This window comes from Osmerus mordax, chromosome 1 (assembly GCF_038355195.1).
Source record: "Osmerus mordax isolate fOsmMor3 chromosome 1, fOsmMor3.pri, whole genome shotgun sequence".
NCBI classification, from domain to species: domain Eukaryota; kingdom Metazoa; phylum Chordata; class Actinopteri; order Osmeriformes; family Osmeridae; genus Osmerus; species Osmerus mordax.
The window spans coordinates 23765253-23835117 of NC_090050.1; the positions used below are offsets into that span (position 1 = coordinate 23765253).

General features: G+C 46.3%; 6 protein-coding genes across 13 annotated transcripts in view; 3 read left to right on the forward strand and 3 right to left on the reverse strand.

The window, feature by feature from the left end:
* The window catches only part of ipo9 (importin 9), a 17304-nt gene extending 14950 nt beyond the window's left edge, over nucleotides 1-2354 (reverse strand). The window contains exons 1-2 of the mRNA XM_067244137.1: nucleotides 2182-2354; nucleotides 1-15 (exon numbers count right to left, since the gene is read on the reverse strand). The exon at nucleotides 1-15 is cut by the window's left edge and continues 47 nt beyond it. Of these exons, the coding sequence (XP_067100238.1) occupies nucleotides 1-15; nucleotides 2182-2347 (181 nt within the window). The 5' untranslated portion in view covers nucleotides 2348-2354. The remainder of the gene's footprint in view (nucleotides 16-2181) is intronic.
* A 2802-nt stretch (nucleotides 2355-5156) lies between these two features.
* Nucleotides 5157-21977, reverse strand: LOC136947186 (guanine nucleotide-binding protein G(s) subunit alpha-like). Its single transcript, XM_067241078.1, has 12 exons — nucleotides 20662-21977; nucleotides 19449-19521; nucleotides 17899-17953; nucleotides 17386-17505; nucleotides 14778-14875; nucleotides 9701-9755; nucleotides 9523-9596; nucleotides 9062-9120; nucleotides 8279-8399; nucleotides 7656-7786; nucleotides 7176-7243; nucleotides 5157-6502 (listed from the first exon to the last, which is right to left on the reverse strand). Exons 1-12 carry the CDS (start codon nucleotides 20798-20800, stop codon nucleotides 6356-6358), a joined length of 1140 nt encoding a protein of 379 aa, XP_067097179.1. The 5' UTR covers nucleotides 20801-21977; the 3' UTR covers nucleotides 5157-6355.
* Nucleotides 21978-25303: 3326 nt separating this feature from the next.
* On the forward strand, nucleotides 25304-29387 carry tubb1 (tubulin, beta 1 class VI). Of its 7 annotated transcripts, none has more exons than XM_067232679.1 (7): nucleotides 25304-25424; nucleotides 26469-26646; nucleotides 26701-26728; nucleotides 26776-26873; nucleotides 26969-27112; nucleotides 27399-27643; nucleotides 27869-29387. In XM_067232679.1, exons 1-7 carry the CDS (start codon nucleotides 25368-25370, stop codon nucleotides 28805-28807), a joined length of 1689 nt encoding a protein of 562 aa, XP_067088780.1. In that variant the 5' UTR covers nucleotides 25304-25367; the 3' UTR covers nucleotides 28808-29387. The 7 variants fall into 7 exon arrangements, with proteins under 7 accessions (XP_067088780.1, XP_067088809.1, XP_067088805.1 ...); XM_067232708.1 differs by having other exon boundaries at nucleotides 26469-26609; nucleotides 26660-26717; nucleotides 26823-26873; XM_067232704.1 differs by lacking the exon at nucleotides 26701-26728 and having other exon boundaries at nucleotides 26469-26603; nucleotides 26759-26873.
* Nucleotides 29388-30919: 1532 nt separating this feature from the next.
* On the forward strand, nucleotides 30920-37790 carry prelid3b (PRELI domain containing 3). The gene is made up of 6 exons (XM_067233181.1): nucleotides 30920-31071; nucleotides 32038-32206; nucleotides 33711-33800; nucleotides 34320-34390; nucleotides 34693-34795; nucleotides 35521-37790. The coding sequence occupies exons 1-6, from the start codon at nucleotides 31040-31042 to the stop codon at nucleotides 35635-35637; spliced, it is 582 nt and encodes a 193-aa protein (XP_067089282.1). The 5' UTR covers nucleotides 30920-31039; the 3' UTR covers nucleotides 35638-37790.
* A 336-nt stretch (nucleotides 37791-38126) lies between these two features.
* Nucleotides 38127-42591, forward strand: aurka (aurora kinase A). Of its 2 annotated transcripts, none has more exons than XM_067233163.1 (8): nucleotides 38127-38506; nucleotides 38717-38785; nucleotides 39156-39646; nucleotides 39770-39961; nucleotides 40384-40522; nucleotides 40984-41132; nucleotides 41318-41492; nucleotides 41774-42591. In XM_067233163.1, exons 2-8 carry the CDS (start codon nucleotides 38720-38722, stop codon nucleotides 41927-41929), a joined length of 1368 nt encoding a protein of 455 aa, XP_067089264.1. In that variant the 5' UTR covers nucleotides 38127-38506; nucleotides 38717-38719; the 3' UTR covers nucleotides 41930-42591. The 2 variants fall into 2 exon arrangements, with proteins under 2 accessions (XP_067089264.1, XP_067089271.1); XM_067233170.1 differs by having other exon boundaries at nucleotides 40984-41108.
* A 2394-nt stretch (nucleotides 42592-44985) lies between these two features.
* slc32a1 (solute carrier family 32 member 1) lies at nucleotides 44986-47639 on the reverse strand. Its single transcript, XM_067244237.1, has 2 exons — nucleotides 47244-47639; nucleotides 44986-46173 (listed from the first exon to the last, which is right to left on the reverse strand). The coding sequence occupies exons 1-2, from the start codon at nucleotides 47637-47639 to the stop codon at nucleotides 44986-44988; spliced, it is 1584 nt and encodes a 527-aa protein (XP_067100338.1).
* Between the last annotated feature and the right edge of the window lie 22226 nt (nucleotides 47640-69865).

Below are 69865 nucleotides of genomic sequence, written 5' to 3' on the forward strand. Positions count from 1 at the left end.
GGTGGACTCCAAACTCTGCAACACATTAACCATGGCAACAGAATCAGCACAGTGTCAGTGATGGAGAGATGAGACTGTAGAGTACACACACACACACCAAACAGGACAGAGGTGCCATCGCCCTACCCAGACATTTAAAACAAGTGTCCAAGTTTTATCATGGTCCAGCCACACAGATGTAAATCAAGGCTTTGGGACATTTCTATAGTCAAGAGAGCAGGGGGAGGGAGAAGGGGGAGAGAGAATGAGGAGAGAGCATGGGGAGAGAGAAGGGGGAGAGAGCAGGGGGAGAGAGCAGGGGGAGAGAGCAGGGGGAGAGAGCAGGGGGAGAGAGCAGGGGGAGAGAGAATGAGGAGAGAGAATGAGGAGAGAGCAGGGGGAGAGAGAAGGGGGAGAGAGCAGGGGGAGAGAGAGGGGGAGAGAGCAGGGGGAGAGAGCAGGGGGAGAGAGCAGGGGGAGAGAGAAGGGGGAGAGAGCAGGGGGAGAGAGCAGGGGGAGAGAGCAGGGGGAGAGAGAATGAGGAGAGAGCAGGGGGAGAGAGAAGGGGGAGAGAGCAGGGGGAGAGAGCAGGGGGAGAGAGCAGGGGGAGAGAGCAGGGGGAGAGAGCAGGGGGAGAGAGCAGGGGGAGAGAGCAGGGGGAGAGAGAAGGGGGAGAGAGAAGGGGGAGAGAGCAGGGGGAGAGAGCAGGGGGAGAGAGAATGAGGAGAGAGAATGAGGAGAGAGCAGGGGGAGAGAGAAGGGGGAGAGAGCAGGGGAAGAGAGCAGGGGAAGAGAGCAGGGGGAGAGAGCAGGGGGAGAGAGAGCAGGGGGAGAGAGCAGGGGGAGAGAGCAGGGGGAGAGAGCAGGGGGAGAGAGAATGAGGAGAGAGAATGAGGAGAGAGCAGGGGGAGAGAGAAGGGGGAGAGAGCAGGGGGAGAGAGAGCAGGGGAAGAGAGCAGGGGGAGAGAGCAGGGGGAGAGAGCAGGGGGAGAGAGAGCAGGGGGAGTGGGGGGTAACAGAGGGGAAGGGGGCTGAGAGACAGAGGGGCGAGACAGAACAGGGAGAAGGATAGTGAGATTCATCCCTGTGCCATTACTCTCAGTCAGTGGATTAAAGAGAAGGTGACATCACAGCCTGGGAGACAATGCTAATGCTGACGACCCCATACATCCTTCCTCTGAAAGAGACCAGGGGACACCGCAGTATAACCAGACAGCATGCACAATCAGCCGTTTAGCAGCACCAGAGAAAAGTTTGGGACAAAAGCACTGCATACTGTCCTTATGGCCATGCCATAGGCCATATTATACAAGGATGTATTGCGTGACTGAATGACTACACACACGATCGAGACGAGCTGGCTAACCTATGACTATACAGCTAAGCCGACGGTTCTTGAGCGGCCACAAATGAATTAATTCATTGATTCGTACTGGATTTAATTTGGGTAATAATCAGACAATAGACATGTCATCCCAAGTTCAGTGTGGTGCCGTCTGCAAGGCAGTAGGCTGGAAAGCCACCCACGAGGACAGCGGGAGCCGTCTTCGCGGGAAAAGTGTCCATCCTAATTTAGTGGTTGTCATGACGACAGTATTTCTGACCTCGCACGAGCGACGCTAGCAGCCACTGTTTTTAAAAAAGCGTACAAGACTGGTCCTGTTTTAATTTTAATAAAATAAAACGTCCAGGTTTGCTGGGAGCAAGTGAGCCAGCACACATTCAACTGTGAGGGTGTAGCCAGCAGTTTGAGTGAGTGGGATCCGCATGGATGGTAGCTAGCTAGTTAGCCAACCAGGCTAGCCGTACTGTTGCTTGAAGTTACGGTACTAGTAGCTAGCTAGCCATTATAACAATTACTGGACAAACTCCTGTACACAACACACACTAACCAGCTGTCCAATAAGCCAGCTAGCTAGCTAGGGTAATGATGACGGCGTCAGTCAACTTGCATTAGCTACTTGGCTAGCTGTGGAGCATAATCACATAGGAACGAGCTAGTTATCTACAGTATTAGTTTGAGTTCTACTAGTGGTAGTTATCTATCTAGTTAGACTACAATAGAGGCTAGAATATAGCCAATTAAATAAAAACGATCATGCATGAAAGTATTTATACGTGTCGCCATTCCTAAGGCCACAATGTACATGCGAAGCTTGCTGCTGTCATCCTACCCTCTCGCTGAAGTTAGCTCGCTCTTACCCTCTGTCACTTCCAACACTTTAATTTGTTCTTCTGCTGCGGCTCGCGCTTCTTGCACAGGCGACAAAATAGCCGTCAGGGTCTCGATTAAAGCTTCCTTCAGTCCTTGTTGGACCGGTCCAGAAGCCGAACCCGGCCTAGGACCCGCCGCACTCATGCCTGCCATATTGTCACCCGTAAAACCTGGGCAGCCCGTTTCGGTCTACCGGGGAGGGGAGCAGTAAACTGGAGCGCGCCAATGGATGGAAGTTTGCAGAGGGGAAGACCAACGGAAGAGGATGTTCCGTCGGTCTCGTGCATCTGCTTCACAGATTAGCTCCATCTTCTGGGTTGGGGGGGCTTTAAAAAAACACTTAATATTTTCTAAATATGGCCAAACACCCCGGCCTTCTCTGTATATCTGAAGCTGTCTCGCCAATGTTGCATTATCTAAATAAAAGCAATATCCAGCCCGTCAGGCGTGCAATGAGGCAAGTCCGTTTTGTTATTGATTTAGACTGATTTGTTTGTTTTAATGTCATGTTATTGATGTGTTTCTATGTAGGCTACATTTCTTTGCATTTTTTGTGTTTTTGCTGAGTTGACCTTGATAAAGCTATCTTCTGTCGATGTTGTCACACGTTGCCAGATATCCAGCACGTTTTAATAAAAGTTAGACGTTTCCCCTAAATGGCCTAAACATAAAACAGTACAATAACTTTCTAATAGCTAAAAAGCCGCTCATTCTGGAGAGTTCCGGGACACAGACGGCATTTGACCCGTAGAAAAATGCCGTATCTCCTTAAGATTCTTCGATGGCCTTCTCTCTGTAGGGCGACTCGAAGCACAGTCAATGAATGCACTGTGGTGTGTAATGACGCACTTACACGGTGTGTAATATCAGGGAGTAAGGTGGCTGAGCGGTGAGGGAGTCGGGCTAGTAATCTGAAGGTTACCGGTTCGATTCCCGGCTCTGCCAAATGACGTTGTGTCCTTGGGCAAGGCACTTCACCCTACTTGCCTCGTGGGAATGTCCCTGTACTTACTGTAAGTCGCTCTGGATAAGAGCGTCTGCTAAATGACTAAATATATAATATAGGAATGTTGCTAGCTGGCACAAAGACAATCTTATATTTGTATTACCTTTCCTATTGTTTCACCTGGTCAAATTCGTAGTATCAATTAGCATACTCAGACAGTGTTACACTCTGCTTTTATAGCTGTTATTTGAGTCTTTGTACAAAATGTACAGGAGTTGTTAGACAAATGGAAAAAGCAACAAACATTTAAAAAACAAAAAACACAATGCAAAAATAGAAAGAAAAAAAAAAGTGTTTTTTGGTGCTAAAATTACACTCACTTATTGCTGCAGCGAGTTTGGCCAGGACAACAGGAGAGCGAGACAGGTGTTTTAAACAAATAGTTCTCCGTCAAATCTGTTTTTTTCCAACGTAAATATTTTGAAAACGGAAACACCCTTCATGCAGTTCACTACACCGTAAGAGTTAGGACCTGGTTTGCTCTCTGTTATCCAAAACAGATTTTTTTTAAGGACACATAAATATATAAATATCTGGATTTTTGAATGAAATTGTCATTACGTGACACAAACGCCTGTGCAGAAGCAGGTGGCACAGGCTGGTGTCTAAAGAGAGAGGAGGAGGGAGGGGGGTTGTAAAGTTATCATCTGCATAGTGATGAAACTGGTTCAGTTGGAATTTGGAAAGTGGGTGAGCCCAATTATTAAAGGGGTAAATCAACTTTGTCTGGGTCTATAAGATACATGAACCCACAGTACCCACCCCCATACAAGCCCAGATGGTGTAAACCTAATGGTATAACTAGCCTCCATGATTCAATTCCAGTCCGACATGGAAGTGATTAGTAGCATGGAGGTGATTGCTAGGTGCGTGGAGGTAATGAGTGACATGGTGGTGATTAGGGGCATGGAGGTGATTAGGGGCATGGAGGTGATTAGGGGCATGGAGGTGATTAGGGGCATGGAGGTGATTTGGGGCATGGAGGTGATTAGGGGCATGGAGGTGATTAGGGGCATGGAGGTGATTTGGGGCATGAAGGTGATTTGGGGCCTGGAGGTGATTAGGGGCATGGAGGTGATTAGGGGCATGGAGGTGATTAGGGGCATGGAGGTGATTAGGGGCATGGAGGTGAGCACATAGTTGGAGGTGTGAACCACGGGAAGGAGACACTGAGCCACACAGCACAGGACGAAAGAACCTAACACTTCAGAGTCCAAATTATTTTTCCTCAATTGTTTGTTGTATGTGGAAACGAGGCATGTTTTGCATATGGATATTTGCCCCCAGTCTTTAAAGAGTTCAAATTAAGATGTGAATGAGAGAGTACTCCCTCTCTCTCCTGGAGGTGACAAACTGAAAAGAAAATCTGAGGAGAACTCCCAGGTGAGATATATATACGTGAAATCGTGTGAGGGTTCAATACCTTCAACTACACAGATTATGGGTGTGTGTCCGCTTTTGTATTTTTTTTTTTCATATTTCTTTTTTTTAAATCTTCAAACCCTATTTTTCATGAACCAGAGGAGACTCAACCAATGAGTCAATGGACGAACTAAAGAAGGAAAATGAAAACTTAGCAACAGACGGCCACCCTGACCCCAGCTGGGGCTGGCACGGTGGGGAGGATCCAGCGCAGTGAAACATACCTCACATCTTAGCTCATTTTACACATACAGTCGTGATCAAGGCACAGGGGATCTTCTACAAGTTTTTGTTTTTTTCGATAAAGTTGTACAAAATAAAACATTTTACAGTCTGTACAGGAATAACAATCCAGCAGTAAAATAAAGACAGACATGTTGAAAGCCAGGAAGGGATTGAGGAGCGGTTTGGGAGAGGAGGGGGAGGTGAGGGTGGGGGAGGAGGCGGAGGTGAGGGAGGTGAGGGGGGAGGTGAGGGGGGGAGGCGGAGGTGAGGGGGAGGTGGGGGTGGGGGGGAGGCGGAGGTGAGGGAGGGGGAGGTGAGGGGGAGGAGGAGGTGGGGGTGGGGGGGAGGCGGAGGTGAGGGTGGGGGAGGTGAGGTTGGGGGAGGTGAGGTTGAGAGTGTGGGGGGGTTGTATGAATCCAGACGCGTTCATAGTAAATTTTTGCATCATCCACCTTTTTATGTTTCATTTTTTTCTTATTAAATAAAGCAGCTTTCATAATCTGCCTGTTCTGGAGTTGATGTTTACTGGTCTGGAGTTGATGTTTACTGGTCTGGAGTTGATGTTTACTGGTCTGGAGTTTGGCGAGGGAGGGAGGGATGGTGCACCTAGGCCAATCACACACACAGTGTACACCACCACACAAGAAGGGGGGACAAAACTTAAAAGTTGACTTGTGTTATTACAGGAATATAGAATATTTATATATATTTATATATATATATATATACACATATTTATATACACACATATATAAATATCTATATATATAGCTTGGATTTTTTTTGCACTGCATTAAGTTCACTGTCTGCATCAACGTATGCATTTGCTCGTGGATGATTGAAGAGCCGGTGGTGTTTCATGTCCCGAGTCCGTCAGTTCTGCATGCATCTGTCCTTAGGCAGAATAGGCTCACGTCTCTCTCCTCCGGACTGATGACATTCCCCGTCTCTCCTCTCCCAGTGTCTGTCGCCTGCCTGCCAGGGTCCCTCTGCACAACGCCTGCCTTCCAGGATCTCTTCCCCTCAACGCCTGCCTGCCAGGGTCTCTTCCCCTCAACGCCCTGCGAACCCTTCCAGGACCGTGAAGCAGCCCGAGCCTGGGCACCGGCACTTTAGCTTTCCAAGATTGAAAACAGTGGAACGTGTTTACGTAGGCATATCTGTGTGTGTGTGCGTGTACAGTATGTGTGTGAGACTGCGCACTGATAATGAAAGTGGGTTGTGTGTGTGTGTGTCTCGGAGGAAGAGGAGGGCCTGTGCTGTTAAACGGATTCGAGTCCAGAGCACAGGTACCATGTGCTGTGGATATCAGCACTGCAGCCTGGCTGAAGGTGAACCTGGGTGCACTAGCAGCAGGTTAGGCCTTCGATACCCACAACAGTGTCCTCAGAACGGAGTCTTCTGGTCAGGATGAAAGGGGAGCTGGGTTGATTGGCTGTCTGGTTGAGGAGAGGGCTAACTGGTCACCGATTGGCTTAACACAGGGAGTCTTTTTTCCCCTCCTCCAATCACAAGAGCTCGTACTGGCGGAGATGCATCCTCTGGATGATGTCTCGACAGTCGTTGAAGACGCGCCGGATGTTCTCCGTGTCGACGGCGCAGGTGAAGTGAGGGTAACAGTAATGTCTCCCGTCTCCACTCGCTGTGCTGATCCTCTGTGAGGGAGGAAACAGGACATGACATCACTAAAACAGGATGTGACATCACTAAAGCTCACGAACATCGACTTCCAACACTCCGCCCTGCGCCTGGTAAATACTAACTTGACTCTGACCACTGAAATGGTCGGATGGAACCAGCTCTACCAAATGGTAGAGCTATGCACTCCTCATTTACATTTAGCAGACGCTCTTATCCAGAGCGACTTACAGTAAGTACAGGGACATTCCCCCTGAGGCAAGTAGGGTGAAGTGCCTTGCCCAAGGACACAAGTCATTGGCGCTGCCAGGAATCGAACCAACAACCATCTGATTAATAGCCCGATTCCCTAACCGCTCAGCCACCTGACCTCCAAAAACCTGACCTCCTCATCCTCGATGTTGTGCATATTCACTACTTGTAGGCTGCTTTGGATGAAAGTGTTTGTTGCACACGACATACATGGTCAAATTAATCCTGTGTTTACAGTTCTAATAACTATAGTCGGATAGGCATGGCTCAGAGGTAGAGCCGTAGATCAAGCAGGTTTAAATCCCTTCCCCTGTACGTGTCTTTGGCTAAGAGTCTGATAAAGCACTGCCTCACAATAGGTAACGGCAAGCGAATGTCACAGCCTTGCACCAGGACGGAGAATAAAGCATGTTTAGAGATTCAGGTAATGGTACCTACCAAGAACTCGTCTCGTATGAAGTACTTTGCTCTTGTGACACGAGAGTCTTCCCCAGGCTCTGGTGTTGCTGAAGGAGAAATACAGAAGTCTTAAAACGAGAGCATTCCTTGACTTTAAAGACTAACAACACAATTTCAGTCTCAACCCACCCATTCCTATATATATATGTATATTAATTTGGGGGCTTTCTCAAACTAAGTGATGGGGGGGGTCAGACACAACCCTGTGAGAGCTCAGGGAACCTGGAACAGACACTCACACATCACAAACTGCTCACAAAGTGCTCTTCTAGTCCTTGATTATCAGCCGCACTTTCCATGAGCCCTTTCCTTACATCGCTTTGTACAAAAGTGCAACAAGAACCCTAACCACTGTTTGTCCACATGTGACTGTTGATGCTGCCGTCATCACCATCCCATAATAACACAAACACTTATCATGGTGCCGTCTGTACGAGGACCAGCCTAAGCGCTTCTCACCGTCGTCAGGCGTGGTGTAGCGGGCGAACTCTGGGAAGTATTCCTCTATCTTCGACTTCCCCGCCAGCACCTTCTCTGCTAGCAGATCCTGCTTGTTGAGGAAAAGGATCACCGATATGGTGCGTAGCCACCTGGAAGAATGTAGTATACAGGAGGTTAGGAGACAAGGTTAGGAGATAGGGACAGGGTTAGGAAACAAGAACAGGGTTAGGAGACAAGCACAGGGTTAGGAGACAGGGTAAGGAGACAGGATTAGGAGACAGGGTTAGGAGATGGGGACAGCGTTAGGAGACAAAGTTAGGAGACAGGGTTAGAAGACAGGGACAGGGTTAGGAGACAGGGTTAGGAGACAGGGACAGGGTTAGGAGACAGGGTTAGAAGACAGGGACAGGGTTAGGAGACAGGGACAGGGTTAGGAGACAGGGTTAGAAGACAGGGACAGGGTTAGGAGACATGGTTAGGAGACAGGGACAGGGTTAGGAGACAGGGTTAGAAGACAGGGACAGGGTTAGGAGACAGGGACAGGGTTAGGAGACAGGGTTAGGAGACAGGGTTAGAAGACAGGGTTAGAAGACAGGGTTAGAAGACAGGGACAGGGTTTAGGGCCAGAGACAGCAGCACACCTGTTGTTCCAGATGTTCTTGAAGAGGTTTAGAGCCTCCTGCAGGCGGTTGGTGTGGTTGTCCTCCCGGATCACCATGTTGTAGCTGCTGCTGGCCACCACAAAGATGATGGCCGTGACGTCTGGGGGCAGAAGGAGGGCAGGTTACAGGGGGGACACGCGAGGACAACATAGCTGTCTCTCACAGGGATGGGTATAGCTTAGTGGTTAGACCATTTGGCTGTGGATCGAATAGTCTAGGCTAGCTAGCTAAGTAGCTTCAGGTTGCCTGAGTTTTCCGACTGCACTATCAGTGTTTTTGTCAATCAGGTAATGTCTGTTGTATTTATACTGCTGTAGTTGGACAGTAAATGACTTCAAACTTTATTATCGTTATTTCCAAAAGAGCTACTGCACTTGTACCTTATATTACCCACATTAAATCCTTTCATTTTGTAGCAGTCTGTTATTTTATTTATAAATGTATCTGTAGTCCTGTGGGGAAAAAAGCTAGAATGCAAAATATTTTAAGGGATGTCTCGAAAATTGCTCAACTGATGTGTGTACCTTCTTGCAGCAGGTTAGTCGTGTGCAAGCCCTGTAGTACACTTACATTTAGTAGACGCTCTTATCCAGAGCGACTTACAGTAAGGACATTCCCCCTGAGGCAAGTAGGGTGAAGTGCCATGCCCAAGGACACGTCATTTGGCACGGCCGGGAATCGAACTGGCAACCTTCAGATTACTAGCCCGATTCCCTAACCGCTCAGCCACCTGACTCCTGGGTAGTACTGACAGAAACTTACCATTGAAACACTGAATCCATTTCCGCCGTTCGTCCCGCTGTCCTCCCACATCGAACATGCTGGGAGAAGAAAACAGAGGTGAGGTTCTGCTCTGGGCAATGGTGAGACAACAAGATCACTCAGAGCTAGCATCGGGGTTAGCATTGGGGTTAGCATCCAGTTTAGCATTAGGGTTAGCATCCAGTTTAGCATTGGGGTTAGCATCCAGTTTAGCATTAGGGCTAGTCTCCAGTTTAGCATTAGGGCTAGTCTCCAGTTTAGCATTAGGGCTAGAATCCAGTTTAACATCTGGGCTAGCATTGGGGTTAGCATCCAGGTTAGCATTAGGGCTAGCATCCATTTTAACATCAGGGTTAGCATCAGGGATAGTATTTGTATGTCGCTTTGGACGAAAGCATCTGCTAAATTAACAAAATGTCAAGTCTTCGTATATTTATGCCGGTTTAGTTTTTTTTACTCACTGAAAATTGACTTTGTCCACTTGAAATCTGGTTTCAAAGATGCCAGAGGTCAATACTCGGCATCGTAACAGGTCCTTGGGGAAAGACAGGAAGGAATGTGAGAGAGAGTATCTGTTATGAAAGATCAAATAAAACACTCAACAGAGAGACAAACCTCCTTTCTCCTCCGTGTACCTACCTGATCAGAAGGGCTGTAGTCATTCTGTTTCACCATGTCGATCTTGTCTAGAAAACTACAATAAAAACAACAACAAAAGCAGGTGTTTAGCAATGACGTTCCAGTGCTCGGAGGCGCACTTCCACCGACCGCCACCGGAGGGAGTGCCTGCTAGTTGTGAGGTGCACTGGAGAGCCAGGCTGTGAGTCATCGCCAGACAGCTCAGCCTGACGCTGGGCTGTAGTCAATGGGGCCGCTGTAGTAGTAGTTAGAGGGGGCGGAGGGGAGGGCGGGAGAGGAGAAAGGATGAGGGAGGGTGAGGTAGAGGGAGAAAGCGAGGCAAGACTGAGGGTGAGGGAGAGGAGTCGTGAGGGAGAGGGAGGGGTGAGGCAGAGGGTGAGGTAGAGGGGGGCAGGGCAGAGGGAAAGGGTGAGGTAGGGTGAGGTAGAGGGAGAAAGCGAGGCAAGACTGAGGGTGAGGGAGAGGAGTCGTGAGGGAGAGGGAGGGGTGAGGCAGAGGGTGAGGTAGAGGGGGGCAGGGCAGAGGGAAAGGGTGAGGTAGGGTGAGGGTTTCACAATAAGACAAAGACCTGCATCTTTAATCTGACGCGCACCTCGCAGGCCACGCAAGGTCAGAGACAATGGGGGCTGGAGACTACAGAGGGGGCCGTCCCAACACACCCAGAGAGCCAGCCTCCTCCTCCAGCCCAGGGGCCCGGACGCCGGACTGGCTGGGGAGTCAGAGCTCACAGCAGGTCTAGGGGTCAGTGCTGATCCACTGGGTCAGACACGGCTTAGACACGTAGCTAGGGCTGCACTATGATGGAGAGAGTGATGAGGTCTGTATGTAGGTGGGTAGACTGTATAGAGAGGTAGTTATGCCTCTGTAGAGAAGTGTCTATCTGTCCGAATAACCGACCCTCAAAATGGAGCAGAGCCCTGGCTGGCTGTCTGGCTGACTAGCTTGCTGGCTGTCTGGCTGGCTGACTGACTAGCTTGCTGGCTGTCTGGCTGACTGGTTCTCATGGCTTAGCTATGTACCCCCTGAGATAAGCAGGAATGTGACACGCTAGTGTGAAATGTGACAAGAGGACTGCAGGTCACACACTCTGCACAGCAATGGACAGGCAGACAGACAGACAGACAGACAGACAGACAGGCAGGCAGGCAGGCAGGCAGACAGACAGGCAGACAGGCAGGCAGGCAGGCAGGCAAGCAGACAGGCAGACAGACAGACAGACAGACAGACAGACAGGCAGACAGACAGACAGGCAGGCAGGCAGGCAGGCAAGCAGACAGGCTAATAGAACTGTTCTAACCAACCATTATTTCAGTGTGCCCTCAGATCCAGTACAGATACATATTTAGTCCGTCTCACTATTAATAGCCCGGTCTAATAATACGTGTGCCTAGTAGTCCGACCACATAATAGAGCTTGCCCCAGTAACAGAAGGGTTATCTATAACGCCTCTATTCATAGAGAGACTAAAATACGTTGTTATGTTTAGTTTGTATTGTGTGATGATGTGGAGATGCATAGAGCTCAGTGGTTAGAGCATTTGACTCCAGATCTAGAGGATGTAGCTCACTGTGAAAAGGCGTTATTCCTGTAACGATATGCGCACAACCACGCAGGTTCCAATCCCGCCCCAGGGGTTGAAGTCTGCATCTACCCTAGCCCCCCCCCAGCCCCCACCCCCCTACAGAAAGAGAGAGAGAAGAGAGGAAAGAAAGGGAAGGATAGAGGAAGAGAGCAGGCTGTGTCTGACATTACAGAGCTGCTCTGAAAATAGCTTCCTGGCACCCTGGCCTCCAGCTTGGTTGTCATGGTGACAGAAGCACAGGCGCTATAAATAGAATATCAGCTCCAAGTCTTGTGTGACTGGAGTGGGGCCAGAGAGAGGGAGAGACAGAGGAATAAACAGGAGGAGTAGAGAGAAAGAAATGCAGAGAGTGAGAGGGAGGGAGTGAAGGGGGGAGGGAGGGAGTGAAGGGGGAGGGAAAGGTGGAGAGAGGCCAACGAAGGGAGGGTGAGAGAGAGAGAGGAAAAAAAACTAATGTTGAGAACATGCTTAGGAATGGGACAGGGAGTTCTGCAACATCGCTAAGCATGATGGGACATGGAGTTCTACCCAACATCACTGAGAATGCTTTGACATGGAGTTGTACAGCTTTGCTAAGCATGATGGGACATGAAGTTCTACCCAACATCACTGAGCATGGCAAGAGAGGACTGGCTAACTACAGCCACCACATCACAAATACTCTCTGTATTCATTCATCAGACCCTTTCATCCAAAGCAACGTAGAAATGGTTCACGTAGAAAGTTAAGCAGAAGATCAAGGATCAAAAGTGTTTCGGTCTAACAGTATTTTGGTGTTCAGAGAGTGAGAGATGGAGTGAGAGATGGAGGGAGAGATGGAGGGAGAAATGGAGTGAACCCAGAGTAGAGAAAAGAGGGAGAAAGAAAAGAGAGACAGGGGGGGGGAGAGAGAGGGGGGGGGGGAGGAGGGAGATGGGGGGGAGGAGGAGGGAGAAAGTAGAGAAAGATTATAGGATTTAAAAGGCTTGTGTTATGACTGTCAACACTGTTGTATCGGCACACAAGAGACACAAGCGACCTGGAGGAAAGCATGGCATCCCTGTATCGCTACTGTCTCACTCCAGCATGTTAACTGAGTGCACTGGGCTTCCATGCTATTCCTTCCTACGTATAAGAGCATTTACCTGTCTACCTCTCTACCTGTCTACCTCTCTACCTGTTTACCTCTCTATCTGTCTACCTCTCTACCTGTCTATCTGTCTACCTCTCTACCTGTCTACCTCTCTATCTGTCTACCTCTCTACCTGTCTATCTGTCTATCTGTCTACCTGTCTACCTCTCTACCTGTCTATCTGTCTACCTCTCTACCTGTCTATCTGTCTACCTCTCTACCTGTCTACCTCTCTATCTGTCTATCTGTCTACCTCTCTACCTGTCTATCTGTCTTCCTCTCTACCTGTCTACCTCTCTACCTGTCTACCTCTCTACCTGCTTACCTCTCTACCTGTCTATCTGTCTTCCTCTCTACCTGTCTACCTCCCTACCTGTCTATCTGTCTTCCTCTCTACCTGTCTACCTCTCTATCTGTCTACCTCTCTACCTGTCTATCTGTCTTCCTCTCTACCTGTCTACCTCTCTACCTGTCTTCCTCTCTATCTGTCTACCTCTCTATCTGTCTACCTCTCTACCTGTCTACCTCTCTACCTGTCTAACTCAAACCTCATAACTGGAGCACCCCTCCCTATCTGGGAGAAGCTGTTTCCATTTGCAGCTAGCATCTTTATCAATGATACTAAAGTTCTCACTCTCTCTCTTATTCCCTCTCTCTACCTCTCTTTCTTGCGACCCCCCTACTCTCTCTCTCTTTGTCTCCCTATCCCTATCTCTCTCTTTGTCTCCCTATCCCTATCTCTCTCTCTCTCTTTGTCCCCCTATCCCTATCTCTCTCTTTGTCTCCCTATCCCTATCTCTCTCTCTCTTTGTCTTCCTATCCCTATCTCTCTCTCTCTCTCTTTGTCCCCCTATCCCTATCTCTCTCGTCCTTCCCCCCCTCTGTCTCCCTCTAACACTCACTCATTCTTCCTCCTTCTGCAGCTAGCCTGAGTTATAAATAGCTCTCTCCCTCTCTCTCCCCCCCTCTCTTTTTTCTCCTCTCAATCTCTTTTTGTTCCACTCTTTCTCTTTTCCTCTCTCCCGCTCTTTCATCTCTCTCTCTCTCCCTCTCCTTCCCCGTTTACATAAGTCGAGGGAGGGGAGAGCAGCTCTTCCGGTCTGGTCACCCAGTCGGGATCTGATCCACAACACACCCCGCAATGCAGGAGAGCCCTCTTTCTCCCTTTCTCTCTGCTCCTTCTCTTCACTATCTCTCTCTCTTCTCCCTCTCTCCCTTTTGGTCTCTTCTCCCTCTCTCCCTTTTGCTCTCTTCTCTCTCTCCCCACTCTTCCTTTCTCTCTTCTCTACCTTCTCCCTCTCGTCTCTCCCTTTCTGTCTTTTCTCCCTCTTCACACCCCCTCTCTTTCTCTCCCTCTTCACCCTCTCTCTTTCTCTCCCTCTTCACCTCCCCCTCCCTCTTCACCCCCTCTCTTTCTCCCCCTCTTCACCCCCTCTCTTTCTCCCCCTCTTCACCCCCTCTCTTTCTCTCCCTCTTCACCCCCTCTCTTTCTCTCCCTCTTCACCCCCTCTCTTTCTCTCCCTCTTCACCCCCTCTCTTTCTCTCCCTCTTCACCCCCTCTCTTTCTCTCCCTCTTCACCTCCCCCTCTCTCTTTCTCCCCCTCTTCACCCCCTCTCTTTCTCTCCCTCTTCACCCCCTCTCTTTCTCTCCCTCTTCACCTCCCCCACTCTTTCTCTCCCTCTTCACCTCCCCCTCTCTTTCTCCCCCTCTCTCTTTCTCTCTTCCTTCACCTTCCTTCTCTAATCCTTACTCTCTTCACCTCCCCTCTCTGACAGTCTATCCATATCGATTTATCTCGATTTATCTCCATTAGTCTGTCTGTCTCTGCCTGACAGCGACATTAAGGCCCAGAAAAAAAAAAAACATAATTACATTTCATTCTTCCTTCAAGGGAGGGTTTTCACGATCATCTTGCTGGGAGATTGTTTTGCACATGCGCGCACGTATACCCACACATATATACACTCACTCACTCTCATACACTCACATATGCACTCACAACACATACCTACACACACATATACATTCACTCAAACATATACACACATATATACATTCACTCTCACACACACGCACACACACACGCACACACACACACACACACACACACAGAGCACCACCAGGGCCTCTGCCTTCCAAGAAGTGGATTCATGTGTTCATGTGTTCACTGCATGCCTTGAAACACAGGCTGATAAGCGGCTAAGAGAAGTACGCCAGAGAAGACAGAGAGGCAGCTGGGAAATGGGGAGGAGGAGAATGGGGGGGGAGGAGGGGGGGGATGGGGAGGAGGGGGGAGAGAGACAGAAAGAGAGAGACAGAAAGAGGAGAGAGACAGAGAGAGGAGAGGCGAAAGAGAGAGACAGAGAGAGGAGTGTGTACTCACTACTGTGCACAGTCGATGAGCTGGTACTCGTTGGACCTCTCGAAGCAAGCCTTCACACCCTCATCCTGCCAGAGGGTCTTAGCATGCTCATAAAACTCCTGCCCGAGAGAGGACACACACACATATACGCACACACACACACACATGCGCACACACAGACACACACACAGACACAAACACACACAGACACACAGACATACAAGTAGTTTAGGGAAGGTAACAGACAGAATGACTGAACAACCGTGGACCAATAATTTGTGCCCCTACTGTTTAACCGATGGGAAAAATACTTTCAATAAGTTTAAAGTCTTTGACTCACAGGTTGTATAGCCAACTGACTAGTAATGGCTAACTGACACGATTATTCAGCTAATTGTTATTTGGTTAGAAACAGAGAGAACATGAGAAAGCACATTCTGTTTGTTTAATTTGAAGAACTAGCAACCAGTCGCAGTCTGTAGTCAACCAAGGGCACTGCACTAGTGTAAATAAAAACATGAAAATGACAATGCCACATTTACAAAGAGCAAACACTGATCTCCTTTCCTGGTGTCTTCCCCTCACAAACTTCCTGTATCACTCCCACCCTCCAGTCTTGTCTTCTGCTGTCTCTCTCCCTCTATACATTTACATTTAGTCATTTATCAGACGCTCTTATCCAGAGCGACTTACAGTAAGTACAGGGACATTCCCCCCGAGGCAAGTAGGGTGAAGTGCCTTTCTCAAGGACACAACGTCATTTTGCACAGCTGGGAATCAAACCGGTAACCTTCAGATTACTAGCCCGACTCCCTAACCGCTCAGCCACCTGACATCGCCCTATACCTAAATCTCTTTCAGCCTCTCTCTTTCTCCCTCCCTCCCTTATACTGCTTCCTACCCCCTTCACAGCTACACTCCCTCTCTTTCTGCCTCTCCCTCCTCACTCTCTCATTCTGTTTTCTCTTCCGTCTTACTTTCCTCCCTCCGTTCCTCTCTATCCGTCACTCCTTCCTTCCATGCTATTCTCTCTCTCCCCCCTCCTTTTCTCTTTCCCTCCCTTTCTCAATCCCTCCCTTTCTCTCTCTCTTCCTTTCTCTCTCCCTCCCTTTCTCTCTCTCTCTCCCTCCTCCCTCCCTTTCTCTCTCCCTTAAAGAGAAGCAGAGTTAACCAGTCTGACTGGTTCGCAACAGGCCCTGGGGCCTGGTGGGGGTGGGGAGTGGGGGGGCCTGGGGGCGGTGGGGGTGGGGAGTGGGGGGGTAGACGCTAGCCTATCAGATTGTCTTCTCAACCCAAACACAGTAGCCCTCAGTGATAGCAGCTAACCGTACACTAGCCTGCGCAGCTAGGTCTTGTATATCTAGCTTGCCTGGATAGCTAGGTCTGGTATAGCTAGCTAGCCTGGGGAGCTAGGTTTAGCCGAAAAACATTTCACTCCATGCAGGACAGTTCAGTCTAGAAATACGTTTTTTCTTCAGTAATACCACTGACTGTGACACCAGAAGCAAAATCAATAGACAACAGCAGGCCCATCTCTAAAGCAGCCAACTAAGCCTGACACAGAAGTTTCAGGGCTGGCCAGCCAGATCCATGGGCAGGGTTAGGGCTTGGTCTAGTTTTAGGGATAGGGCTATGACTAGGACTATGGCAAAGCTGGGATTAGAAGAGCCTAACCCAGGGTGAGGGATGGAGCTAGACCTAGGGCTGGAATTAGACCCAAGACTAGGGTCAAGACTAGGCTAGCCTGTCTATCTGTACGCCTGATTGCCTTCCTGTATGTCTTTGTGCCCTATTGCCTGTCTGTCTGTGTTTCTGTCTATAGTCTGCCACTAGTCCTGTAGTTAGCAGTCCTTAGAGGTCTCCCCCTTGAGTCTCCAAGTCTCTCTGTCTCAGAGGTGAAGCCTCACAGGAGCCATTATCTAGGTCATTAAAAACAATCAGAGCAAAGGGACTGACCGCATCTCTCAGGTGAGAAAACAATCAGAGTTAATAAACTGTATGTCTCAGGTGAGGGCCTGATTGTACCTTCCCCCTACCAGGGCCTCACACCTGCTCACGACCAATCACAATGCTGGGCTCAGGGCCTCCTAGCTGACTGGCTGGCTTTCAGTCTGTAGTGCTGTCGGTCTGTAGTGCTGTCAGTCTGTAGTGCTGTCGGTCTGTAGTGCTGTCGGTCTGTAGTGCTGTCGGTCTGTAGTGCTGTCGGTCTGTAGTGCTGTCGGTCTGTAGTGCTGTCGGTCTGTAGTGCTGTCGGTCTGTAGTGCTGTCGGTCTGTAGTGCTGTCGGTCTGTAGTGCTGTCGGTCTGTAGTGCTGTCGGTCTGTAGTGCTGTCAGTCTGTAGTGCTGTCGGTCTGTGGGTTTACTTGAATTAACACTAGATGTTGCTTACACACAGGCATGTCTTCCTTCATGGGAATCCACACAACACAAAACACAGGCTGCCCCCAACAATCCCTCAGGAAGATGTGGAGCTAATCCTCTAGGTAGGCTGGAAACGGGACTGGGAGCAGGGCTGGGCGTAGCTCAGTGGTTAGAGCATTTGACTACAGATCTAGAGGTATCAGATTCAAATCCCCCTGTACATAGCTTTTGATAAAAGCGTCTGCTAAATGAGTAAGATGCTACTCACGGAGGTGAACTCAAAGTCCTTCTGGTTGGCTAGGTTGAGGATGTATTCGATCCTGAACTGGTGAGCTGCACAGGCCAGGCGGACTGGTGGGGTTAGAGTGGTCATGGCAGCTACTATCGTCTGGAAGGAGAAATACAATCTTGTTGTTATGAAACCACAAAGTTATTGTTACACTGTGCCTGATGAATACAGACCGTTCCTTCAATCGAAAGAATACACATGAAATGTAAACAAACCTTATTGAGAACGACGTTTAACAGTCTTCATTTTTAGACAGTCTGGAGTGTTTGTTAACGTGTAGCTAAACTCGAGTTCGAGGAAGCCCCACAATGAACATTCATGAAAACCCTAAACCCACAATTTTTCACTAGAAAGCGTTATTTAAGGGGTGAGATGACGCTGTAAATAGTGCGTTTTGTTACACTTTACAGCTTTTAACCTTCACAGCAAGCTAATGCACACGTGAACATCCTCCAAATGTAGACATCACCATCAGACAACAGGACCACATACCTCTATAGCTTCTTTTATGTTGTTCTTTATGTCATGAATCTTCTGTTTTTTCTCCCTGTGGGGTAAATAAGACTAATTGAAACTCACAACGTTAGGTGAACAGGAAGACAGTCTAGAGGGCAACATCCTAATCAGCATTTTGAAGAACTGGAGAGGAACATGAAGGATTAGAGGATTTTCTTACACGGACACCGACCTCCTGTCCAACCTCCTTCTGACCTCCTCCACCCTTGTCTACATCAGTTATTTTCCCCTCGTCCCCCTGTTCTCTTCCTTGACTTTACTTCTCTCCCGTTCTCCTTTCCTCCTCCCCTTCTCTCCTTATCCTTCTCTTCTCCCAACCTTCATCCCTTCTCCTTCACCTCAGTCTAGGAGCAGTCCCTGACCTTTGACCTTCCTGCCCTCTACTCCCCTACCTCGCCCCCCTACCCCACCCTCCCTGCCCGGCCTCACCTCCCTGCCCTGCCTCCGTGGGTGTACAAGTGTTCTGAGGCTGGACAGACATCTGCCTCTAAACCCACAACAGAGCTTTTTTTTCCAGCCCTCTTTCCAGGAGAGACACGATTCAAAATAGAACACAGCCTGACATCATCTCCCAGTGTATCAAAATGCTTTTGAAAAGAGTACGAGCATTAGGCTTAGGGAGCTAGGAGGCAGAAACTGGGCTGCGTACAGCAGACAGGCACAACACAGGACACCAGAAGCTGTTCATCAGATGGAGGAGAAGTATGACTATAACTTTAACTCCTGTTTTACATTTACATTTAGTCATTTAGCAGACGCTCATATCCAGAGCGACTTGCAGTAAGTACAGGGACATTCCCCCCGAGGCAAGTAGGGTGAAGTGCATTGCCCAAGGACACAACGTCATTTGGCACAGCCGGGAATCGAACCGGTAACCTTCAGATTACGAGCCCGACTCCATAACCGCTCAGCCAACTGACTCCCTCCCTCGTTTTACCATACAGGTCCTGGGGTTGATGCACTGCATCCTCTACCAAGAACACTGTACCAGTCTGACAGTCACTCAGTAGCAGATCACTCAGAATGACATCTTATGTACTTTTTACATGCTTTTTTCCTATGTAATGTGATCTTTTAGAAGGCTTTTTTCCAAGGCAGCCTACAGGGGGAGGGGGGTTTGAACCTGCGACCTCTTGATCTGCAGTCAAATGCTCCACCACTGAGCTAGACCCATCCCCCATTTCTCAAGAAGTACATCTATTTGGGGACATTCTAGATTCAATCAGTCAATACGACAACATTCCTGGTGAAGCACACAAACGGGAACATGCACTTAGTTCAGCAAATTTACGAGTTTAGATATCCTGAAACTGTGTTAGCCTTTAAACGACGTTAAACCATTTTGGATTGAGCTGTTCCATTTTATAATATCTTACATAATGACGAGGTGAAACAAACACTGTTGTGAGTTTTCCACTGTGCTTTCTACATGCACCATTTGCACGTCGCTCTGGATAAAAGCAGATCTGCTAAATGAATACAGTGTGAATGTTGTGTGGTATGATGTGGTTTAGAAAGAGACTCACTCTGCGTTGAAGCCGTTCACATGCAGGATCCTCATCTGCTTTACTATCGTACTCTTCCCAGACTCCCCAGCTCCTGGGAGGGGAGGGGACAGATGTCAGACAGGTAGACAGACAGACAGGTAGACAGACAGACAGGTAGACAGACAGACAGGTAGACAAACAGACAGTGCCTACAGTCAAATTTTCTAGTTCTGTTGGCAGATAATTTTGCTTATTTTAAGCAATATTCACTTAATTTTTGTACTTTTTTTCTTGTTTTTTAAGCCCGCTTTTTGCAGTGTGTAGCGTACGGTACCAGTAAGGCCTACAGTAACATACCAGTAGGGTACTAGTAGAGTACCAGTAAGGCCTACAGTAGGGTGCCAGAGAGATAGCCTGGTAGTTGAGATGTGATACTTTGCACTGTGCCTGGTACATGACTACAGTAGGGTACCAGAGCCTGGTACAGGCCTACAGTAGGGTACCAGAGCCTGGTACAGGCCTACAGTAGGGTACCAGAGCCTGGTACAGGCCTACAGTAGGATACCAGAGCCTGGTACAGGCCTACAGTAGGGTACCAGAGCCTGGTACAGGCCTACAGTAGGGTACCAGAGCCTGGTACAGGCCTACAGTAGGGTACCAGAGCCTGGTACAGGCCTACAGTAGAGTGCCAGAGTGTAGGCCTTCTCTCCTGCCCAGCCCCTGAACCCAGCCTGATGACCCAGTATGAGAACAATGCTAAGTAACGTACACGTAAACACTGTTATGCTAATAAAACAATGCTAACAACACAGTCATAATAGTGAAACAATGCTAACATGGTCATGCTAGTGAAACAAAGCAACACAGTTATGCTAGTGAAACAATGCTACTAGCACAGTCATGCTATTGAAACAATGCTATTATCACAGTAATGCTTGTGAAATAATGTTAACATAGTTATAATGGTAAAACAATCCTAACACAGGTACACAGATAGCTTTCCATGACCTATGCAGACTTACAAATGTCAGGCATTAACATGTTTAAAGTCACACTGCCAATATACTTTGAGCATGTTATAACCTGAGTGTAATGTTTTATGAAACATTTCTTTGAAATATGGAATTGCAAGTCTTCCAAAGTGGGTTAGGAGACAATGACCAATGGTTCTGTTAAATAATACCCTTATAATGATGAGGAATGTAAGTCTGGGATGGACATCAACAGATTTTGTACAACAACGACAACCTACCTAATAATAATAGCCGGTGAGTTGCTCGGTAAATCTGCTTGTCTTTCTGTAACTGTTTCTCTATCTTCTTGTTAGCTTCTCTCTGCGACTTCTCCTCGTTCCGCTGGTCTTCGGTCTTTGTACTACCCAGACAACCCATCTTCCCAAAAACCCAATACAAGGTTCGGGGGAGTGGTGTGTGTGGGGGTTATAATAAATAAATAATTTTAGATCCCTAGATTAGCCCAAGAGGAACACACCTGGCTTTGGATAGGTGACATTTATGTTGCCAGTTGCCAGTAAAACAAAGGTGCCAACGAGAACGTGATAGAACAGCTTCCTCACTCTTTTACATTACTGCTAATTATCGATACGGTCATTCCGTGGGAGACGAGCTACAGTGCTAATGACGACACCCTGGGCCGCCCTCTAAGACTGCTGTGTGCTATAATGCTTTCACTGTAAATCCGCAATGAAGTCATCAACATTGATAAGAATGTGATAAAGAATTTTCTTCAGCGCACAATGTACATGAATGGTTTCGTGTCGGGGTTCCCACGACGTCGTTCTGTGGGAGCTAAAATCCACACAGATTCGCAATTTTTTGCAAATGGTTCCCCAACAAGACCTAATCTGTTACACGGCTACAATTCTGACCACTGCCATTCACAACATTTACAAATCCATCAAAACATAGGCTATGTTCTCATCTTCTATTTTGCAATACGTCCTCCGCCAAACCAAGACAAGCAAGGCAGATAGAGGGTGGATGGAAAATTAAAAAATAAATATTTCCACTAAAATGACGGCATGATAGTCGCTATGCCAAGCTTCTTTCTTTGCCCAAATGTTGTTTAATCCGTCACATCACGTTTTCGTAACCTTGTCAATAAAATCCAGTTTTGAACACCGATAGGTTTATTTCCTTTCCTCGTCGCAGATGTTGGATTGTTTTTGGGGGTTGACCAGACCAAAAAGGGCCTTCTCCGTCTTTTTCTTTAAGGGTGTAATTTGTATTTCTTCTCACATCAATTTTCCAGACGAACACTGAGTAGATATTCTCGTAATTTCTCCGACGTAGACTTAAACATGGAAACCGCCGTTATTTTGTTGTTTCTCGCAAGTCTTGCCTACTGTCAGTCATAGCATTGTATTCCTTTTGAAATCGTATGGTAGACAGCCTACTGTACATGTGCATATACATGAACAAACCCCGGTGTAGAATAGCACATCCAACGATGACAGTTATTTTATAATGGGCAGGCCAGACCTGCTCTTGAATAAATGCGAATAGATTGTTTTCTCTATTGTATTATTTGCTATTTTTCCCCCTTTTCTCGGAGAATTTTACATTTAGATAGATAGCGTTGAAGAGACGGGGTGGGGCCAACCGTTCTAGTTGAACCCTGGGAACGACAAGGGAGAGATCACATGATTACCCAGAACGTCATGAAGTTGCTAAGAGAAAAGGCGCCATCTTTAAAGAAATAAGTAATTAAGTGCAGTTTTAGAAATACATACAGAACTTTGTTGTCATATCAGTCTTGGCAATCAGTCATTTACTAGTGAGTTACAGTACTTATATCCACAAAATGTGTTCAAACAGCAGAAGACAGTCTGATGATTTTACAAATAGAATAAAATCGTATTTGAGGTAATGTGCTAGGCTTTGGGATCTCACAAACAGGGGATTTGACATTTGAATCTAACCCAAACACACACATACACACTAGACACACACACACCCACCCATGTCCAGACATCTAAGACTTTGAGGTATTGTGGTGGACAGAAGGTAACATAGGGCGTTTTTCCGTTGAGAGAGGTCTATATCTCTAGACAGGGCTACGTTAAGAGAAAGGTCTATATCTCTACATTTACATTTAGTCATTTAGCAGACACTCTTATCCAGAGCGACTTAGACAGGGCTAAGTTAGGAGAAAGGTCTTCGGTCTATATGGGTAAGTCTACATGTCTCAGCAGACTGGGCCAGACTGGACCTCCATAATACTGGATCTAGAACTGGATCATACTGGTGTATAACTCATAAGTCAGGTGGCTGAGCGGTTAGGGAATTGGGCTAGTAATCCAAAGGTTGCTGGTTCGATTCCTGTGCCAAATTACATTGTGTCCTTGGGCAAGGCCCTTCACCCTACTTGCCTTGGGGGAATGTCCCTGTACTTACTGTAAGTCGCACTGGAAAAGAGCGTCTGCTAAATGTAATTAGACACAGCTATATCCTTTGTTCTGACTGAAAGATGTTTCTTTCTAAACTGCCATTCTATCTCTCCTCTGTCTGGTCTAGCACAGTTTACTTTTACATTTAGCAGACGCTCTTATCCAGAGCGACTTACAGGGACATTCCCCCGAGACAAGTAGGGTGAAGTGCCTTGCCCAAGGACACAACGTAATTTTGCATGGCCGGGATTCGAACCGGCAACATTCTGATTATTAACCCGATTCCCTAGCCGCTCAGCCACCTGACACATTTGTGTCGCCAGCGCTGTCACACCTGGACACCTATACATCACATCTAGAGCAACTGCTTCTTAGGTATATGGAGGGATGTTTTAATAGTTTCTTGGATTGTCACCACGCCCATACCCACTCCACCTTAGATCTACCCCCTACCCACCATCTTAGATCTCTACCCTCACAAGATCTCCACCCTACCCACCATCTTAATCTCCACCCTCAGGGGCGCCGTATAGGGGGGAAAAGTTAAGACAAATGATCAACTTTTACTTTTTTTTTTTTCATGGGGCCCAAAATTCCTTCCGGCGGCCCTGTCCACCCTACCCACCATTTTAGATCTCTACCCCCACCTTCCACAATCCCAGTGCTGTAGTGATATGCAGTCATACACAGTGTCATAGAGTGACCATCCAGACCTTGACATACTAGACTACTTCATACTGGACCCCATCAATGACCCCCCCCCCCCCCCCCCCCCCGGCCCTTCTCAAGTGTAAGGAAGGTGTAAGCCATGTTCATATTTCAACTTCAGTAAAATGCTTCAGGGGTATGTTCAGTTCCAAGGATCTCATGTTCAACCACCAGAAGGAGGCAGTATTTAGTCACTCATGAGCACAAGACTGTCACCCAGATAGCTGTGTGGTTCGTTTCTCCATCATAGTGGACTGATCAAGTAAACAATGACAGTTAGCAGAGATAGACCCTAAAGTATCTCTTCTAAATCCTAAATCAAGCCCTAATTGTCTCTATTGTACTCTATTGTACTCTGCTCTAACTTGATATGCTCTGTTTTAGGATTCTCTGTTCTCCCTCTCCCTGCTCCTCCTTTCTCCAATAGAGTCCAATTGCAGGACTCTCTCCTCTGGCCCCTCTAAACCGGAACTCTCTCCTCAGGCCTCTCTCTAAACCGGAACTCTCTCCTCGGGCCTCTCTAAACCGGAACTCTCTCCTCGGGCCTCTCTAAACCGGAACTCTCTCCTCAGGCCTCTCTAAACCGGAACTCTTTATATATTGCGGATAGCTTGGTGATTTTGATACATCTGTCAAACAGACCTAGTTTCGCAACAGATAACCCGCTCTGTTTTGTAAATTGTGAATTAGATTTCTAAAACTAAAATCTTGCGATGCTGGGAATTATATAAAATTATAACGACCCGAAAATGACAACCCAAATTTTAACCTAAAAGATTCAGGGCTTTTGAGAAAACATTCGGGGCTTCTGCCTGTCTGCCTGTCTGTGTCTGTCTGTTTGCCTGTCTGCTTGCCTGCCTGCCTGCCTGCCTGCCTGTCTGCCTGCCGCCTGTCTGTCTGTCTGTTTGCCTGTCTTCCTGCCTGCCTGCCGCCTGTCTGTCTGTTTGCCTGTCTGCCTGTCTGCCTGTCTGTCTGTCTGTCTGTCTGTCTGTCTGTCTGCCGCCTGTCTGTGTGTATGCGCCCCGCAGATACAAGCAGCTCTCAGCTGCTGTGTCTCTTATCTGGACCCAACCAGAGACACACACCTCAGAGTCTCTACACACACACATCCTGTCCTCTCCACCCCTGTCCTCTTCAGGGAAAAAGGCTTATTTGGAAAAAAGGGTGTTCTTATAACTCTCGCGCTGTGACAGTCCCATTCACTTCCTGCTGTACTTCCTGTGTGCTGTTTGAATGTTGCTTTGGATAAAAGCTTCTACTGTGTGAATGGCATGTGAACTGCTGGATAAAGGTGCTTGTGTGTATTAGGCTGCTCTGGCTTTAGTCTGGTTGGTAGGTTTGATTCCGGGCTGTGCAAAATGACGTTGTGTCCTTGAGAAAGGCACTTCACCGTACTTGCCTCGGGAGAATGTCCCTGTACTTACTGTAAGTCGCTCTGGATAAGAGCGTCTGCTAAATGACTAAATGTAAATGTACTTCATTTATTTGTAGTTTGTATATTTCTGGAAGTTATTCCACTTGTGTCTGTGGAAATACGTCGCAAGACACATTTTATACGACAGGAGAAACAACCTACAATACAACCATAAAACCAATACAACCTACAGTTATGAATTGAGTACATAACTTTTTATATATACAATGCAACATACAGTGTGCAGTCAAACAATGTTGTTCTGTAGATAACAGTAGGAGTTATCCCGGACTGTGTGAGTGTCACAGCGTAGTGGTGTCTGGGTGACATCATCAGTGATGTCGTCAGAGCTGCCCTGGTATATAAGCGTGGAGGGTGCAGAGGGCAGGGCAGAGAGAAGGCTGGTGAGGCCGTCATCTGGACCACCATGAGAGAGATCGTACATCTGCAGATCGGACAGTGTGGGAATCAAATCGGCTCCAAGGTAAGAAATCTACGATTTCTTACCTTTCTTACCTTACCTGTATTACAAATGCGATTTGTCTGGATTTATTGAGTCCACTCTTGGTGGGTTGATATCATTTAGTCAGGACAGGATGCTCTAGTCTAGAACATGAGATTCTCTTCGTGGGCATTCTGGAGAAAATACTAACCCATCCTAATGCATGATGATAGTGTAACACAGTGTTTGTTGATGTCATTTACTGTGAAGAACAACACCCAGGGAAAAGGTAACCACATGGAGAGGTGTTTAAAACAACCCTGATGACTCAAACCTGACAAACTCAACTCCTGACACACAGAGAATTTACTTCATATCTATCGACAAAATATTCTGTATTTCCTTAAACGTGATAGGTTGTATGTTCACTTCACCCCTAATATGGTTCATGTATTGGGCTGTGACTTGACACTTCTACCCTGACAGTTGTGAGTGGCAGAGGGTGTTTCCCTGCGTATGTTGTTGCTGAAAGATAAGTGCAAGACTGGCATGGGTGGGACATGGGTTTATCATGACTTCCACAATGCCAGCCAGAGAAACAGCATGAGATATACTGTATTGAACTGCATCACCACAATGAGTACTGAGAAGAGGGGGACCTTGAGAGACAGACAGGCTGGCTGGGTTATCATCCGGACCATCTTCGATGAATGGCCAACACGTCTGATTACATTTACATTTACATTTAGTCATTTAGCAGACGCTCTTATCCAGAGCGACTTACAGTAAGTACAGGGACATTCCCCCGAGGCAAGTAGGGCGAAGTGCCTTTCTCAAGGACACAACGTCATTTTGCACAGCCCGGAATCAAACCTACCAACCAGACTCCCTAACCGCTCAGCCAACTGACTCCTGATTAACTAGAGATGGGTGGTTGTGGAGCCGTATGGGATGGAGGAATCTCTGTGGGTCTTTTTGCTGACTGTATTGTGTTTGTGTGTTTCTGGATAGACCTAGTAAGTACATTTCTATTTGTTCAGTCACTTTGTAACGGTGTTCCTTTGTGTGTGTGTTGTGTGTGTGTAGTTTTGGGAGGTGATCAGTGAGGAACATGGGATCAACGCCACAGGAAACTACGAGGGCGACAACGTCCTCCAGCTGGAGCGCCTCAATGTTTACTTCAACGAGGCACAGGGTACGTTTCAGGTGTGTGTGTGTCAGGTGTGTGTGTCTCAGGTGTGTATCTCAGGTGTGTATCTCAGGTGTGTGTGTCTCAGGTGTGTATCTCAGGTGTGTATCTCAGGTGTGTGTGTCTCAGGTGTGTATCTCAGGTGTGTGTGTCTCAGGTGTGTGTGTGTCAGGGGTGTGTGTGTCAGGGGTGTGTGTGTCTCAGGTGTGTGTGTGTCAGGTGTGTGTGTCTCAAGTGTGTGTGTGTGTCAGGTGTGTGTTTCAAGTGTGTGTGTGTGTGTCAGGTGTGTGTGTGTCTCAGGTGTGTATCTCAGGTGTGTGTCTCAGGTGTGTGTGTCAGGGGTGTGTGTGTCAAGTGTGTGTGTATCTCAGGTGTGTCTCAGGTATGTGTATCTCAGGTGTGTGTCTCAGGTGTGTGTTTCTGTCCCCAGGGGGTAAGTATGTCCCCAGATCTCTGCTCATTGATCTGGAGCCTGGCACGATGGACAGTGTGAGGGGCAGCAGGATCGGAAAGCTCTTCAGGCCCGACAACTTCATCCACGGTGAGAGACACCTGTCCCAATATCCTCCGTTTATAGTCTGAATTTAGAGTCTCTGTCTATGGTCACTGTCTATGGTCACTGTCTCTAGTCTTTGTCTACAGTAACTGTCTATAGTCACAGTCTATAGCCACTGTCTATGGTCACTCTTTCTTTTAGCAACATACAGGAATAGGATTTGAACTTGCAACCTCTTTATCTACAGTTAAATACCCCACCACTGAGCGACACACAGAAATGTTTATTTTGTGTGTGTGTGTGTGTGTGTGTGTGGGGGGGGGGTGTTCAGGAAACTCCGGGGCAGGAAACAACTGGGCTAAGGGTCACTACACGGAGGGTGCAGAGCTGGTGGAGCAGGTGATGGACCGCGTCCGTAGCGAGAGCGAGGGCTGCGACTGTCTGCAGGGGTTCCAGTTCGTCCACTCCCTGGGCGGTGGCACCGGCTCAGGCATGGGCACCCTCCTCATCAACAAGATCAGAGAGGAGTACCCTGACCGCATCATGAACACATTCAGTGTCATGCCCTCCCCCAAGGTGTGTACAATACTAACCTCCCTCCCCTAAAGGTGACTAGTGTGTACTATGCTAACAGTGTACTGTGCTGTTCTGTAGCATACTAAAGGTACCTTTAACCTATTTCTCTTTCTTCCCACCTCTCCTCTTCCCCCTTCCCTTTCCTCCCCTTCCCCTCTCTCCTCCCCTCTCTTTCCCCTCTCTCCTCCCTTCCCACCCCCTCCCCCCCTCCCCTCCCCCCCGCAGGTGTCAGACACGGTGGTGGAGCCCTACAACGCCACCCTCTCCGTGCACCAGCTCATCGAGAGCACGGACGAAACCTTCTGCATCGACAACGAGGCGCTCTACGACATCTGCTTCCGCACGCTCAAGCTGACCACGCCCACCTACGGCGACCTCAACCACCTGGTGTCCCTGACCATGAGTGGGGTCACCACCTCCCTCCGCTTCCCCGGCCAGCTCAACGCCGACCTCCGCAAGCTGGCCGTCAACATGGTGCCCTTCCCCCGCCTGCACTTCTTCATGCCGGGCTTCGCGCCGCTCACCGCCAGGGGGAGCCAGCAGTACCACGCCCTCAGCGTGCCCGAGCTCACCCAGCAGATGTTCGACCCCCGCAACATGATGACGGCCTGCGACCCCAGGAGGGGGCGCTACCTCACTGTGGCGGGGATGTTCCGCGGCGCCATGTCCACCAAAGAGGTAGACGAGCAGATGCTGGCCGTGCAGCAGAAGAACAGCAGGTACTTCGTGGACTGGATCCCACACAACGTCAAGGTGGCCGTGTGTGACATCCCTCCCCGGGGCCTCAAGATGGCCGCCACCTTCATCGGCAACAACACGGCCATTCAGGAGATTTTCCGCCGCATCGGGGAGCAGTTCACCCTCATGTTCCGCCGCAAGGCCTTCCTCCACTGGTACACGGGCGAGGGCATGGACGAGATGGAGTTCACGGAGGCTGAGAATAACCTCAACGACCTTGTGGCGGAATACCAGCAGTACCAGGACGCAACAGCCGACTTGGAGCAGGAGGAGGAGGAGCAGGAGGAGGAGGAGGAGGAGGAGGAGGAGAGACCGTCATCTAGTATCGTGACAGATCAAACAAGAATGGAAACTAAGACTGAGATGGTGACAGAGACGAGCACTGACACTGTGACGGAGACCAGTGCTGAGACTGTGACGGAGTGAGGTATGTTTGTGACAGAGTGAGGGTGTTTGTGACAGAGTGAGGTGTGTTTGAGACAGGTGGAGGTGATGCCTTCACTGAGCCACAAGACGGTGTCAGGAAACCTCAACTATTTTTTCTCAAAAGACTTGAATTTTAGCTTTTTTCCTTAGTCTTTTACTCATATAATTGTACAGTATAGATACATATTGCCTTATATCGCTTACTGAGTGTGCTAATAATAATCATTCACATGCTTTAAAAAAAATGCTGGCTGTACTGCGATTTTGTTGAATTTTTCAGTTGTGATATGAAAATAAAATGTGTACAGAATTTTTATTTACAGTTTTCTTCCTATATTACAATTATATTGTTTGACATTGTATGATTCATTTAGAACTTAATAATGTGTCATTGTACTGTTGTAAACAACATGGATGTCTTAAATTGGTTTAAATGAAGATTAACAGTATGTGTTTTCATAAAGTAATCTTCACAATTCAGTAGGATTACATTTCATTTACATAAACAAGGAGCATATTTTGGTCACTGTGTTTGTAAGAAAATTTTTACTGACAATTTAATAAAAAGTCGAAACCCAGACTTTTTGCATTTACATTTAGCAGACGCTCTTATCCAGAGCGATTTACAGTAAGTACAGGGACATTCCCCCGAGGCAAGTAGGGTGAAGTGCCTTGCCCAAGGACACAACGTCATTTAGCACTGCCGGGATTCGAACCAACAACCTTCTGATTAATAGCCCCACTCCCTAACCGCTCAGCCATCTGACTTTTTAATCCTTACAATATTGTATTAAACGATTAGAAGCTTTCATCAAAAAACATTTTTATCATGAAATAAATTGTATAATGTTGCTTTCGCATAATTATTTATTAAGTGTTATGAGATACACTTTATTCTGACTACACAGATAAGCAGTTTTACACATGTTCGAGTCATCACATACAAAAACCTGTACTGTTCCTTTAACATCACATACAAAAACCTGTACTGTTCCTTTAACATCACATACAAAAACCTGTACTGTTCCTTTAACATCACATACAAAAACCTGTACTGTTCCTTTAACGGTTACAGTTAACAGCCCTCAAAAGAACACCATGGTTCACAACCCCACAGCTAAACCCTACTGCTTGAACTCTGTTCTGTACTGAGTTGGTTGGATTAATGATGCCCTCCACACTGCTGTCTGTCAGGGGAAGATAACACACACCTCCTGATAAGGCCCCGAGACGTGGCTCTGAGGTTGTCCCTTCGGCTCTGCCATATAACACCAAGCCTTGACAAAAAACTGGATCTAGACAGAGGAGGGTCAGAAGGGACAGGGATCTTTCACCTACTTGTAAAAGTGGGTTATTCCTGCATATGCCCATGTTACTGCAAATTGTAACATACATCTCTCTATATATAATATATATTGAGGTTATTTTGTTTAAATTTCAAGAGTGTCGGCTAATGCAGAAAAGCCTAGAACAATTTTTGATGTAGAAGCCTATAATTCATCTGATCAATCTGGAATCGGATCTGTCTTGAACACAAGCATGACAACTAAAATCGTACTTTTGTGATCCATTCGTGTAGCATAATGTCTTTCCATTCAAGCCGCTCCAATAACTGTGGATAATGTTAGGGTATTGTAGGCTAGATGTCAGGGGGGCTCACGTAGAGCGAAATCATTTTGTTGGTTGTGTATGAAACAATCATTAGAAGCCTACAGTTCTGACAGCGACATAATCGTTCAGTGGCATTGTCATATTCCTCTAAGGGCATGTTGGTTCAGTTTTGATCACAAGTTCTGCAGAGGGCAAAGGACGGATTCCTACTGCTTGATTAACGACTTGCTATCCACCTCATGGAAAATCGTTGTGGATCTCGTATGAAGTATTTCGAAATGGTGTTGCGTCGTTATTTTAAACATGTGTTCACTTTGGTTATCGTTACTCTGAACTCACTGAAAATACATTCACGATTTTAGATTTTGGGCCAATAAATTGATTCCAGTTACCTTAACTGCGCTGCTTTCTGCTTTGTCAATCACCGCTCTGGCACGCGGCGGATGTGCGCCAAATCCAGACTCATGTGACTCCGGTCGTAGGGGGGAGGTGATTTGCGTCAGCTCTTTAACGAATGCTGCCTGTTCATTGAGTCAGTGTGACTGCACTTGCCGGCTGGGCTGATCCACTCTCCACCTCACTACCAATACCACACACCGGTTAATATACAACAGCCAAGTCATGAAGATCTGGACCTCAGAACATATTTTCAAGTGAGTGATTTATTTAAATGTGTACGGTTTGTTATCTTTGCCAGTTCTCCCTTCCCCCCGTCTGAACGATGTAGCGGTACAAATTGTCCTTTATAGGATAGCTCGTGGTTATCGGTCTTCTTTAAAGTACCGGTATCTGTGGTGGCAGGCTAATCGGTTTGACTTTCCTTATATAGCCTTGCTTCGTTAGCTAATAATATAGCTAGCTCTAGATAACACCAGCTTAGTGCACATCTCATTGGCTATTGTAAAATTGTTTAAATGCCTTTTTAATACATCACTGAAAGACCTAGATTAGGCTACATTGCAACACAGCCGGCTTCTGTTTTAAAAACGACACATTTAAACGAATCGGTGTTTCTACAGAATCTATTCTTGGTTATTATTATTATTTTTTCGTTAGTTTTTTCTCTCACTGTAACAGTGTCAGGGTCTTGTGCAGAGGTTGCGTAATCAGCTAGCTAGCTTCTTTATCCAGCAACCTTTCCCCCACATTTCACCGCGCCTCCAGTCCAATGCGTCACTCGACAACCACATGGCATCTGGTCGTCTCCACGGTAACGGCCGCTGACGTCGGATTCTGGACCCAGAAGATTGTGTTGGCGCGGTTTTTTGTTGTACTGATTGTACCGTGCGAAATAACATTCATGTTCTGATATATACGCTTGTCATCAGTTTATGAATACATGCGATTGACAACAGCATCAAGTTCTGTGTATCCCGGTCAATGCTATCATGAAAACGTTTCATAACATGGCACTCTGTATTGAAACAGCTAGACTACAACTAGTCTTGACTTGATCTACATGTGTAACATAGAGAAAAACACGTTTTTAATTAAATATACAATACGCATGCTAATCACGAGATTCACACCGGGGACAGGCTAGGGTGAGACTGAAACATAAGATCATCATTTGTAATTTAGTTTTAATTCTTTCTCCTCATCCTCCTGTTGCCCCACAGCCACCCCTGGGAGACGGTAACCAAGGCGGCCATGCAGAAGTACCCCAACCCCATGAACCCCAGTGTGTTTGGGGTAGACGTGCTGGGCCGGGCAGTGGACAGCCAGGGCCGTCTCCATAGCAACCGCCTCCTCAGCGCAGAGTGGGGCCTTCCTTCCATCGTTAAGTCTGTGAGTACCAGGCTGCTCTCTCTCTCTCTCTCTCTCTCTCTCTCTCTCTCTCGTGGTCTCTCTCTGTCTCTCTGTCGTGCTCTCTCTGTCTCTTTCTCTCTCTCGTGGTCTCTCTCTGTCGTGCTCTCTCTCTGTCTCTCTCTCGCCTGGTCTTTCTCTCAGATGGACCTGTGATAGAACAAGGTTGTGAGACGTCTACAGTAACACCCTCGAGAAATACAGCGATGCACTGTAGACACCTAGGAAGGTTTCAGCAAGCACAGTTGCTATTTTACATCTCCAAACTACCCAGTATAGAGGCTTAACCCAGACTGGTTTGGGTAACGTATAGAGGTGAATGTGCTGAGGCCTTGTAGAATCTTGGCAGCCTGCTCTATATCATAGTACAGCATTTCCGTCACACTCTGTCAAAACAGCCCATAATAGCAGGGAACACAGCAGTAGTAGTCACTGACGACCCCCCCCCCACAGGTCTATTTCTATCAGAAGATTACGACAGTCTGTCTCTGGCACATGATGTCCTGAACTTTAGTTGTACCATACCACATGCCAGTGATGTAACAGTACAAGCAACAGTGAGTGTGTGTGTGTACACATGCACGTGTGCGTGTGAGAGAGATAGTGAGTGGAGGAGGCTTTTGATGTCTGCCAAAGTGCGTCAGTTCAGGGTTCTAGAGTGGTCATTCCAGGGTTCTAGAATGGTCAGTCGGTGGTTCTGGAATTGTGAAACCGTTGATTTGACTTATTTCTCCTTACCCTCATTGCATACGCAAATCACAGCAAGATAAGAACTGTACGGCTTTGATTTGACAGTCGTCCAGATTAGACAAGACGTCCCATGCTGTGAACCGTGACCGCACGGTATCTGGGCCCTGCTGCCTCTCTCTGGCCCGGGGCCAGGATAACTCCTGGAGCCCAGGGTCACATGAGACCGCTCTGAACCCTAGGGGTCAGGCCCCGATCCTGGGGGAGGTCAGGGGGAGGAGATCCTGGAAAGGTCAGGGAAGGTGGCTAGAGACTCCTATTAATAGCAGCCCTAAGTCCCCAGACGGCCCAGTAGCATGGCTGCTTCTCAGACAGGCTTAGTCACTGCTGCTGTTAGGGATGTACCTGAATGATATTAGTTTATTAGCCAACAAGCTATCTCATTAATATATAATGAGATTGCCTCCCTTGACAATGAAGGGGGTGCTATAAATAAAAAGCATTTATTATTATATTCACCTGCTGTACATGCTCTTTGATATAAATATTAGTCTGACTCTGCATGTAAGTAAAATTAAAAGAGGGTTAACAGGTAACAAAAGTATTTTAACTGACAAGGCACATCAATTCTAGCTTTTTCATAACGGTAACTAGCTATATAACAGTAAATCATAGAAATCAGAGTTATCTAGTGAAGAAACAAACTGAAGTGGGCGAGAGAGACCAGTGGTTCTAGAACACTCCGATGTTCGGTTCTGAAGGTTCCAGTATCTGACTGTGGATTCTCTCCTGTGTTCAGATCATCGGCAACTCGCGGACGTGCACCTTCATCCAGGAGCACTCGGTCGTGGACCCCAGAGAGAAGACATTTGAGCTGCAGTCCTCCAACGTAAGTACCTTCACAGGGGAAGGGGATAGCTGAGGTGTCTGACAGGCGAAGGGGACTGAGGACCAGTTCAGCTCACTGGTGGAGCATTTCACTACAGATAAAGACGTTGCAGGTTTGAATCCACCTGTAGCGTCTGCTAAATTTTATTTATTATTTAATATTATTATTACTAAGTACTATTATGGGAGTTCTGATGGGTTCTCCAGTCTTTATGCTACAGATTGAGTCTTCAGTTTGCAAATAAAAGATGAGTTTTGTAAGAGGTGTTTGGGTTATAAAACCCATGACTCTTTACTAAACATGTTGCCCAGATCATCTCAGCAGGCATATCTGCACAAGAAATACATTTGTAAACAGTGTGTTGGGTGTGGGAGAAACGCTTATGGAATGATGCTGAACCGGTTCTTGAGGCCCGGTGTGTCAAGTGTGAATATGAAAAGCTGAACAAGCCGGTTGTCTCTCCCTCTTTCTCACAGTCTGTCTCTCTCCCACCCTCTTCTGTCTCTCTCACCCCTGCAGATCACCTTCACTAACCTGGTATCAGTGGACGAGAAGCTGACATACAAACCACACCCTCAAGACCCAGACAAGTAAGACAGATGGCTGAGTCGGGCTAGTAATCAGAAGGTTGCTGGTTCGATTCCCGGCTATGCCAACCGAATGGCGTTGTGTCCTTGGGCAAGGCACTTCACCCTAGTTGCCTTGGGGGAATGTCCCTGTACTTACTGTAAGTCGCTCTGGATAAGAGCGTCTGCTAAATGACTAAATGTAAATGTAAGACATGAAACAGCAAAATACACCATCACATCAAATCATCCCTTTTCACTGCCCCTCAACCAACCCAAACCCTCAAGGAATCATAACTCAGTATGCTGCAACCTGTGTTCTGCAGGACGGTTCTGACCCAGGAGGCCATCATCTCTGTGAAGGGGGTGAGTCTTAGCAGCTACCTGGAGGGGGTCATGGCCAGCAGCATCTCTAGCAACGCAGGCAAGGTGAGTCACCTGCACCCTGGGTGAGTGGGTGGATGGATATATGAATGAATACATGCATGGATGGATGATGGGTGGGTGGATGGATATATGAATGAATACATGCATGGATGGATGGTGGGTGGGTGGATATATGAATGAATACATGCATGGATGGATGGTGGGTGGGTGGATGGATATATGAATGAATACATGCATGGATGGATGGTGGGTGGGTGGGTGGGTGGATGGATATATGAATGAATACATGCATGGATGGATGGTGGGTGGGTGGATGGATATATGAATGAATACATGCATGGATGGATGGTGGGTGGGTGGATGGATATATGAATGAATACATGCATGGATGGATGGTGGGTGGGTGGATGGATATATGAATGAATACATGCATGGATGGATGGCAGGATAGATTAATCGATGGATACCAGCCCTGTTCCAGGAAACCTACAGGATGATTCAGTAGCTATTCATTCCAGCCCTAATGCAGGACACATGCTTCTAATAATGAATAATGTTGAGCTTAATAAGATAGATGTGGTTAGGGTTAGCACAGGAGGGCATCTCTCCAGGAACAGGGTTCGACAGCCTTAAAAATAATTCAATAGTCTGTTTAAAACTTTTTTTTATAAGACTTATTTGGTGTTGTCAGTGCCTAGCTACTTTACAAACAGGGCAGCCTTTGTTTTCGCTGCCTAATTCCAAGGTCTGTTTGTTTTTCACTCCAGGGCCGCGAGGCGATGGAGTGGGTGATCCGAAGGCTGAACGCAGAGATCGAGGAGCTGGCGGCCACAGCCAGGGGAACGATACGAACGCCCATGGCCGCCGCAGTCACAGAGAAATGACACCACCCACCCTCAAACCTTCTCTCCCTACCTCCATCTCATCCCCTGTTCAGAGGGCAGGGGATCCCCTTGGTTTTTATTGCCTCTTAATAACATGTACGGTGCCAGCCCAGATTCCCTTCACGTTGCTCTGCTCTTCCTCCTCTCCTCTAATTCATGGGTGCATTCCCTCCATATCTTGTTTGAAAGTCTATCTACATTAGATACCTCATGGCAGACTGCAACCTAAAGGGATTCTGGGTAGTGGTTTCAGGAGGCTTCTAGGCTGACCGCTCGTAGTGAGAGGTTGGAATACTCTGGCTCCACGCCAGCAGAGACGCGGGCGGCGGGGTGACAAGGCGAACAGTGCCAAACATCTCTTCGAGCCCTTCGATGATTTGTGTTCGCCGGCAGAGACTCTGCCCTGCTAGAGAAGCTCCCCTCCTCTGGGTCACAGCCCGTGGGACGCCTGGGAGGGAGGGAGAAAGACTGGTGAAGGCATGATGTCCACCTTAGCGTCGCTGCTTTAGCGACAGGGCCATTCAGGTGTGACCAGGTGTGACCAGGTGTCTGTAAGACAGAGACGGCAGCGTATCAGAAAGCCGGACGTTTGTGGAGGGAGAGTGGTCTTCTCTAGCAGGCTGGTTGGATGAGTCACACCGTCCGTCTCCTCTGCAGCCTCAATAGCTGGAAGAACTAAAGCCGAGCAACACGTCAGAGCTGGAACTCAAGTACTGTATTTATTACTATGAGATATCATTATTATTATTATGATTTAAGCTTTAACTGAAAGGGAACAAGGTAATGTAGACGTCTCAAATGCAGTGTGGCTGTAGAGTTTCTCTGTGGAGATGAAGCGTCGCACCACTTCCGCAAGGAGCTGCATGTGTAACCAGCGTTTCATTCGAAACAATTAATACATCAGCACTCACCGAGCCTCTGACCAGCTAGACCAGAGAGTCGGAGGTGAGCAGGGTTCTATGAATATCACCCGTGTTGGTGGAATAGTGACACGAGCAACAGAGAGGAATAAATACTGTAGTTTATGACCACAGATGGAACACACTCGGCACTTGCATTTGAGACAGTTTTCCTTCATGAGTTAGAGGTGGCACCTGCCATGTTCTTGGTGAAAATTGTGCAGGCTTATTGCATTGTTACCTCTAAACAGTTATTTATTTGCATATTTATTGTGAAATACTATTAACTCGATGGACTTTAATGGGTACTTACAGAGAACCTTTATATGACACACACACACCAACACATATATACATAATACAACCTGCTGTTATGTGCTGTGTCAATGTTACTTTTTGGTTTTATTTGGGATGTGAACATACAAACTCTTACTAACAGGATGAACTGAATGTAGACTCTCAGGTGGGCGATGCCAAGGTGATGATGCCCTGGTGATTTTTAACGCACAATGATGAGCTTCCGAGAACAAAGCAAACTGTGCTTAAAAGCCTCACTTTACTTTTCTCCGATTCCAGAACCTCTGTTGTTACAATGGGGAATGTTTGTGTGTGTGTGTGTGTGTGTGACCCTGAGTGTTTAGGGGTATTTGTACAATGTTAGAAATACAAAAGGAATGATTTATTTTCTTATTTATAAAGATGTCTTTTATTTTGTTCATTGTCAACACACAGTGCTTCAGTCACTTCCGTCTGATGATGTGGTTATGTGGTTATCTTCTATGTCTAAACCCACCTGAGGTTGGCAACTTTCCCCAACAGCCAAAACGATAGTTTGGTACATTATGTAAGCTTGTGTTGTTCATAGTCTCGCTGCGACTGAGATGAATGCATTCCAAATGCCTCCGGCTCTCAGGTTGCTACACTGTTGCTTGTTGGAACATTGTTTATGCATTAATGGCCAAATATCCAAAGTCGTTTTTTTGTTATGTTCCTTCCGGCTGAATCTGATATGGAGGTGACGTCACTTGGTTTAACTTGGTTTCTTGGTAACCTGGTTTTTCTCTAAACAAAAAGAAACAACAGAATGTTTTTTTTATTTAAATAGTTTTTTGTTGTTGCACTGACAAGAACTGTCCAAATCTGGTTATTTTTCTAATTATTCAAAAGTTGGAACTGCGTTGATGGTTGTAAAGCTGCTGTACTGACAAAATAGAAGACTGGTCGAATGAAAAAGAATAAAGTCATTTGAAAGCTTTTGCTTGTTTCAATGTGTGCTCAAATGTTCCATAAAATGATTTTAGCAAAATGTCCGCATAAATAAACAGTCACTTCGCTTACAACACAAATCGTACCTCAAGGGAATGAGAGATTTTTCAGGACAGGTACCTTTATTTTCAAGACCTCGTTCACCGTAAAATCCTCTGCCTGAGATCTTTACTTGCCCCATCTAGTGTTCTGGAGTGTATTAATTATATGTGACGTCAGGGTCAGAATTGTGTATCATCCAATAGCTGGGGAAGAAAGCATGGCCCGTCAGCCAACCGTGCACAGAGGAGGTTTTTAAAAGGATATTTGAAATCAAACAGCTAGAAAAATTTGCCAGGCTGTATTCACGTCAGCATAGTGAAGTGCGAACCAACGAACTAGTGGTAAAGTGGAAGAATTCGTTCTAATCAATAGCTATCTAGTGTGTTTCTGTATGCTTTTGAAACCTTGCTAGCCCTACTGGTAGCTAACAATATCCCAGAAGATTAGAAATCGCAATTTAACTGTTTATTGGAACTGGTCCTCAAGCCAAATACAGGACGGAAGTCGCCCTTCCCAGCTTGTTAGCTAGTTAAAGTTAACTTGCTGTCTTTTCTATGTAGCATTAGTTAGCTAGCTAGCTACTAGCTGGATTCTTATTGGATCGTTTTTTTTCTTCGCGGTGCGTGGATTCAAGTTTTTATTTCAGCCTCCACACATTATTGGTAAGCGTTACAGCACCACATTTTAATGTTATCTACTAGTAACCTGTCACTTCCATTGATATCTATCTAAACGAAATGAAATGTGCAGACAAGGAAGAATTGTCGCGGGCTTGTCCGATGCCACGCTAGCGAAGAAATGCTTTTTTTCTAGGTCAGGGTGTAAAGCAAATTTCCACGAGATAAATCAACAATAATTGTCTCTCCCTTCAGATTATGGATGCTGCTGAATTTAAAGCCAAGATGTCAAATGATATTAAGCCTCAACGGCCTGAACAGAAGGTACGTGTAGCTCGCTACTGTAGCTACTCATTTACGCATTAACAATTAATTCTCTTCAGAATCTAGTATTACAGTTATTTGCACATTTATCTTGAGACCAGCTGTCTTTTGTGGATGTGTGTTGTAATAACGTTGCTGGTTTTTTCTCTCAAATGTCCTTGGCTACAACTCAAGTTTCGTAAGACTTCCAAGCCACTTATCTAGCTAACCCTGACCTTGCAAGATTAGGTTTTCCTATTTAGAAATGTAGCTTACATTTACTAATGTACATTTACTAATGTAGGCTAAGCTCGTGTCCGCTGTTTTGCTACTGCGCCTGGGGACATGTCTTTGTCACAGATTACGGACACTCGCGTTGTCTTGTTTTCAGCCGAGCATCGAAGGTCCAAAAAGAGTTCCGGTGTCCCAGACGAGCTGCAAGCCAGTGTGGACTCCAAAGCCAACCCAACGCGTGCTGGGGGTGTCGAACGGGCCCCAGCGCATCCCGAAGCCCCCAGGCCAACAACAGAAGCCTGCAACGCAAGGCCAGACACCCAAAACCATGAACCAGCCCAAAACTGTGAACCATGACAACCAGAACGTCAACCCTGTCCACCAGGCCCAACCCAAGCCCTGTAGCTACCCCAAGAACAACCATGCACCTCAAAACATTCCCACTCTGCCCCAGAGCCAACCCAAGGTGCACCCTGCCCCCCAGCACACACCTGCACAGGGCCAGCCCAAGTTGAACCCTGCTCCACAACAAAAGCAGCTCCAGGGTCAGGCTAAGACCAGCCAGGCCCCTCATCCAACACCCACACAGGGCCGGCCCAAGACGGATTTAGAGGGTCCCAAATCGACGGGTCCATCTAAACCTGGAAAGTAAGTATAGGCAAATTAGAGATGGATACACAGCATATAAGAGTCATTAACATGAAAATAGGAGACCTAATAAACATGAATAATCATCAGTAATAATCGTGCCATATTTTGACTGGCGTTCAGGAAGCGCTGGAGCCTGGAGAACTTTGACATCGGCCGTCCGCTGGGAAAGGGCAAGTTTGGTAACGTGTACCTGGCCAGGGAGCGGCAGTCTATGTTCATCCTGGCCCTGAAGGTGCTGTTCAAAAAGCAGCTGGAGAAGGCAGGGGTGGAGCACCAGCTGCGGAGGGAGGTGGAGATCCAGTCTCACCTCAGGTGCACACAGACGCACACACGCGTGTGCACACATGTAGACATGCACGCACACGTGTGCATGTATGAACACATGCACACACAACCCGTGTAGACACACACGTGCACACATGTAGACGTGCGCACACACACATGAAGACATGCACGCACACACAACCCAAGTACGAACACACGTAGACACACACAACCCACGCACAGCCCCCCCCCAACCTACCTGTGTAGACACACACACACTACCTGAGTAGACACACACACACACCACGTAGACACCCCCCCCCCCCCCCACCCTACCTGTGTAGACACACACACACACACCACGTAGACACACACCCCCCCCCCCCCCACCCTACCTGTGTAGACACACACACACCACGTAGAGACACACAGCCCCTGTGTGATGGGTGTCCATGTCTCCTCCTCCTCAGACACCCCAACATCCTGCGTCTGTACGGATACTTCCACGACGCGGCGCGCGTCTACCTCATCCTGGAGTTCGCTCCCAAGGGGGAGCTGTACGGCGAGCTGCAGCGATGCGGCCGCTTCGACGAGGCCCGCAGCGCCACGGTCAGTCTGCCTAGCAACCTCACAGAGAAGGGAGTTTACTTCTCGCTCTCTCTCTCGCTCTGCTGTCACGGCAGGTTTAAACTAGCAACGCACTCCTCCAGCATGGAGCTGCGTAGATAACTTGCCTTTCTCGTTGTGTTTGTACTGTTGATGGAACATCGGGTCTCTTGTGGAATCTCTGTGGTTCTGTACTGACTGGGCTCCTCTCCCCTGTTCCTCCCCCCTCCTCCTCTACCCTCATCCCCCCCCTTTCCTCTCCCTTCCTCCCCCCTCCTCCTCTACCCTCATCCCCCCCTTTCCTCTCCCCTCTTCCTTGGTCTCCTCCTCTCCCCTCCTCCTCCTCTGCCCTTCCTTGGTCTCCTCCTCTCCTCCTCCTCTGCCCTTCCTTGGTCTCCTCCTCCCTCACCTCACCTCTCACTCACTTCCCTCCTCCTCTGTGGTTTCATCCCTCCCCTCCTCAGTACATCATGGAGCTTACAGATGCTCTGAACTACTGCCACTCTAAGAAGGTGATCCACCGGGACATCAAGCCAGAGAACCTGCTGCTGGGTTCCAACGGGGAGCTGAAGATCGCAGACTTCGGCTGGTCTGTCCACACACCCTCCTCCAGGTCAACACACACACACACACACACACACACACACACACACACACACACTCTCCTCACACACACATACGCCCTCCTCCAGATAAACACACACCCTCCTCACACACACACACATGCCCTCCTCCAGGTGCTTGTTCCATCCATCTCTATAAACATGATCTAACGTGTGTGTGTGTGTGTGTGTCCAGGAGGTCGACCCTTTGCGGCACGCTGGACTACCTCCCTCCAGAGATGATCGAGGGCCGCACCCACGACGAGAAGGTGGACCTGTGGAGTCTGGGCGTGCTCTGCTACGAGTTCCTAGTGGGACGGCCCCCCTTCGAAACCAAGAGTCACGAGGAGACCTACCGCAAGATCTCCAGGGTAACCACAGCATAGATTTGACATTTACATTTAGCAGACGCTCTTTTCCAGAACCGACTTACAGTAAGTACAGGGACCTGTTGAGCCGCCAAATATGATCTCTCACCGATGCTTGCAATACTACATTTTCCTCAGTTAATCTCACACTGTTGTCCAAAGTGACACAAGGTGATATAAATGATGTTTGCTACAGCAGATCTGTGATCTTCTGTTGTACTTTGGGTTTTGCTTTGGATCAAAGTGGCTGCTGAATGCTAAGCTCATCTGTGGTTGCCCCATAGGTGGAGTTCACGTTCCCTGATCATGTGACCGCTGGAGGCCGCGACCTGATTGGCAGGCTGCTGAAACACAACCCCCTCCATCGCCTCCCCATCCAGGAAGTCCTCACTCACCCCTGGGTGGTGCAGAACTCCACCAAGACCCCCACCAACTCATGACCTGGACACAAACGCACACCCTGGTCCCCAGCCCGGGCCCCCGCACATGAGCACACACACCCTCGCTGGGCTCACGGGAACACACACACTTGCCCAGACACATGCATACACAACCTTGCTGGGATGCGCGCACACAAACACACACACACACACACACACACACAGGTGCCATGCTTTAACAGATGCCTGGCTGAACCACTGCTCTCTGAGGAGGATGGATGACTGATGTGGATGTTTGTCAGTTGGGATGTTGTGCCCTCTGTGTGGTTGTTTTGAAATGACTTTTACATGTTTCCTGTCATTCTACTTTCATGTAAGAAATATACTTGTTTTTTTGTTTTGTTTTTACCGATTATGAAAGTTTTATGAAAACGCCTATTACTTGAAGCTAATAAATGTGATTTAATTGACATCTGTTGATTTTAGGTAACATATTGTGATGTTTTGGCTCTGATACATTTTTCAAATGTATAAGGCCGTTGAAAAAATTGTATAAAATAACAGCCACAATGCAGTTGACGTTAACGCAGATGGGATGTATTGTTGGCTACGTGTTTCTCCACCAGGTGGCGCTCTAGTCATTGTCATGTGGCAACGTAGCATTATGGTTTTGGCCTAAGTGTTTTTGTCAGTTCGCCAATATTATGATACAATAAAGTACAAATGCCAAAATACAGCGTAGGCTATGTAGTGAGCAAGTTTAATTGCGTGGGACTTGTGAATAGTTGAGCGTGTCTTCTGCAAGCCTTACCTTAAACCTAATCCTTAAGCAAATTAATTTCTGAGACATAGATGGTCGGCGAGCGATAAGAGGTCGATAAGAAAACACAAGTGGGACTCATGGGTTCTGTTTGCTGAATATAGTCCATTTTGCTTATTTTAATGTATGGCAGTGAAACCCAAGAGTATAGGCCAAAAAAAGTCTACAACATAGACTTACGGGAAGGGGACGATGATCGTCTATTGTCATATCCCACAGCGTAGCTAAAATGATCTCAATTTATTCTAAATCATTTCACAAAGATTGGCGTGAGCCAGTTATCCGTAACCGAATACCTGTTGGTCCTCTTGGCAACTTGGGGGTTTCACCTTCACCAACCTTAGATGTTTTTATTAAATTAAAATTCGTTATTTTTGTCAGGCCCTATGTCTACGGTGTTTATAGGCCAAACTAGGCCGTGAAGGGTCCATCGTGTGGAATTAGCCTACAGACCGACTGGATATTTGCTTAAATTCGTTTGCATCAGGTGGACTTAAAAGTAGACATCAGCAACAGACTCGAAACCATATGGAGGCTGGCAACTCAGGTCGTTTCTGATTACAAATAATTTGGCCAGATGTCTTCAAACGCACAGGCCTCATGTTGAGCAGGTAATATGGGCCTATTTTTTGCCTCGCCAATAGCGAAAAATCTGGCGTAAAAGCCACAGTCTGTTAATGTAAGATTCTGTTCGTAATTTCAAACATGCACGAAAAGGCAAATGAGCAACAATTATAGAACAAAAGAATATGTCATGCATGGCACGAGACAACCCCTCCCCCCCCCCTTTCTCTCTCACACACCTGTCTTTCTCGTTCGTCTATCTTTTTTCTCCATACACACACACAATCTAGAAAAAATGCCTTCATGTTCATGCAATAATTCTCTGAAAGATTTCTCCAACATTTCTTTCATATTTTATTGAAAGAAATGAACATGAAAAAATACGTTTCTCACGGTTTCTTACTTCATTACATAAAATCACACACATTTTTACAATATAATTTCACTTATTTCTTTATTCTTTAATATTCATTTTCACGATATATGATAACGATTTTTGAGATATACATTCCATCTTTTTGAAACCACAATAACACTACACATACGGTTTTAACATTTCCACAGAACCCGTTGGAATGCACAGAATGCTAAGAATGTTCTTTATGCACATTTTCTTCTTTAATGATCTCTTATTATCTTATGTTTCAAACTGTAGAATTCCCGACATTGAATCATCATTAAATCAATGCCAATTTAGAAGACTTCAGATCAAATGCTTAAATACGGAACTCATTTTGAAGAAAGGCTTCAATTGAATGCGGCAGAGTTAAGTGATGCTGAGCATCTGTTTATGAGGCAATATTTCCAAATCCCTATTTACTGGGAAAAGGATTATTAAGGTTTGCGACGTGTCACCTCGTGTTAAGGACGCCGTCTCAAAAATCCTACTATCGGTCAAACTGTGTTTGGTTCAAGAGCAGCAGCTCGTGATTTTTCTCTGCACCTACCATTTAGAGGTTGTGTATTTATTGTGTCTGGATATATTACATTCAATGCATAGTTTTTGTATCTTTTTATAATTATACCATTATATTTGCATCCAATCCTAATTAATGCTTGGGTGGGTTGTTCATATCTGGTCCAAGGTCTTTTGTTAGACAGTCGGCTAATAAACGTCTACATTTTTGACGCTTGTCCCTTTCACAAATACATTATGTTTTCCTGTTGTTTATTGCCATCATGTTAGTTGCCATTATTGTAGTCCACAATAAAATTATGTGTTAACCATCACATTCATTGCCCGTTAAAATGTTGCAAATCATCGAGAAGAAGAAAGTGGCATCAAATAAATATCTTATTTACGATTTCATCACATTATACCGTCGAATTGTTGTCCAAAATCACAAACTTGAATGTCAAATGAAATGACTCCCACAAGAGCAATGAACAGATAAATTGCGCATTTTGCAATTTAATTTAAGGTCGATCTATGTTGTAAACCTTCACTCCACAGAAAAATATGGAAAATGCAATTAGTTGTCATATGCGTGCGTGCACATCTTGAATAGTCCATCTTGTGTAAGACACTCTCTAGCTCTTTCTCTCGGCTGTGTGTGTGAGTGTGTGTGTGTGTGCGTGTGCAAGAGTGAGCGCGCGAATGTATGCTGCGTTCGGTGCGCGCGCCATTTATTACGTATGGATTCTGTAAGCATGGGAGCTGAGCTCATTGGGGTTGAATTAATCACTATAAGGGTGTGCAGTAACATCTATTTCCGGCAGACGTTTAGAGCGTCTAATCATGTATGTTATACTTATAGGCCTCTATAAGCCCCTCCATGGAATGAATGAAACCGGATATGCTGCATATTCCTCCTATTACAAATATGGCGACATCAAAGAACACGTGGTGCCAAAGCAGCTTTCTCCATAAGAGCCGGAGGTGGAAGAGGCTGGGGAGGAGGAAACACAGCCCCGCGCCCGTCAGGCTGCCCGTGAGACCCATGAGAAGGGCAAAATGCGGCACATAAATCGCCATCAGCAGAGTGAAAACCACGAGGCCACAGCGCAAGCTGAGGCCCCATGATTTCAGGCGTCCATCGCCGCCGTAGCAATCGGGGAAAACCGCGCGTCCACCATCCTGGAAAAAAGACTTCTCCAGCACCTCGACTGCAGCAAAGAATGGCAAAGGGTATGACAGCAAAGCTTTGGCCACTAAGAAAATATTTACGACAGCTCGGATGGTGGACGGTAGGTTGTCAGTGATGACCTCCTTGGTTGCGTCTGCCCAGGTCAGGTAAGCCACGAGAGCGAACAGGCCTTTGAGGATGCACGCGGAGATGTGGGTCCAGTTCATCATGCAGTGGAACTCGCTGGGTTTATTCATGTTTCCCTCCAGAGAGGGCAAGAAGATCTGAGACGTGTAGCTGAACACGATGATACCGATAGAAATGGGGAACTTCTTGACGTCGATGTAAAACTTGACTTTGTCCCAAGCCCAATCTCTTGCTCTAGAAAGGCAGTAGGCTATTACGAGGATGTTAATGACAAAATGGGCCATTGTGCAGAGCAAGCTGAACTTGGACACTGCTTTCAGGTTCTTGAGGAAGGCGCAGGGTAGCAGGGCAGCGGTGGCCATGATGGCCCAAGACTTCTGTGAGATCGGCATGTTTGGGAAGCTGTTGTACATGAGGTTACCACTAACAACAACGTAAAGGATACAGGTCATCACGAGCTCTATGATTTGGGCTACATTCACAATATGACCGCCTAGTGCTGGAAATCTTGGCGCACAACAGGCGTTGGCAATGTCCACGTATGAGTCTCTCACGCGCACGAGCTGGCCGTCTTCGTTTTCCTCGTACAGGCAAGCGATGAGGATTTTCCCGGTGTAACAACACACCACAGCGGCGAAAATGATGAGAAACAGTCCAAGGTACCCCCCGTGCAGAATAGCGTACGGTAAACCGAGAACAAACATCCCCTGTGAAAACAAAAAAAACGTTAGGAAATAGTTCGGCGCAAGTAGTAATAATTCCCAACATTTCAGTTAACAATTAAAAAGTAAATCGACTGTAATATTCCTGTTAATGAAGAAGCCTTTAATGGATTAAACTTGGGGTGGGGGGGTAAACGTTGCTTGGTTGTTGGTGTGGGTATTCCATTTCGCTTTGAGCATGAGCCTAGCCGGACTCATCGTGTCGTCATCAGAGGGATGAAGGAGACTCGGAGTGACGCAATGGTGTATGTCTCCGCAAAACGCACAAGTGCTTTGGCGCTGGGGGAGTTTTTGGTCACATATACAGACACTGTCCGGGGGGGGGGGGGGGGGCGGGGGGGTATAATGTGCACTTTTATCACGATGTGTTTTGGCATTGTAGTTGAGCACACTTAATTAGTTATTGACTTCACTCAGTGTATATTTAGGCTACAAATTGAAGCACATTATCGTTCCGTCCGCTTTTGCTGGTGACCTTGCGGGCATTTCTAACCCAGAAGGTCACCTGCACACCTGAGCAGAATATTTCTGCAGTGTTGGAACGTGCAGTGATGCATTCCGTATCCACGTAGCATCAGCTTCGATCGTGCGTAAACATGGACAGCCCTCTCCATCTCTGCAACCCTGCATATTTTGGTGAGAACCCGTCCTCTCCTGCTCCATGGTGTCTCTCAAATGTATGGAATGCATCTTTTATCATGTTTGACATTGACTAAATGTTGTCTTATGCAGGCCTATATATAGTCCATCTTGTTATGTAGTGTCCATAGCCCTACCAACACCTATTTACCTGTGAAATCTAATCATTGCGTCTGTCTGTATCTACACTGCGACACACAATCAATGACTAACACAAGAGGGCTTCAAAATGACAGTCACGTATTTAGAGACTGGGAGAAGCAGCCTCAGCCTAAGAAGCGGGGACAAATGTATCAGAAATCAAAGGGGGGCACATTAATAATGTAATGTAAGCCACTGAGCTATAATCAATCCGCAGTCAAATGTATTTTTAACTATGTTTTCGTACTTAAAAAAAAAAAAAAAAAGGTTTTTACCTGGATTGCATTTGTGACGTTCCATCCTGCCTCCCAAACGGTGATTTTTGGTCTATCGTCTGCTAACTCCTTACAAAGATCACCATCTTTAGATGCTGAAGGTGGGGGTCCAGTGCCATCTCTCTGGTATCGGGTGTCCCCATCCACTCCATCTAAACCCATCTCCCCGCTCCCCTCACCCATCTCATCATTGGTCATGATGTCCATTTGCATCCCTTGCCGGTGATCGTAGTCCAGATCATCGCACGCGGCGAAGCCCACCGCCTCTTCGTTGGTAGCGGCCTGGAAGCCCATCCTCGCGAACATCCCGCTCACCTTCGCCTGAGATTTGTTCGATACCGTGGTTGCGGCATTGGACAGTTTATTGGAAATTTTGCTTTTGATTAAAGTAGCCATTTTGCTTTGTTTTATGTAACTTTTTTCTTCAGAACTATAATATTATTCCAAAGTAATGACTTATTTAGAATCAAACTTCCTTCTTTACATAGACTAAACTACGAAAGTTGCGAGTTCAAAGCCACGATGGTCTTCAGTTGCTATCTCCACTTCTTGTTCAAGGTACGCCTGCTGTACTTGTTAATCCTCAGGTTCATGTCACCTTCAGACGTCGGCGCCTGCTCTCTGCATCTTGCTATAGCCTCTTGTTTGGTTGACGAAACGCCCGAGAACGATTTGGACAATCGACAACGGTTGCGCAAAGCTTTACGCAAATGCTCAGGCGCACTTTCCAATATTAATAATCGGACGGTTTGTTCCGAAAGGTAGCGGCAGCGCTTCCACAGTTGGTTTTCCGTCACCGTTACTGATGCCAATGCGGTACGGTGAAGCCTGGGGGTGGCGAGGAGGAGGCACGTGTCACCATCAGCCTGCCAATGCAAGGACTCTGCTTTGCAAAGCGCGTCTCCAGCACCCAGCGCGCGAGCCACCCAACACAATAAAATGGGCGAGATTTGCTGCATTTCTGGGGGAGGCGCTTGCGCTACCCCCGTCTCCTCCCCAACCCATTATCTATAATGCTTCATTCTAACGTCCAATGACATTCTGGGGGCTTCGAAACTTGAATAACTTTACGTGTATATAAGTGTTCACAGCTGAAGAACCCCCCTACAACTCTTTGGACTAGGTTATGTAACTTTGAGACTAGTATTTGTTTATTTTGTGAATGATCAACACATGTGTTTTGTGTCTATTAACAAGAGGACGCAGTTCTTTCAAAGCAACTAAGTTGATATGTCTACAGGAATTATATGGATTGAATTTGTTTTTCCGTTTATTTTTGAGGAAAATTATTGTTTTTGCGATGGTAAGGTGGAACTTGATTCCAGTTAAGGTAGACATGCGAAAAACAGCTGCAAAGATTACATCAACTCTCATTTAGAGCCATTTTTATTTGAGTTGGGCTTCAAGTCTTTTGTTTCAACGTTTCAATTCGTTAATTGCTTTGCAACTGGATGTGACTTAACCTATAATAATAACCTAAATTGATTCTTCAATTTATTTTATTCGTTTTTAGCATTCGTTCAATAGAAAATATATACAAGTTTTGATATATTTTTATAGGCACATTTCAGACCGAAAATACATTTAATCTAAAGGCTTCTCTAGAATAGGCTGTTTTAAACCATCGAGGACTGCTTTCTACGGCATAGGCTATTCTAAGCTGCAAGACACATTTAGTCAAATATGATATGGAGTGGAAAGAGGGTCTAAAGACGTCTGTCCCATAGACGTCCCGCTTCATCCATAAATACCTTTAATTATATCACAGACAGTAATCTAAGATATATGCACATGTCTAACAAATAACAAATTTGAATTCGAAATATAGATTACGGATAGCCTATTTTGACGTTCACACTCCAAGGATGTGTTGATCTTCTGTCCTGCAAGCGAGCGTCCCCCTGCCCCGTAGGCCGCGCGTGGCTGCGTCCCTGCAAACAGCTGCTCGGTTCTCATGTCACTAAGCGTTTGCGCGCGCCGACCTCAATGTTTCCTCGAGCAGGAATAGAGTTCATCACCAAAGCGTGACTCACAACGTCTGCCAACACCATGACACCGGGGTTGCGTTTGTGTTCATATAAGACTGTACTAGTTCTTACACAGCTCGGGGATATACTCTTACAGGTTCGTATTAATGATTACTATACCTGACCTCCAGTAGCTACGCGTCCTTTTTTTTTTTTTAAGAAAAAATACATTTACAACTGTCCAGAGGACCAGTGCCGGAATTGAGTGGCTGGTTTTCGTTGCCATGTCCTGGGGGAATCTGTGGTCGAGAAGATAAATCAGATCGTGGGCACACGTGGGTATTCAAGTCAGCGGCTGACACGAGGCATCACCGCACCACTTCAGCCTAAATTGGCTCTTTGTTTATAACGCCAGTAGAGGTTCTGAACTGCAGCTAGACACAGCGACGGACCAGACGTCACCCTGCGGTTTCACCTCAACTAGAGAAACAGCAATGAGTCATAACCGTACCGATCCGTTCATGTTGTTGTTCTGACGGTGAACCGAAGAAAACCTTAAAGAGGGTGAAGAAAATATTAAGCTAGGATTTTTATTTCATTTTCAAAAACGAAATAATTATTTCAGGCCTATAGGCTATATTTCATACAATTTCACTGAGTAAAAACACGAGACAATTATTGTAATCATTTCTCGGGTGAATCCCCCTCCCAGACCAACACAATTCTGAAGGACCACATCAGAGATTCTGGACTCGCGTGTGTGAAAGGCTTTTTGCTCCTCAGAAGACTGAACTGTCTGCTATCCCCAGGGCGCGTGAAAGGGTTAATGGCAGCCCGCGTTATCAGCGCGCTCCAGACCTCTCTCTGTACTTAGGACTGTCTGATTTAATGTTCTGCGCAGATGACAAGAACATCACTGACACAGGAAGCGACGAGGTTACAGTCTGAATCTGAGACCGATTTATTTCTAGGTTGTAGATAAGCATGACATTGACTTAAAAAACAACAATAGCCATACAAATAATAAAAACAACAAAATAATTCAATACGACTACTATGTGAATTAGAATATCAACAAAACGTATTTTATCCATAAAATACGAATAGCCTATATTCACATTTAAATAAATATTTTATTTATTAACACTTTAATAGACATTTTCTTCATTTATGTCGAATAGGCCTATTCATGGGCTGCTATTTCATGAAGGCATGCTGCACAATTGCACGGGCTTCTTTCCCCCCGAATAGCCTATAAGGCTTTTTTTTATTATCGACAATGCTAGTCAATATAAAGTATAGGCTATATATAAATATAGATCAAGTAGCTAGGCCTATACTATTTTATCATGTAAGATAGTAATAAGAAAAAGAAGAAATTAAAGACAGTTAGTACCTCGAAAGGGCAGCGTAGCCATAGCCTAGTTTTATTTGTGGACACGTCATACATTAAGCGTGGAACCGTATTGACAACCTGTGAAATGGAAACCGCACGTGCAGGTGCAACCACCTAAAACTCATCAGCGCACGTTGATGGAATTTGACAATAGATTGTTCGGTTGTCAGAACTGCGGTGGTCGACCGGCTGCATTTCTATGTCAGAGTGATGGCTATCACTTGTCGGTCCCGGTCATTTATGAAATATGACCGTATTCAGAACTATTTCTCTACGTATTTGGTTTTAATTTATAATCGGGGCTCGATGTTTTATCTGACTTTCTGTCTTTGTGAGATGTATAGTCTTCCAGATTTGAAGGGAATTTTCTGCTTATTACACACAGTTTATCACCCATCACGAGAGGCGACGAGGTCAGAAACCCGCGGGTCCGTAGAGGATTCCCTCAAACCGGCGCTGGATTAACGTGGCACGACGATGCTAATCAAGTTCATCCCTCTATCATGAATGCCCACTACCCTTTTTAATAATCCAACAAAGAACACTCAAAACAGCCTAATTCACAGAGGAGAGCGAGGTTTCTTTACGGTTTATTTTGCTGTCTCCTTGAATCCGTTCACCGGTTCTCTTCCCCCCCCACACACCCTTCTCGTTTTTTACCCCAGGCTCGTGCAGTCTGCTCTCTCCTCTTTTCCCATTTCGCACTTGGCTGCGCACGCACAAGGTCCCCGGGTTTGGTGTCAGCTCTCTCCAAAACACAAAATGATGAATTAGCTCAATAAATGGATTATTCACTCTTGGAATCTAGGCTCGAATATCCTGGCAATGAGAGACGAATTACGAAATATGTGATTGGGTAATATGTGATTTGTTTCGCAAGTCCAGTAGCCTATGTTTCTTAATCTATTATGTTTCTTCAAAATCAACAAACGAAATATGATTTTAGAGGCTGAACTATAGGCAAGACATTATTAGCTTATTAGCGATAGCTTAGCCTACTTACTTGTGTGTGTGTGTGTGAGAGAGAGAGATAGCCTAAACCAATTGTGCGTTGGACCTCAAACGGATTCTGTTGAGAAAACGAGAAGGGCCAAACCATGGAAATAGCCTACCCTCAAATAGTCCACACGATTTGGAAAGTGAAATAAATATTGGATTAATTTTAGGATTAGAATCAGAAACCATTGTAAAGGATATTTCCTAAAGAGTCTATTCAGCGTTTTTGTCTATCTATACAATCTAGACTATACGTTTCTTTTGTCATTTAGGCCTATCTGTCTGTCAGTCTTCGTATTTCTGGCGGGGCTTAGAGGCAGAAAATGATGCTAACACACTTCAATTAATAAGGGAACGTGAAAAGACACACGGCGTCTCGAGGGACTGCGATGGAGGTAAATTAGCCTCCACCGGCTAATAGACCGCCCCCCCCCCTCCCTCCTCCCCTCGCCAGAACACAGCAATATTAGCATCACAATCACAGGTATGGCACGCTGGGTTGAATACATTATGAATGTAGCCCATCATATAGGCCTATTGAATATATCGCACATTTAATCTGGCTCATACCGGTGCTTCTGATTTACAGTTTTTTCTCTACAGACAAAACACCTGCCTAAATTAAAATGAGCCAATCGTCCAACAAGCGGAGAGCCTCTTCTCTGCACCCTGCACAATAGTTAAGAATGTTGCCTTGTTCTACAGAATAACAAAAATACAATTAGCCATTTTTTTGTTTTACTGAATCTAAAGCGAGTAAATGAGACGTACGTGACAACCAAAATGCAAGGAAATTGCTGACAAATTCGGTAGCTATGCGAGGGGTGGCCCAACACCGTCCAACACAAGCATGTTGATGGCTCGGACTGCATCCTAAACATACACTCTTTCAAATCATATATTCTTTGACTTTCCCCCTCTTTTTGGTATTTTACCCCCCCTCACAATTTGTTATTTTGTCCTCCTCTCACAATCAAAGGTAAAGCTGTCCCGCTTCAGGCAGTCACAGCGGCCACCTCCCCCAGAGAGACATCCAGGTGGCCTGCTGGAAAACGGCTAAGAGCCTTTTCATTACTCTTAATGCGCCTGTTTAATGGGTTATTATGAGGCCCCGGGAGGGCAGCGTAGAGTGGTTTATATTATCCCGGCCAGATAGGCGTTGCTGCCGTAAAGGAACCCTGTATAGCCCAAAGAACAATAATCCCAACAAAAATATATTTTCTTTGATAGGCTAAGGACTTTTGTATGTTTTCATGTGTATCACAAACAGGTTTGTCTTGCCTGTAGGCTATTGTTTTTACATCAGTTGGCCGGTTAAGACACTATTAGACGTTATTCTAAATTCTTGTCAAAAAATATTGCTGCAGAGTTTAACCCATTCCTGCGTTATTTCGTTTATGTAGAACAAAGAATAGTCCGGTTTTAAAACCCTCTCTCTTGCGCACGTGATGGTGTCTCCATGTTTTCCCCCGCCGGTAAGTGGCTGTTTTGTTCCCGGGGTTTAGCTTTGCTCCCCAGACGCCGTTTGCCGTTAACCTGGAGTGACTCCGTTCACTCCATCACCCTTGAAGTTCTCCCCCCCCCTCGCGCTAGAGCGAGATCACTTCCCCCGCTGCGTTACATTAACATTGTAATTGCTTCTCTTTGAACACAATACACTCCGCGAGCCCGGTGGGACATGTAGCCCGAGGCGGGCACAGTGAGCTGTGCCATCGATTTTCACACCGCCAACTAACATAACCAACATCAGCTACGACCTCTACCTACTGTAGGAGAACAATAATGTTTCTAGTGTTATTGTTCAACCTCAGTGTAAACTTCCATATGTGTGATATTTGTCTACCTCGTGGCGAAATCATTATAACGTTTTGTTACTGTTGATTTTGACAACTCTGAGGGGCACACATGGATAGCTTTGAAGATTTTTGTTTGGTCGTGACTGTTTGGCAGTCAATAGAAAATAATCAATTGGTGTCACTGCTCAACTAATCCAGTAGGGATCTCTGGAGCCTCGGGGAAACATTGGTTTGACTGTTTCAGTGTGTGTGTTTGTGTTTACGAGTTTGTATGGGAGGGATGTGTGTGTGAAGTGTGTGTGTGATGTGTATGTGTGTGTGTTGGATTTGTGAATGAATGTGACCTGTGTGTGGTGGTGATAGCTTGTGAGGATGTGTGAGTCAATACCGTCACCAGTGACCCCTGACCAACAGCTAATAGTTTAGTACTCATGCATGTTTAATGGTAGAAGACTAGTTTATACCTCAGCCCTGAGACAGAGGAAGAGAAGGAGAGAGGGAGGGAGGGAGGGAGAGAGGGAGGGAGAGAGGGAGAGAAGGAGAGAAGGAGGGAGGGAGGGAGAGAGGGAGAGAAGGAGAGAAGGAGGGAGGGAGGGAGGGAGGGAGGGAGAGAGGGAGGGAGAGAGGGAGAGAAGGAGGGAGGGAGGGAGAGAAGGAGAGAGGGAGGGAGGGAGGGAGGGAGGGAGGGAGGGAGGGAGAGAGGGAGGGAGGGAGAGAGAGAGGGAGAGAAGGAGAGAAGGAGGGAGGGAGGGAGGGAGAGAGGGAGGGAGGGAGAGAGGGAGAGAAGGAGGGAGGGAGGGAGGGAGAGAAGGAGAGAGGGAGGGAGGGAGGGAGGGAGGGAGAGAGGGAGGGAGGGAGAGAGGGAGAGAAGGAGGGAGGGAGGGAGAGAGGGAGGGAGAGAGGGAGAGAAGGAGGGAGGGAGGGAGAGAGGGAGAGAAGGAGAGAGGGAGGGAGGGATGGAGGGAGAGAGGGGGAGAGGGAGGGAGGGAGAGAGAGAGAGAGAGAAGGAGTTCACTTTCTGAAATCAGTGAACTGCTCTCTCTCTTCCGTACATCTGTGTGTGGTTTTTACATTGAAACATGTTAAACAAAGTATTCATCTGGCAGTCTCTTCTATTCAAAACCACACACAAATAGTGCATAGAAAAGAAAAAAAATGCATAGTTCTTCTAATTTCATTTCGTTCTGTTTTCAGGCACAGTCCTAAGTAACCAAGTGTAAGCTTTCAGGACCAGGCATGATGAACAACAGTAACAATATCTCAACTATAATATTTTACAGTGCAACAAGAACATCTCAACTATAATATTATTTAGTGCAGAGCAGCTTGGAGTTAAATAGGTTCTCACTCACTCAGTATAATAACCGCCCTCCCACGTCATCTCCCCAATGTAGCTACTTGTCACATGGTGTTTATAGAGGTGGGAGCTGCGTTCTTACAGAGGGTCCGAGTTCGAATCCTGGTGTGGGCAAGTTTGAAAGCAAGCAATACTGACAGGTGACGTGACTAGGAGTCAGGTGGCTGAGTGGTTAGGGAATCGGGATAGTAATCAGAAGGTTGCTGGTTCGATTCCCGGCCACAAAATGACGTTGTGTCCCTGGGCAAGGCACTTCACCCTACTTGTCTCGGGGGGAATGTCCCTGTACTTACTGTAAGTCACTCTGGATAAGAGCGTCTGCTAAATGACTAAATGTAAATGTACACCTGTTACAGGTGATGTGACTACACCTGTAACAGCCAGACACGCCCCACACACGTCACAGGGCTTCTCTCCGGACGCTTCAAACAACAACGTTCACTTTTATGTGGATTAGAAAAGTAGACTGCAGGAAGCCAGCACCTGACATGGTCGCATTTGTCCGAAGGAACTAAAGGCTGTTTAGATCAGGGTTAAATATTGACCGTTTTCTGTTTGCGAAGAATGACTCATTGAAATGCGCACCTTGTCTCCAAAGTGGGCCGCATTCAAAACCTGTGGAAGCGATTTATTCACCCCTGTGATGTATTCCGGGATTCCAAGCCTTTGATTGAACTGAAACAAGCGTCGCCGTGGAGACCGGGAAGAGAGTACTTCATATTATGGGCTACTCACAGCTCTTGGGTATCTTTTTGAATACATAAATAAATAATAAAAAAGTACAAAAAAAAAAAAATGAAAAAAAAAAAACACAATTTCCCACCGCTCTCTCATAAAAGAAAAAAAACGTCCTTTAGAGCGTGCGCTCGCCCCCTCCCCCACGCCCTCTCGCAGGTCATTATCTGCTTTTATCAGAGCTGCAATCACCCTCAACAACTGCTGCACTTATCACCGGCCACCAGACACACATCCCCAGAGGAGACACACAAGTATTGATCCCTGGGCGAGAGAGAGAGGGAAGGAGAGAGAGAGAGGGAGAGAGAGGGAGGGAAAGAGATATAGAGAGGGAAAGAGAGAGAGAGGGAGCGAGGGACAGAAAGAGAGAGGGATATAAGAGAGAGAGAGAGAGAGAGAGGGAAAGAGAGAGATATAGGACAGAGCGATAGAGACAGGAGGTTCTCACCAGATAAGGTGTTGTGTTGTTTTCCAGGGGTGAAAATTAACAGGCGGGCAGACACAGACAGACAGAAAGACAGACAGGCCGGCCGACAAACAGACAAACAGACAGGCAGGCAGGCAGGCAGGGAAACAGGCAGGCAGAGGCAGGCAGGCAGGCAGACAGGCAGGCAGGCAGGGAAACAGGCAGACAGACAGGCAGGCAGACAGGCAGGCAGGCAGGCAGGGAAACAGGCAGACAGACAGGCAGGCAGGCAGGCAGGCAGGCAGGCAGGGCCCTGAGCAGCACCAGCAGTGCTCTCCTCAGTCTCAGAGGGAAGACCCGGCACAAAGGTCAAGTATCTCCTTTCAGAAACACACAGTGTTACTGCAGCCGGCCCCGTGGAATCAGAGAGACATCGCTGTTCACTCAGGCAGAGGCTAATGCTCTAACAGGAGAACACCCCAACTCTAGCCTGCAACAGAAATACATACACACACGTACACACATACCCAACCCATACACGGATCCATACAAACAGCCTCAACCAGACACTCCCATGTTGATTGTATATTGTTTATGACAGACATGAATTATGGGTGTGTGTGTGTTTGTATGGGAGAGATAGTGAGGCTGTGTTAGGGAGAGATAGTGAGAGTCATGGCTGGGGAGAGATGAGGGGAGGATACCAGAAGAGAGACCAAGGCTGTTTGTCTCTGTCAGGCTTCTGGATCATCAACATCGTTCTCCGACAGAGGTGGGGAAAGATCTACAGGGCTTTATTTTTCATTTCACGCCTTTAGCAGACGCTTTCATCCAAAGCGACATGCAAAGGGATCAGGGGTGGAAGGTTCTGGGTTCCCCCAATGGCTCACTGAGTGGAGTGTGTATCACCAAGGCCTTAATGCAGGGACCTGGGTTCAAATCCTGCCCTGGGCCCTTATCTGCTAGTCTTTCCCTCTCTGTCACATTTTCACAGTCTCAATCAAATAAGAAAAGACCCACCAAAAATCTTTAAAAACAGAAGTGCATAGATCTAACAGTGTTCCTGTGGTTATGGTCAGGCCTGTATTGTGCAGGTCCAGATTAAAGTAATCACATCTCAACTACCAGTAAGTAAGTTAAGGTTGACAAACCAAGGCCCCTGCCCTGAGGCCTGATGCACGCACTTATCCAGTGACCTGCCGGGGCCCCCCCTTAACCCTCTTGCTGCCTTCGGGTCACATGACCCAAAGGTTCATAACGAACCAATCGTTGTGTTTACCCAATTTTACCCAATACAAAAACAAATAATTTTCTTTTAACCTTCGCAATGTGGGGGGTCTGAGACAGCCCAACGGTTAAAAGAAAATGCTTCACTTTGTTTTTGTATGCGGTAAAGTTGTCGCAATACGACGGTGGGTCACAACGACTGATGGGTCATAACGACCCGAAGATAACACAAGGGTTAAACACTAAAACGCTACAATCTCAGGAAAAAATGGGAATATCTACACAAAAGGCCACAGTGAGTCAAGCAACCAGGGAGTTTTATATCCCTCTATCAAGATGATGAGAGATTACCTCGACAAGTTACTGCCTTGTTTGAAACAGCCATCACAAGGAGGAGGTGACTGTTTGAGTGTATGTTTGTGAGTGTGTGTGAGTAGGTAGGTAGGTACTTAATTGATCCCAAAGAGTGTGTATGTGTGTGTTTCTGTGTGTGTTTGTGTGTGGTGCGGCAGAGCAATAAGCACAGCGATCTGTATCACGCCGCTCTGCAACAGCATGTGGAGATGAACAATAAATAATATGAAACAGCATATCTGACTTCTCTCTCTCCCTCCCTGCCTTCCCCTTTCCTCCACCCCTCCCCTCTCCCCTCCATCTCTCTTCTCTCTTTCCCATTCAATCACACAAACGTTCTAGCTGGAACCTACTCTGGAACCAATAATAATAATAATAATAATAATAATAAAAGACGTTTTCTGAGGAAAACATAAAGGAGTCTTTGAGAAGGATCTCTTCTTGGTTGTGCCTTGATCTCTCCACATAATCATTGATAATACTCACCCTTTAGTTTCCACGTGGGAGAGCACCACACAGCAGCCAGCTCCCTCCTTCCTTCGTCTGTGTGCTCAATGCCAGGCCGCTGTCACAGCCACCCCTTCAGCACTGCCTCCATGTCATCTCAAGCTATTAAACCTTCTGCCTCTCCAGTCCTTTCACATCAGCCTCCCAGCTCCCCTCTCCTCCTCCCCTCTTCTCCTCCTCCTCCACCCTTTTTGTCCCCTCCCTCCCCCTCCCCTCTCTCCAGCATCGGATGGGTAATCCCGCTCTTTTATCTGCTGTTACAGCTGCAATTCATTACATCAATGAAAAGAGGGAAATTAATAGTAACCCCCCCCACCAACTATGTCTCCCTCTTCCACTCCCTGTCTCGTTCTCTCTCTCTCTCATTCCACCACTGACTCTATCTCCCTTTTCCTCTCTGTCTTTCTCTCCCCCCACTTCTCTCTTTCATTCTACCACTCTCACACTCTCTCTTCCTCCCTCCCTCTCTCTCTCTCCCTCCCTTTCTCTCTCTCTCTCTCTCTCCGATCAATCCTTCCACAGCTGCTGCCATTGAAGGATGAAAACTCGAAAAAAAAAACTCACTTGAATGAACTCAACAGTGGTTCAGCTGGAACATTGTCAGACGGGTTTGAATCAAAATAACAGGATGATCGCAGGATACTCTCGTGAAGGAGTCCCGTCTGTGTGCCCTCGTCCAACTTCTCCAGTCCCGTTTCTTTGAACTTAATCTGAACTCTGAATGGGAACTCCCTGAATGGGAGTCGGGTGGCTGAGCGGTGTAGCAGAGCCAACAGACAAACCACGTACCATCACACCTTTCCCCTACCCCCGACAAGGAGAAAGGGTGTTTTCCCCCTTTGTCCTTATCTCCAGAGCAGGAGCTTCAAAGCTTCTGGCCCAGCATGGGGTCAGAAGGTAGACCAAAATGGCCTTACAGTATGGAGACAAAGGATTTTAAGGAAGAACTAACTTTTCTGGATTTACAAACATATTCTCAAGGACTACATGGCTCAGGGACACTATTTCAATGACAGTAGTTGATGTGTTATAATGTATGCTTTCCCTTTAATGCTGTGTTGATATAATTTGATGTTTTAATGTAACTTCCTTTCCTGTTATGATAAATCAGTCAATCTTGATATCAAAATGATTCGAATCTACAAACTAAACCATTTATGAATGTTGTATTGTTATATTTTGAAGTATAAGCAATACATGGACATTTGAAATAGCTGAACTCTGAAAAGTCATCAACCACTTCACACCCATACGTCAATCTCAGGATGGACGCCAAGGTGGGAGTAACTGACCAATCAAAGAGTTCACCTCCAAAAGGATACCCCCCTTTCGCAAGGATTATAAAACCTCGACGCACAAGCAATCTTGGCTTTTTCGCAAGGATTCACCGGAAGTGTTCGCGACACATCTGACCTATCCTTCTCAATCAGCAACTCACTGGACCACTAGGAACTTGAACGAAAGATTCCTTTGCTCTAACCGTTTGACAACGACGAACGGAACCTTGACTCTTCTTCTTCAAACTGACAACAGTAACTGCGATATTGCTACATTTCTTACTTGTGAACATTGGCATATTGTGATTTAATTTGTTACGTTTGATTTTAGTTTGCAAATGATTTAACCTAACTTTCGTTAGGATTAGTTAACATACTCTCCCATTGTTCTCCAGAAGCCTCTCTCTCTCTCTCTCTCCCCTCCCCACGCGCTCTCAACCTACCACCTTGTACCAACCCTCATCATAGTTTAGGACCTACTGTATACAGTTCAACTCAACTCACTTTCAACTAACCTATAACTTCTCTGGTATTTGTTCATTATAATTACATTTCCTTAAATAAATCATTGTTTATAATACTCGCGTTATCCCATGTTATCTGATCTGCTCTACTTTCATAGAATTCACTACTTAAGATTAGACTGATTATTACGAAGGCTATTATTTCAATATTATTCAATAAGGTTTCCTCTATCCCTTTAACAATAAGAGGTGGTGCCCCCAAGAACTACATACTTTATCATAAATTAAGTATTGCTAATCTTAAACGAGCAAACCCCGCTACATATTGGAGCCCCGTACGAGGCTTTGAAACAGATTGAAATGAGCGATCTATAACGGAGATACATTTTCCGTCTGAAACCCACCCTCCCACCCTTTTGGTTAAATTAACGCTCCGTTGTATTTAACTATTCCCTCAGATAGCTACGGTTTCAAACACAGTTTGAATACTGTGCTGTGTACTCATTGAATTGGCTTTGTCGTGACAACTGGAGGATTGTATGGTTAGCTATCTAGCTTCTGAAGCTACATTTGAGCGGAGGTACGCGCGTGCGCAGTGACACTGCGACCCGTCTCATTTCATTTTGTAAAATCTACAAGGCAGCGCTTCCAAGAGAAGCCATAAGAACCTTTTAACGAGTCATAACCACTACTTATATTGGTACCATACACGCTTCGAAAAGGTGTATTATAGTAGTGTTGGCCATTTGGGTTGAGTAAATCAACCAAGCAACTGATAAGTTGCCATTGTCTAGTTAGAGGAAGATAACAGACATTGATCAGTCCAAAAGGACTTTGATTTTGAAGGAGACTACGCAGTTCTCTACATCAAGCTATATGCTTCTACCTTGTTAAACAATTGGTAAATTGATTAACCTAGCTTTTCGGAAAAAGCTTCACTTTGTTTTGCATGTAATTCAACATTAATGTAAACACTCAACTTCTAGAATCAGTAAAGTAACAGTAAAATAATTATTGAGACAGGAGAAGCTGCTTATTTAAGGACCTTTATTGTTGCTTAACCGGAAATAGTTACCTTTCGTCAACAAAGACCTGTAATTTGAATTTCATTCCGCGCACTTAAAAGTGGAAGTTGTCAGAATATCGGCGCTGTTGACCATACTGAACTGTAATTCTATTTACCCCTCATCAATATCCAACTTTAACAACAATCGCTAAATAATAATTAAACGTAAAGTGTATTATTTTTAGTTTGCCCACTCTATCTGCGATCAGTCCAAAAGGACTTTTGTTTGGAAGTAGCCGAACAACGCAGCCTGTACTGCCACAATATTGTTAAACAATTCCTAAATTGATAAACTAGCTTTTCGAAAAGAAGCTTCACTGTTTGTGCATTCAATTCGAGGTGAATGTAAAACCCTTGCCCAATTTAAAGCTACATTATAGATGCAGCAACAATTTGGTTCATTATCTGTTTGATTCTACAAGCTAAACCGGCTAACTTAATGTGCTATAGTATTTAAATACATTGTACTTTCTCAGTCCAGTTTAGGCTAAAACAAATCAACAGCTACTCAATCTAAATTCTCTAATCGTTTATAGATAATATAACAAGATTACTGAAATTAAGATTTAATATAGGCCTAAAAGAATAAATAATTTATTTGAATCTTTGATCCTGGATGGTGACTTTAATATTAATTTTAATTTCTGAATATTAATCTCAGTTTTTGATTGTTAATCTTTGAATATTAACTTCTGATTTTAATTTTAATATTAATTTGTAAAGAAAGAAAAAAAAGGAGAAATATATATCTTTTTAACAAAAAGAAAACCACTACAAAACTAAAGTGCCTATCAACATTATCACAATAGCATTGTGTTAATAACTTCCAGTAGCCGAACCAAACATGTCTCACCTCACGGAAGCTGAGAAACTGATTGTCCACCTATCCAAGAAAGAAAACCCAAGATATGTGGAAACGCTGACCGATCTAAATTTCGATATGATCACCAGGAAAACTCAAGAAGTGGTCATAGAAAATGTAGGCCAAATATTGAGCAAATCCCAAATTGTCAAGTGCCTATCCAGCCTCGGTCTCAACTATGCTGCACTACTCAGGTTATCAATAACAAAAGTCAACACACAATGGACACAGGCTCTCCAGGATCGAGAGGATGCTCTCAAGGCTGCACAAAGAGAACAAGAGCGCAGGAAACGATTGGAACAGGAAACCAGCGACCTGGCTGTTGAACTGGATAGAGCTAAAGCACAGCTAACGGAACAGGAAACACAGCTAATACAACAGGAAATAACCCTCAAAGATGCCCTTGAAGCGAAAGAAAGAGAACGGGAACGACTGGAACAGGAAGCCAACGGCCTAGCGGAAGAACTGGAAAGAGCTAAGACACAGCTAACGCAACAAGAAAGTACCATCAGGGATGCCCTCATGGCTAAGGAAAAGGAACAAGAATTACGGGAGACACTGCAACAGGAAGCCAGCGGCCTAGCTGAGGAACTGGAAGAACTGAAAGAAGAAATGCAGGGGGTTCAGAAAAGCAACAAGGACTCAGCATCACTACTGAAAAACACAGAGAAGGTATTGGATGAAACTAATGGAAAAATAGCAGACTACGACCACTTAAAAGAAGAATGCCACGCTCTCCACACAAAAATCCAACTCCTGTACCAAGATCTCGCGCACGCCACAGCTGATCGGGGGATGATGAGGGACGAGTTACTTGAAGCAAGAACTGAACAACTATCTACCCTTCAAAAGCTGTACAAAGCGACCGCCACAATCCAGCCCATAGATGATCCAAACAATGACGGAAGAAGGAGACCAGAAGATGCGGAACAGCTGAGCAGGAAACGGGACCAGAAAATGGAACTACAATCCCAACCTGAACGACACGCTCAGACCACAGCCCCAAACAGATGGGATAACGATGATGAACCCTCACGTTCAGCCTATCCACAAAATGCATGGGAAATGCATGACCTGCCACCAGCAGTGTCACTAAATCTGCTATTGAAAATGAGCAGGAACATAGAAAAGTTTGATCCAGACAATCCCACTCAGAGCATTGTGATGTATCTGGAACAACTGAACTTTAATCTCGATCGCCTACCTAGAGCTACAGACGCAGACAAGCTGTACCTGTTGAAGAGCACCTCTTCCAGCTCAATCAGAGCCCTGCTTGACAGGCAACCAGCTGGAGAACGCCACAGCTATGACATGGCTTGCCGGACCCTCAAGGCTTGGCACTCAGAAAGTAAAGGCTCCTGCTGCACTACCGCCCTGCACACAAAACAAAAGGCCAACGAAAACCCAAAGACATTCTATGAGAGGTTCCGGAAAACCTATTTTGCAACAGAAAACCGACCAGGAGGAGAAGAAACTCCCATGTTCAAGTCAGTGTTCATCAACAACCTCTCCCAATCCATAAAACCCTTCATGACGACCTTCGCGAACCAGGAAACCATGACGGCTCTGCAGCTGAGAGACATGGCATATAAATCATGGGCGAACAACAATCGATCTCAAGACTCAAATGTCCATGTGGTGGAATCAGACTCACACCTACAACTAGAAGGAAGAGAACTCCAGAGACCCTACGAACCCAGACCCGCCTACAAGCAACCCTCCTATAATGCACGAGACCACTCAACAAGACCCGAACAATATCAAAACAATTACAACAGACAACCCGACAACAACTATGGATACAAACAACACTCCTATCATGCAAGAAACCACTCAACAAGACCCACACCGTACCAAAACGAACACAACAACCCTGGACGACACCAGGACAACTATAACAAAACAAACAAACTCCAAAAGTATCAACAAAAAGAAAAACGTGAAGAGAACATAGAAATCATGAAGAAAAACCTTAGTGACATACTAAGAAAATTGGATGAAGCAAACAAAAAGGATCCGTCAGACCCAGCATGACTAGAAGGCCCCAACACGGAAAACACACCTCAAAGGCTCCCCATTGGATGGAAGAAAGGGAAGAGGACCCAAAAACACCACAAACCCACAAGAAGACAACCTCCAGAAACAACAACACACAAACAAGCCCCACAGTTACACACATTTCTGGGTGAGCTTTCCAGAAAAGGAAGAGCTAACCGAAGCTATGTCCCCATCACACTTGAAGATGAAGTGCCCTGCGAAGGATTGCTGGACACGGGTGCAGAAATCTGCCTGATTGCACCCACCTTGGCCGCTCAGCTAAAAGAAATAGCCAGATCAAACAGAAGATGGATTAAAAGTGAAGATAGTGAATTCAACATCACAAGCTTCACCCAAAACAAAGCTCCAGTCACAGAGACACTGTACTTGAAGCTAACATTTGGGGAAATGTCCCTAATCCACCCCATCCATGTCTCACCGCTTGAGACCGAAAAACTGCTGATTGGACACGATCTACTCAACAGACTGGAACCCCTCATTGACTTCAAACGAAACAAGATGTGGACCCACGTCAAGAAGCCCTATCCACTGCCTCACCCTGAAGTCCAGAACACAGTCTTCACAGTGGAAGGGGGGGGACATCCCACGTCTGATCCACATCTCTCAGAAGAGGACCCGATCCATGGGTTAGATGGCCGTTCCAGACCGCCCCAGAGCTACGCCACTCACCCATCGAGACACAAGGTTCAAAGAGAATCAGCACAACGCCATGACCGTCGGGTGCCATCAGAAACCCACCTGCGACGAGAAGCATCACAAGTCCAAAAGAAGTCACATGATGCCAACTGGATGAGAGTGCAGAAAGTAGGAAAACCTACCATGGCCAACAAGCATCCCAGAAGAAGCACGCCAACTGTGACAAGGTGGCACAACCCCCAGAAGAAAACACCGCTACTCGCGGACAACAGGCCATGCACAGAGGCCTGGCCTTATACCAGCAACCTGACCCTGTCAAACTGCTGATGAAACAGGTGCACAACAGGTGCCTTGACCAAAGTGTCTCAAAGTCACAAAAACAAACCCTCCTTTAAACCAAAATAATAGGCAAACACCGTCACAAGATGAATATGGCTCCACCAATCTACCAATATTTTTATTTCTTAAATCTGTTACCAGAAACCCAACATGATTTACTTTGAGGTACTGTCAAAAGGAATGCCTTAGAGCTACCGCCGCATAAGCCACCTTCCCTGGCCCCTGACAAATAAGACCATGACTCCAGGAAGTCAAGGCACCCACTTCCACTTCTATCTCTTTTCTTTCCTTCCATTCTAAGAAACTTAGTAATAAGACCCAAGTTAGCGCCCATTGATTCCTACATTGTTTAGTGTCCACTAATGCCAATGTTTACAGTTGAAATGCTGTCGTAGTGTCGTGTTTGTCTTTTCTCTGCTCTTCTTACGTGCCAACAGCCCAACGACGTCGAGTCATCGGACGTTGCCAGCAGGGGGATATGTAGCAGAGCCAACAGACAAACCACGTACCATCACACCTTTCCCCTACCCCCGACAAGGAGAAAGGGTGTTTTCCCCCTTTGTCCTTATCTCCAGAGCAGGAGCTTCAAAGCTTCTGGCCCAGCATGGGGTCAGAAGGTAGACCAAAATGGCCTTACAGTATGGAGACAAAGGATTTTAAGGAAGAACTAACTTTTCTGGATTTACAAACATATTCTCAAGGACTACATGGCTCAGGGACACTATTTCAATGACAGTAGTTGATGTGTTATAATGTATGCTTTCCCTTTAATGCTGTGTTGATATAATTTGATGTTTTAATGTAACTTCCTTTCCTGTTATGATAAATCAGTCAATCTTGATATCAAAATGATTCGAATCTACAAACTAAACCATTTATGAATGTTGTATTGTTATATTTTGAAGTATAAGCAATACATGGACATTTGAAATAGCTGAACTCTGAAAAGTCATCAACCACTTCACACCCATACGTCAATCTCAGGATGGACGCCCAGGTGGGAGTAACTGACCAATCAAAGAGTTCACCTCCAAAAGGATACCCCCCTTTCGCAAGGATTATAAAACCTCGACGCACAAGCAATCTTGGCTTTTTCGCAAGGATTCACCGGAAGTGTTCGCGACACATCTGACCTATCCTTCTCAATCAGCAACTCACTGGACCACTAGGAACTTGAACGAAAGATTCCTTTGCTCTAACCGTTTGACAACGACGAACGGAACCTTGACTCTTCTTCTTCAAACTGACAACAGTAACTGCGATATTGCTACATTTCTTACTTGTGAACATTGGCATATTGTGATTTAATTTGTTACGTTTGATTTTAGTTTGCAAATGATTTAACCTAACTTTCGTTAGGATTAGTTAACATACTCTCCCATTGTTCTCCAGAAGCCTCTCTCTCTCTCTCTCTCCCCTCCCCACGCGCTCTCAACCTACCACCTTGTACCAACCCTCATCATAGTTTAGGACCTACTGTATACAGTTCAACTCAACTCACTTTCAACTAACCTATAACTTCTCTGGTATTTGTTCATTATAATTACATTTCCTTAAATAAATCATTGTTTATAATACTCGCGTTATCCCATGTTATCTGATCTGCTCTACTTTCATAGAATTCACTACTTAAGATTAGACTGATTATTACGAAGGCTATTATTTCAATATTATTCAATAAGGTTTCCTCTATCCCTTTAACAATAAGAGGTGGTGCCCCCAAGAACTACATACTTTATCATAAATTAAGTATTGCTAATCTTAAACGAGCAAACCCCGCTACAGCGGTTAGGGAATCGGACTAGTAATCAGAAGGTTGCAGGTTCGATTCCCTGCCGTGTCAATTGACGTTGTGTCCTTGGGCAAGGCACTTCACCCTACTTGCCTCGGGGGGAATGTCCCTGTACTTACTGTAAGTCTGCTAAATGACTAAATGTAAACTCTGAACACCACTTTCGAACGCTAACTTACTGCGAGCTAACGCGCTGACTTTGAAACTAGCCGCTGTGCAACATCACGGCTGCTGACGAGAGCTGGAGCTCCTCATGGGAACGACCCTCGACAGAGAGAGCGTTGAACAGTCAACAAAACAGGTGCCAGCAATTACTGTGTGGCCCACTCACCTGCATACTCACCCTCCAGATCATTCAGAGGGCAGAAACTGAGGATTTGTAGCTGAATATTGATCCATGGCTGAGATATGAGAAATAGATGTAGCACAGGCTGAATCTGAATCTGATAAACAGATGTAGAATCTGTAGAATGCCAGTGAAGAGGGTGTTTTCAGTCTAGAAGGTGTTCTATCTTTCTCTGTCGCTTTCTCTCCATCTTCCCCCCCCCCTCTCTCTCTCACTCCATCTCTCCCCCCTCTCTCTCTCTTTCTCTCTCTCACTCCATCTCTCCCCCCCCTCTCTCTCCCCCTCTCTTTGTGTTTCTTCTCTGTCTTTCCCTCACTCTCTCCTCTATCTTTCTCTCTTTGCTGTCTCCCTCTCCGTCTCTCAGTTTAAATCTGTCTCTGTCTTTTTCTCTCCCCATGCCCCCCCCCCCACACACACAGTCTTTCTCTCTGTTCGTCTCAGCTTGTGTTATTGGAGAGGAAGGCTGCTGGGTGGTCAGGGTCTGGGGAGGTATGTGTAAATGACAGGCAGGCTGAGTAAACAGCAAGGCAGGCCAGCAGAGAGACCCAACCCTGGAGATCTCAACCACACCTGCTACAGTGTAGAACAACCTCTTACAACGTCTTCTGATTCCTGTGTTCGGACTGTCTTCTGAAGAAACTGACACACTGCCAGAATAAAGCACAGAATAGAGACTGAAATAGAAATATGAATAGAGACCACGTCTGAATAGTGGAAAACCTCTGCAGGGATATCAGAAATGTCTGTTATATTTTTACGTCTTTTTTTACTTCTTTCAATTATGTGTTATATATTTTTTCTCAAACCATGGCAACATTTTCCTTTCTCAGCCTAGACACAAAGGGAAACTGAATGCTTTCTACTTTTCTAGAGAGATAATTTAGGCTGCGGCTAATTCCTGTTATTACTGAAATGGCCTCAAATTGGTTGCCATGGTTATCTTTTTAGCTTAGTGCCTCAGTGGCAGATGATGTGAGTGGACAAGACCTGGAAAGAGATGGTGTGTGTGAGTGTGTGTGTGGGGGAGGTTACTGTGTGTGTGTATGTGTGTGTGTGTGTGGAGGGGGCACTGTGTGTGTGTGTGTGTGGAGGATACTGTGTGTGTGAATGATGGGCGATAGTGACTGAGTGGGTATTTGATGGGGGTAGTGGGTATGGGTATGGGTGTGTGGTAGCAATGACTGTGTTGGAGTGGGATTGACAGAGAGGGAGAGAGAAAGAAAACGTGAGTGAGGGAGAGAGACAGGGGGAGGAGGTGAGAGGGAGGGTGAGAGAGAGAGAAGGAAAGAGAGAGATGAAGAGAGAGTAAGAGTGAGATAAAGAGAGAGGGAGAGGGAGAGAGAAGAGAAAGAGAGAGGGAGGGAGGGCTGGAAGGCAGTGACCTGATAATAGTAAATCTGTCCAGAGGCCATATTCCCAGATAGTTGCCATGGTCACAATAATTGGGAGTGCGAGAATAGGGCAGAGAAGTAAGAGGAGGAGGGGGAACGGGGGGGAGGAGGGAGGAGGGGGGAGAAGCTGGAGCAGGGGACGATCTGTCTGGATGTAGAGAGATGGAGGAAGAGAGAGATGACTGGATGCAACAGCGCCCCCTGGCAGTGAAGAAAGGTACTGCCGGGGCAGAGTCTGGTGTGTGTGTGGTGGGAGGGAGGGCAGAGAGAGATGGAGGGAGAGAGTGTGTGAGTGTTTGTGAGTGTGTGTGTCGCAAAAACAGCTGACTGGAGTGAGCTGTCAACACATCATCATATGACATCATGAGTGACCTCACCCAGGGAATCCTACTGTCCCTGCAGCCTGACCTCCCCCTCCCCCCTCCTTCCCTCCCTGTGTGTGTGTGTCTGTGTGTCTGTGTGTGTGCGGTCGTGCGTCCAGTCAGAGAAGGGAGGCTCAGTCTGTCACCACTATTCCTTCTCTGAAGCGAGGATCCCCCATGCCCCCTCCCTCCCCCATGGCCCCTCCCTCCCTCCCCCACGCCCTCCTCCCTCCCCCACGCCCCCCTCCCCCACACTACCACCCCTCCCTGGGCTCCCACGATGCATTGCGTCTGTGTCTGTGACTCCAGATAAGCTTTCTCTGCTGCTGTGACCTCTATTTCACACACACACACACACACACACGCCTGGACGCACACACAAACATACGCAGACTTCCTCCATACAAAGACATGCATACAAAGACATGTCAGTATTATGTTGACACAAACACACACCCAACACATACACACCCAACACATGCACACACTCGCCATGGGAAAGCCCCTGGCAGCCCAAGGGAGAGAGTGTCTAGTACGACATGACAGACTCCTGGAAAACACACAAACACACACACTGGAGACTGCACACACACACACACACTCAAACACACAGACACATGCACAGATACACACAAACACACACCTAATGCACACATACACACAAACTGGAGACAGACACACACACAATCCAACACACACACCAGATACACACAAACACACACACCTGCACACGCACACACACACTGACGTATAAAGCAGAGTGTTTCCTTACACTAACCCAGCATTGTCAGCATGGCTCCAGTCAGATTCCAGTGAAACGCCTGTAACCCTAACCCTGTGATTCCCTCTCACCTACTTAAATAAGCCTGATGTCATTTAAACAAGATAGGGGCGCTTTTTAGCATATCTGCTCTCCTGTTGATAAAGACTCTTTTCATCTCAGCCTGTAATTATGTGTTACATTAATGGGGCTTTTTATATGGAAATGTCATTTGGGCAACATCCAGGTTTCCTGCATATTGAATGTGTATTCATATCCCGTATTTTTTAATCAAATGTTTTTCCTTAAAAAAGGAAAAATAGATATTTGAATATCTTTGAAGTTCCTTTGAGTGTGTGGTTGGATTTCCTGCAGCAGAGGATCTAGAGAGGGGAGACACGAGTGTGTGTGTGTGTGTGTTAGTGTGTCTGTGTGAGTGTGCCAGGAGATAGCTCGTTCTTCATTACACGCTTCATTTGTTTAAATGCTAATTGATTCTGCAGGAGGCAGAGAGATGGATGGAGAGAG

Excerpts from the sequence above, each read along its gene's own strand:
- LOC136947186 (XM_067241078.1), bottom strand. The coding sequence starts at position 20,800 with ATGGGTTGTCTGGGTAGTACAAAGACCGAAGACCAGCGGAACGAGGAG. Across the intron at positions 17,506-17,898 it reads ACATAAAAGAAGCTATAGAG|ACGATAGTAGCTGCCATGAC; the intron begins GTATGTGGTCCT and ends TTCTCCTTCCAG. Across the intron at positions 14,876-17,385 it reads AGGACTTTGAGTTCACCTCC|GAGTTTTATGAGCATGCTAA; the intron begins GTGAGTAGCATC and ends TCTCTCGGGCAG.
- tubb1 (XM_067232679.1), top strand. The coding sequence starts at position 25,368 with ATGAGAGAGATCGTACATCTGCAGATCGGACAGTGTGGGAATCAAATC. Across the intron at positions 26,729-26,775 it reads CTCAGGTGTGTGTGTCTCAG|GTGTGTGTGTGTCAGGTGTG; the intron begins GTGTGTGTGTGT and ends TGTGTGTCTCAG. Across the intron at positions 27,644-27,868 it reads GTGTCATGCCCTCCCCCAAG|GTGTCAGACACGGTGGTGGA; the intron begins GTGTGTACAATA and ends TCCCCCCCGCAG.
- prelid3b (XM_067233181.1), top strand. The coding sequence starts at position 31,040 with ATGAAGATCTGGACCTCAGAACATATTTTCAA. Across the intron at positions 34,391-34,692 it reads CACCCTCAAGACCCAGACAA|GACGGTTCTGACCCAGGAGG; the intron begins GTAAGACAGATG and ends TGTGTTCTGCAG. Across the intron at positions 34,796-35,520 it reads TCTCTAGCAACGCAGGCAAG|GGCCGCGAGGCGATGGAGTG; the intron begins GTGAGTCACCTG and ends TTTTCACTCCAG.
- aurka (XM_067233163.1), top strand. The coding sequence starts at position 38,720 with ATGGATGCTGCTGAATTTAAAGCCAAGATGTCAAATGATATTAAGCCT. Across the intron at positions 40,523-40,983 it reads ACGAGGCCCGCAGCGCCACG|TACATCATGGAGCTTACAGA; the intron begins GTCAGTCTGCCT and ends TCCCCTCCTCAG. Across the intron at positions 41,493-41,773 it reads CCTACCGCAAGATCTCCAGG|GTGGAGTTCACGTTCCCTGA; the intron begins GTAACCACAGCA and ends GTTGCCCCATAG.
- slc32a1 (XM_067244237.1), bottom strand. The coding sequence starts at position 47,639 with ATGGCTACTTTAATCAAAAGCAAAATTTCCAATAAACTGTCCAATGCC. Across the intron at positions 46,174-47,243 it reads ACGTCACAAATGCAATCCAG|GGGATGTTTGTTCTCGGTTT; the intron begins GTAAAAACCTTT and ends TTGTTTTCACAG.